The 60,948-nt window shown below is 37.7% G+C and overlaps 3 protein-coding genes across 5 annotated transcripts; 2 read left to right on the top strand and 1 right to left on the bottom strand.

Annotated features, from left to right (window-relative positions):
- Positions 1-11,022: 11,022 nt before the first annotated feature.
- On the bottom strand, positions 11,023-29,771 carry LOC126795710 (probable plastid-lipid-associated protein 4, chloroplastic). Its single transcript, XM_050522484.1, has 6 exons — positions 29,604-29,771; positions 29,405-29,524; positions 29,167-29,262; positions 27,109-27,168; positions 14,191-14,239; positions 11,023-11,380 (listed from the first exon to the last, which is right to left on the bottom strand). Exons 1-6 carry the CDS (start codon positions 29,769-29,771, stop codon positions 11,370-11,372), a joined length of 504 nt encoding a protein of 167 aa, XP_050378441.1. The 3' UTR covers positions 11,023-11,369.
- A 104-nt stretch (positions 29,772-29,875) lies between these two features.
- LOC126793523 (pentatricopeptide repeat-containing protein At5g64320, mitochondrial) lies at positions 29,876-34,128 on the top strand. Of its 3 annotated transcripts, none has more exons than XM_050520071.1 (2): positions 29,876-32,521; positions 32,852-34,128. In XM_050520071.1, exon 1 carries the CDS (start codon positions 30,104-30,106, stop codon positions 32,243-32,245), a length of 2,142 nt encoding a protein of 713 aa, XP_050376028.1. In that variant the 5' UTR covers positions 29,876-30,103; the 3' UTR covers positions 32,246-32,521; positions 32,852-34,128. The 3 variants fall into 3 exon arrangements, with proteins under 3 accessions (XP_050376028.1, XP_050376026.1, XP_050376027.1); XM_050520069.1 differs by having other exon boundaries at positions 32,725-34,128; XM_050520070.1 differs by having other exon boundaries at positions 29,876-33,049; positions 33,156-34,128.
- A 906-nt stretch (positions 34,129-35,034) lies between these two features.
- Positions 35,035-44,014, top strand: LOC126793521 (uncharacterized). Its single transcript, XM_050520066.1, has 11 exons — positions 35,035-35,329; positions 36,197-36,425; positions 36,823-36,970; positions 37,480-37,578; positions 39,198-39,355; positions 39,976-40,141; positions 40,430-40,566; positions 40,946-41,636; positions 41,795-41,907; positions 42,774-43,029; positions 43,433-44,014. Exons 1-11 carry the CDS (start codon positions 35,188-35,190, stop codon positions 43,727-43,729), a joined length of 2,436 nt encoding a protein of 811 aa, XP_050376023.1. The 5' UTR covers positions 35,035-35,187; the 3' UTR covers positions 43,730-44,014.
- The last annotated feature ends 16,934 nt before the right edge of the window (positions 44,015-60,948 follow it).

The following is a 60,948-nucleotide window of genomic DNA, read 5'->3' as shown; positions in this document are numbered from 1 at the left end:
CTCATTGAGGCAGTCACTCAGGATGTTGCAGACATGAACCTCTGTTGCATGATATCTGAGATGAACATGGTGGATTCAAACCCCAAGGAATGGTGGATGGACACTGGAGCCACCAAACATGTCTGTGCTGACAAAAAGATGTTCTCCACCTTCGAACCATCTGAGGATGGGGAGATTCTGTACATGGGGAACTCTGCAACCTCCGCCATCAAGGGGAAAGGAAAGGTGATTCTGAAGATGACCTCTGGAAAGGAGTTGACTCTGAACAATGTCCTGTATGTTCCGGAGATCCGCAAGAATCTGATTTCTGGTGCAATGTTGAACTCTCATGGGTTCCGCATAGTGATAGAATCTGATAAGCTTGTTCTATCCAAGAATGGAATGTTTGTGGGTAAGGGCTATGTATCGGGTGGGATGATCAAAATGAGTGTAATGACTTTGATCAAGAAAATGAATGAAGCTTCTACTTCCACCTACATGATTGAGTCTTCCAATTTATGGCATGGTAGACTAGGACATGTTAATTATGATACTTTGCGAAAGTTAATTAACATGGAACACTTACCAAAATTCGAAATTGATTCAAAACATAAATGTGAAACTTGTGTAGAGGCTAAACTGACTAGATCATCTTTCCAAAGTGTTGAAAGAAACAGTGAACCCCTTGATTTGATTCATACAGATGTATGTGATTTAAAATCAACGGTATCTAGAGGGAATAATAAATACTTTATTACCTTCATAGATGATAGCACGAAATATTGCTATGTGTATTTGCTAAAATGCAAAAGTGAGGCCATAGAGAAATTCATTCTCTATAAAAATGAGGTTGAGAATCAACTCAACAAGAAAATTAAGGCACTAAGAAGTGACCGAGGGGGTGAGTATGAATCGCCATTTGTTGAGATTTGTGCTCAGAATGGGATTATACATCAAAGGACTGCTCCATACTCACCACAATCCAATGGTGTAGCAGAACGCAAAAATCGTACTCTAAAGGATATGATGAATGCTATGCTACTCAGTTCTGGGATGCCACCCAACATGTGGGGAGACGCGATTCTCACGGCAAATTACCTTTTAAATAAGGTGCCCAAAAAGAAAGAAGAGAAAATTCCATATGAGTTATGGAAAGGGAGAAAACCATCCTACAAATATTTAAAAGTTTGGGGATGTTTGGCCAAAGTGGAAATTCCTAAGCCTAAAAAGGTGAAGAATGGGCCTAAAACGGTTGATTGCATCTTTATTGGTTATGCACATAACAGTTCGGCTTATCGATTCCTAGTCCACGATTCGAATATTCCTGAAATCCATAAGGATACGATAATGGAATCGAGAAATGCATCTTTCTTTGAAAATGTATTTCCACGGAAGTCTAGAGAGGAATTTAATTCTTCTAAACGGGCACGTGAAGACAACCGAGCCGAAACGGATGATGCTCAAGATCAAGAATCTGAGTTGGAGTCCGAATATGAGTCTGAGGTTGAACCTAGACGAAGTAAAAGGGCAAGGACCGCAAAGTCCTATGGACCTGACTTCCTGTCATATATGGTTGAAGGTGATCCCCGTACCTTCAAAGAGGCAGTTAGCTCTACTGATGGTTCTCTGTGGAAAGAAGCAATCAAAAGTGAGGTTGACTCCATCATGCAAAATCACACTTGGGAATTAGTGGATTTGCCACCTGGGTGTAAGCCTTTGACTTCCAAGTGGATTTTCAAAAAGAAACTAAAAGCTGATGGGTCAATAGACAAGTACAAGGCCAGACTTGTTATTAAAGGCTATAGGCAAAATGAGGGTTTGGATTATTTTGATACTTATTCTCCTGTGACGAGAATAACCTCCATACGGATGGTACTTGCAATTGCAGCGTTGCGCAAACTTGAAGTACACCAAATGGATGTAAAGACGGCTTTCCTAAATGGAGATGTAGACGAAGAAATCTACATGGAACAACCAGAAGGTTTTTCTGCTCCTTTTCAGAGTAAGAAGGTGTGCAGATTGGTTAAGTCATTATATGGCTTAAAATAAGCACCAAAACAATGGCATGAGAAATTTGATAGTGCCATGATCACCAGTGGATTTAGAATAAATGAAGGTGATAAGTGTGTATATATCAAAGACACTGAAAATGGATATATCATTTTATGTGTGTATGTGGATGATATGCTTATTGTTGGGAGCAACGATAAGATGATCAAGTCTACTAAAGACATGTTGAATTCTAAGTTTGACATGAAAGACTTGGGACTTGCTGATGTCATTTTAGGAATTAAAATTACGAGAACATCAGAAGGGCTAGTGTTGAGTCAAACACACTATGTGGACAATATTCTTGGGAAATTGGACAAGGAAGGTTCTGGAATTGTCAGAACTCCTGTAGATTTGAATCTACATTTGTCCAAGAATAAAGGTGAAAGTGTTTCTCAATTAGAGTATTCAAGAATAATTGGGAGTCTAATGTACTTAACAAGTTGTACAAGACCAGATCTAGCTTATGCGGTTCATAAGCTAAGTAGGTACACGAGTAATCCTGGAGCTATGCATTGGCAAGCGATTGGAAGAGTACTCAAATACCTAAGGTATACTCGTACCTACGGGTTGCACTACACATCATACCCAGCTGTTATAGAATGGTTCACTGATGCGAACTGGATATCTGACATGAAAGACTCAAAGTCTACTAGCGGATATGTATTTACGCTAGGAGGTGCAGCCGTGTCCTGGAAGTCCTCAAAACAAACAGTTATAACTAGATCCACAATGGAGTCTGAGTTCGTAGCACTAGACAAATGTGGGGAGGAAGCAGAATGGCTACGCCAGTTCATAGAGGACATTCCTAGATGGACAAAACCTGTGCCTGCGATTGGTATACATTGTGATAGTCAATCTGCAATTAACAGGGCACAGAGTAAGATGTATAATGGTAAGTCTAGACACATTCGTCGAAGACATAATACCATTAGACAACTACTCTCAACTGGAGTTATCTGTATAGACTATGTAAAGTCTAAGGATAATATTGTTGATCCTTTAACTAAAGGGTTAAACAGAGAGTTAGTTGAAAAATCATCGAAGGGAATGGGACTAAAGCCCATTGGAAATTAAAAATCACTACAGTGGATACCCAACCTAGCTGACTGGAGATCCCAAGATCTAGGTCCAAAAGGGAAAACCAAACTGTAGAGATTAGTTCGGATCACTGTGGGGAGTTCCCCAAGTCCATTCCTATAATAAAAACCAGTGATACCCGTGAAGGATGAGGTTAAGTTAAAACTTTTAATGATTCTTATGCGTCGAGAAATCGAGCAGAGTAATGCGGGTTACTCTTAATTAAGAGATCACCTATGCAAGAGAGACGTGGGGCCGCTTCTAGGGGAGTTAATGAGGGCATAACTCTTATCAAACTACTTGCAGAACCAGACGTGTGTTCCATGGCCAAAATGGGCACAAAAATGAGAACCGAAGTGTACCAGGGAGACTCCTGTGTAAAGTATGTTATCATTTACACAAATGACGAATAGTTCAAAGACATCGCGTCTACTATTTAGTTAGGAAAGTAAGCATACTTTTATAAGGGAAGGTTCAAAGGGTCAAACCTACCTATCCTATGCAGGTTTCAACCGTAGAAATCTATCACCAATTTCTATCGAGTCTTTGGTGGCCAATTTCATTCATGTGGGGAATTGTTGGAAAATGGTTGGAAAAACCATTTAAAACCAAATTTTAATTGATTAATTAAATTAAGTTAAACTTATAATTAATCAAAGATGAACATAGATTTGAGTTCTCCATAATGAGGGCTACAAGATCATATGTTTGTTTGTGTAATTTGGTTTGTGGGTGAATAAGAAATTGTCACTCAAAGATGGCTACTTAGAATGAGGGAATGGTATTTGTCCCACATTGGAAAAGAGAAGTGTTGAAAAGACTTTATATAGAATCCATTGTGTATGGATTGTAAAGTGTGTAAGCCCCCTTATACCCTCTCGCGCACGCGCAGGGGGGGTGCAAATCCTAGGTCGCAAGGGAAACTCGTGTATGTCCGTGCGACCTGCGGACACGAATGCAACACCGAATTGAGGGTCGGAACGCAGATTCTTTTTGCATTTCCGAAAATTCGGTTTTGACTTTTCAAATTCTCTTGACTGTTCAAATTCTTCTTTTGTAACAACTGAGTTATTGTGTGTTATGGAGAATTATAACAGAATTGAAATCAATGTTTGTAACATATGTAACTCATATATGTTATGATTTTTTGATTTCTATAACAGCCATCTTATTAATTGCTGATTGCAAATCCTCACAGTATAAATAGCCACCATCCTTTCATTGTAAAATAATCCCATTCGAAACACATTTCTCTCCCACTCTCAAAGTTCTTAGTTCTTCTCTGGTGATAGATAGGGGTACCTTTCGAGTTCGTTGAGAGTTCTAGTTAGTAGTGCAACTTTCTAGAATTGTTTAGTCGTTATATCTTGGGAGACAAGCGCCAAGCATCCTTGCACCGGTAGAGGAGGCGTAAACGTCTTAAGGACAGTGTGGTATCACACACGTCTCGATTAGTTCTTCCATCACAAATCGTTCGGTATTTTTGTTGAATTTCTTTTCGTGTTCTTCATTTCTGATTTATAATTATTTATAATTCAGCTTATTAAATTATATATGCAATATATCACTGTTTTTACAACAGAAATTTCTATTCCTCTCCTGATCGAACCCATAATCTATGAAGGTTTTAGTTCCCTTCATGACCATAGGATGTGCCAATGATCGATCTGTGAAGCTGCTTTGCCAAAAAAGAAATGATCAATGTCCTTAGTCCTTACCTTCAAATCTCAAAAACCCATCATATTTCAGTGAATAATTAGCTAGTACACATAGTAGAGGAAGAGGAAGTAGCTAGAGGATTAAAATTTAGTGATCATTGATCAAATCTATAAACGTGTACTTTTTGGAGCTAATCAGCTAAGGCAAGTTAACTCTTGTTACACAACAGGTTTCAACGTTCAGAAGTCGTACGATGCAAGTGGTGTGGGGACTGTGGCCCAGTGGATTAGCCGAACAAATTTTGATAAAATCCCTCAATTTTTTTTTTTGTATGAGCAAAGTCGTAGAGTTTTAGATTTCAACTAAAGAATCAAATGCCAGTCAGCCAGTATTATCAGCTGACTCAAAGTCCGCTACTAGTCCAGTCATACTAAACTCCAATGAGTAGGTTCCCCTTATATATGCGCTAGGTTGGAAAATTGATGATTTCTGGAATATAAGGCGTTGTTGAGAATGTGAATAACATGAGAAAATTGAGACCTTGCATATAAAATTTGTGTCAATTTCATTTATTGTCTCTTGAACTCGATCAGTTGTGCAGCTCACATTATTTATTAAAGCAGTCTTGATCTTCAAGAAGGTATCGTTCTTGCTCATGGGAAATAAAGAACGGCCGATTGAATTTATCTTCGTCTACAAAAGGTATCATTTAGTAGTTTGCAGCTCATTGTCATTTAGCTCTGATTGATTATTAGGTGTACACAATATTGAACAAGGGATGTTATTCTTATTAGACTTGGGTTCAATGTTGTCCAGTGCCGTGCAACATCTTGTCCACGTTCATTCATGAGGCATTGATCTCCAGCTCATGTTATTAGTTTACTCTTTTCACAGTTTCACTATAGTAGAGCATGCATGAAAAACCATACTGCGATGAAGAAATCAAAGGCTTTGATCATGACCCAATAGATTGTGAAACACCAACGTGGATGAAAATTATTTACTCTGTGATTATCAGAAGCAAGAATTCATCAAACCAATGTTCATCAATCGCAGTCATCACTGAAAAATAGGGTGGACCATCAAATTGGACTAATGATTTCCAATTAGCAGTTTAACGAAAGTGGAATACAATGTCAATCCTTTTCCGTACAAATATATAGATTGTTCAATGTTTTGCTGCTTATGCACATTCAACCTTGAGGACATGATGTACTACACTCAATTCATACCTGAGAGTTTTCACAGTGTCATAATTATGCTGTTAACGTGTTTCATGAGATATATATCAAGTTAAATTACCAAACAGGTGCAATTTTTACATTATATCTCCGAAAAAAAAAAAGAAGGGAAATGTCTATAGCGTGGCAGAGGTAAAACCTTCATATATGATCAGATATACAAAACCTGGCATGCTTCAGTCCCATTTCCATGAATTTGAGAGAAAAGGATGCTGGCTAGATAGTTGGACTAGGCGTAGCTACGTTGGGGCGAGAAGGGCCAATTGACCCCTCTAAATAGCGTGGCAGAGGTAAAACCTTCATATATGATCTGATATAAAAAACCTGGCATGCTTCAGTCCCATTTCCATGAATTTGAGAGAAAAGGATGCTGGCTAGATAGTTGGACTAGGCGTAGCTACGTTGGGGCGAGAAGGGCCAATTGACCCCTCTAAATTTTTTTCCTTGGTTGTGATTGGTGGGTCAAACTAGATGTAGTCTATTTTGGTGTCAAAACTGACCCCTCTACCATCAAAACATCAAGTTTCTTTTTATTAATTAAAGGATGAGACTGAACCTTGTCCATTTCGGACATGGAGCCAATGTCAGACCACTTTATACTTTCTTCCTATATTTACTATATACTCACCACGCTGAAAGTTCCTAAGAGTTTTGTTATTTTCCTAGCCAGGTGTGGCTGTTCCCATGGACCACGTCCGATAATACTTTAAAAAGAAAAACAAATGCTAGCCTCTTTGTCTCTGCTCGCTCCTCACATTTTCTTTTTCGTTCAGAACGAAATCTTCCGACAAAACTCTGTGCTCAACAAACTGTCGTCGTTTTGGTGAGTTCCCGTATTAAGAGATCAATTTCATGTGATCAGATCTCTCGTTTCATCCATCTATGGGTTTTTTGATTTTTTTCCCTTCCTAACTGCTTTGGTTATAGAGATTCCGTTGTTTGATTGGTTCCACCCATTTTTGGGCTTTTAGTTTTTCTTCTTATTTTGGGTCATACAACGGCTCATCAATTCGCCTAATATTCCAGCCGGGTTTTCTTTGCTCAATTTATCATCAAATTTTTTAGTCATTTTTCAAGTGGAAGGTGGAACCCAGTGATTTAGGATTTCTCGCATTTGAAAAGAAACAAAGATTGATTACATGGATATTTGTTGTTTGCAGATATTGATCAATTTGGTTGGTAGGTACAGAGTTCATAGTCAACCTTGGTAGCCATAACAATTAGCTTCTTCTTCATATGTCTGATTGTATGGTATCCCATTTTGCTTCTTTTTGACTTGGTTAGGTTCTTTTTATCTCAGGTTGAAGATTATGTAGTGAAAGTAAAGCTTCAGTAAGTGCTCCTTGATTCACAACCTTAAATCTTAAGTCAACAAGTAAGCTCTAAATTTTTTCATTGTCCTTATGTTTTATTAGGGGTGGGCACGGGACGGGATGGGACGGGACGGAGCTCATCCCACGTCCCGTCCCACTCTTTTGAATCCGGACGGGATCAGGACGGGACGAGGGTTTTTAAGAATGCATCCCACTCGGGATTAATCCCGGTTGGGACAGGACGGGATCGGGACGGGACGGGACAAATCCCACCTTCCTATAAAGTTAAATAAAAACCTATATTTTTACTTTTTCATTAACAAAATAACATTTAATAATGAAATTTTAACCAAAAAAATACATATTATGTTCAAAATATTATAATTTACTATTATTATTTGAATTGATATAATTTTGGAATTATTAAGAACATAAATTAGTTTCATTTTGATACAAATATATAAGAATTTTTAAGTTTTCATTAAAGGTGGGACGAGACGGGACGAAGCGGGATAGAAATTATTCGTCCCACGTCCCATCCCACTATTATGAAACGGGACGGGATCGGGACGGGACAAGCGTTTTTAGACCTTCATCCCGTCCCGTCCCGTCCCTACGAATTTCGGGACGGGATTGGGACGGGATCGGGATTTCTGTTTTTTATGCCCACCCCTATGTTTTATTGTAATTTTGTGGATTTGATGTCATCATTTTTAGAAGGATTCGCCCTCGAATCCAAGCCAAGTCCTTTGGAATTCCATGTTGATGATTACTACGTTTCCTTTTATAGATCAAAAGATGACTATGGGTAAAATATTTGTGCTTTGCCAAAATGAAGTGTTTGTCTAATGAGTTAGTTTTAGAGGATACCTATGTGTTCATAGGTTTACCGTGCACATAGTAGTTGTTCATCTTAATTGGGATTTGGGAAAACTGTGCATGTGTGTAAGCTTATCTTTGCTTTCTCTATGGTAAGCAATGTGCATCAACTGCTTCATATGTACATTAAATACTAATAACTAATATTTCTCTTATGTTCTCAAGTGGGTAGAATTCCTTGTCCTAAAATAATTAAATATATTTTTTAACTAAACTATGATTCAATGGTGTTCGTCTTTTCCACTATATATATGCTTAAATGTTTTTTTATATCTTCTCATTCTCATATTCTTCTTTATTAGCAAGTAGCAACCCCACCAACCCATCTAAACTTAGTTGAAAAATTCAATCATGGAGGCTTTATTCGAGAAATACAAAAAGAGAAAAGCAGCACAGCAATTAACACCATTTGAAACTTCTTAGATTAGAAATACATCCAATGATGAAACTTCAGAACATCCTCCCGAAGAAGTAAACTTAACAAATCAGTCAGCACCTTCTCAAGCTCCTCTGACAAGTAATGTATCCGAAGATGTTGGTACATCAAAATCAATCAATGAGCTTAACATAGATAACCTTCCTGGAGACTCAGGACTTCGAACTCCAAATTTCATATTATCATCCTGATGTTCGAGATCGCGTGCGGCGACATTATTTATTGCAAGGTCCTTGTCAATCAGAAAATTATAAGTTTCCTCAAACAAAATTTAGCGGTTCTAACCGAAAGTTTAACGCTAAATGGTTCAAGAAATATCGAAATTGGTTGTAGTATAATAAAGAAAAGGATGCTCTATATTGTTTGCATTGTTATCTTTTTAAACCAAATATTGGAGATCAAGAAGGTGGTGATGTATTTGTTGGTACGGGGTTTAAAAATTGGAAGAAAATGGACAAGCTTCAAGACCATGTGGGAGGGACTAATAGTGCTCACAACAATGCAAGAAGAATATGTCAAGTTTTATTAGATCAATGATAACATGTTGATACTATCTTGGCAAACTAGACACAACAAGATCGGATTAACTATCGCACTCGTTTGAATGCATCAATTGAATGTGATCGTTTTCTTCTACGACAAGGGTAGCCATTGATCGATTCTTTTCAAAGAACAACTTAACCATATCTAGCCTTCATGGTCAAGGTTACAATGAAGCTAGTAATATGAGAGGAGAATTTAATGGTCTAAAAGCACTTATTTTGACGGAGAACCAATCATCATTTTATGTTCATTGCTTTGCTCACCAACTGCAGCTAGCTATCGTGGTCGTTGTAAAAAATCATATCTTATATGATCTCTTCATATTTGTTGGTACTCTAGTGAATGTTGCTGGAAGCTCATGCAAACGCCGTGATTCTCTTCGAGAAAAGCAAGTGGCTAAGATTATTGAAGAACTTAATAGTAGTGTTATTTCAAATGGGAGGGGTTTGAATCAAGAAACCACCCTAAAATGACCTGGTGATACAAGATGGAGCTCTCATTATGGTACTTTGTTAAGTAATATCAACTTATTTCCATCTTTAGTTGAATTGCTTGAAGAAATAAAAGATGATGGATCGTCTAGTGATCAAAGGCAAGATGCAAGCAGGTTGTTAGACTCACTGAAATTATTTGACTTTGTATTTAGTCTAACATTTGATGAAGGTTTTGTTGGGAATTACTAGTCATTTATCACAGGCATTGCAAAAAAGAGATCAAGATATTGTGAATGCAATGAATTCAGTTAAAGTTTGCAGGGACCAATTGCAAAACATGAGAGAAAATGGATGAGATTCTCCTTTAGGTCAGGTTGTTTCATTTTGCGAAAAGTATGAGATTGATATTCCTAACATGGATGATGTTCCTACTATTCCAGGAAAATCTTGGCATAGAGCTCCAAAGGTCACTCATATGCATAGATATAAGGTTGAATTGTTCCCTGCAGTCATAGATATGCAACTTCAATAGCTGAATGATCATTTTACATAGACTACTACGGAGCTACTTCTTTGTATGTCATGTCTCAGTCCAGCTAATTCATTCTTAGCTTTCAACAAAGAAAAACTAATTCGTCTTGCTGAATTTTATCCTCAAGATGTTTCTGCAGTATCACTCTTGGCTCTTGAAAATGAATTAGTGATTTGTTTACAAAACTAAAAGGAATTAGTGAACTTGGAGAAAAGATGGTCTAGACACAAAGAGATTAGGTTTATCCTTTAGTCTACTTGCTCATAACATTGTCCTTGATTCTTCCAGTTGCAACTGCCACTATAGAAATAGCATTCTCTACTATGAAGATCATAAAAAGTGATTTGCGAAACCGAATGGGGGACTTGTTGATGAATGACAACATGATTACATATATCGAGAAAGATATATTTGATGGTGTTGATAATGAAACCATCATGAAAAGATTTAAAAACATGAGCAATCGTCGTGGACAATTATAATTATTTTAGAGAAATTTGTTATTTGTAAGTATTGTAATGATATTATTTTTAGTATTGTAACACATTATTTTTCATTTATATAATATTTAATTGTTTGTTATTTATCGTTCAAATTTTGACCCTCCTAGCTATGAATCCTAGCTACGCCACTGGTTGGACATTCAACAGTATGAATCTACACATCAGACATGAACTCGATAGGATGGATCAACCATTTTTAAGTGAACAGGTTTCCTTTATCACCTTTCGAGACACAGCCAATAGCAGGGGCTGATCAAATTAGTTGTCTGTATATTTAGATGAAACTGAAAGTCTACAAGAAAGTAGCAAACTTAACAATAATGTAGCTAATAACAGAACTCTATTACAGTGTACATCACCCTGCTTGCCTGCCACAATATCATGAGTAGTGTGTCTTTTAAAAGAAAAAGGATCTCTATCCAACCTCCAAACTTTATGAAGCTTTTCTGTAACCCTAATAAAGTTTGGAGTTGTTTTCCAATATTGCATGCATCATTCTTGTATCATTAAAGTAAAACATGCACTATTTCATTCAGGAAGGAGAGAGTAATCAACAGTGTGGCATTCTAGTCTACTCTTAATTTCCAGACTGGAATTCTCATATAGTAATCTCAATCCGTCATCAAAATGAAAATGAAATTACAATTATACTCACCGCAATTCTTCATCCAAATATGTAATTTCCAGTTGCCCACGGGCTCTCTCAGGTCTATCAGGTGCCTTAACAGGTATCTGTATATCATGGTGACATAAGTATTTTTAAGCTCAGAGAAATTTTTCTTAATAATAGAGATAACTGAATATTATATGTTTATAATAAACATATAAGGACTTGTCAGACAAGCAATCAACAAGACATTTCAGCTCTTTCTCTATTCCTCTAATGTAATCTTTTGAAAGGGCACAAGACATGCAATTTCTGTTTGCCGAACTTATCTGTGATCCTAAATTTCTTTAGGTTTTATACTAGGGAATGGTTTGTGCATATGCACAATAGCGATGATTAGCAGAACTTATGGCACCCAAATCTCTTTTCGCATCCACTAAATAAATTCTTCCTCTTCACTTCAGAAAGAATCTTAAGCCTTTAGCTTCAAAGAAACCCATATATAAACATTGGGTAGCATAGACGTCAACTTCTCATCCTTATAAACCGAGAGATATATATGTACGCGTGTGTGAAACAAACTCAATACACAGTCTCATTTTTTATTCTCCATTCTCTTGCATATTCATCTTGTACTAGTTTTGGTTGATATCTAAACAAAGGGCAGTTAATTGCTCTTGTGGGTATATGATTGAAAGAAAGATTAAATTTTTTTAGACTATAAAAAATTTAATTTTAAACCATCTTCATGCTCTCAAGTCTTTACCTCAGACATGTTCCACGCTGAGACTCTTTTCAAGACTTTATGTTTTGGTTTCTAAAATGGTGGACGGGTGGTTCTACCACTCCGGGCCCGGAGAGCAGATACGATACACCAAACCCCTTGAGAAAGGAGGAAAATTGAAATTTTAAAGGATGTTAGTCTAGTATTATTTCCACCCGTCCTCATTGAATTTTGTCATATCTAGTGCCTTTAATCTTTGCATGACTGGTTTGACACAACATATGGTATTATTGGCATCTTTAATTCTAGTGATCTATGTTTTCAATTTAAAACTTAGTAGAGACTTTGAATGAGTACATGATAGGAGCACTTTGTGCTACGTTCTTAATATGTTTTTACCTCTACTTGTACTTTGCTTAGCCCTATTGTTGCAATATCGAGTCATTGAGTCACAATAGGAGTCTTTGATGATTTTGGATGTGTCTTTGTGCTTAAACGAGTTAAAAACGAAGAATTTGTTTAGAGTCCTAGTTTGTGCTTAAACGATGATTTTGAATTCAAGCCAAAAACTGCATCCATCACCACCATAGCCGTGCCATCTTCTTGCCTCTCCATAATCAAAATAATCTTTACTTCATCCTTCAAGGTCTCTAATGTGTGATTCCTCCATGGCTCGTAATCTTTCTTTTTATTTTCTGCAAATTTTGAATTCATTGAATGAATTATTGGATATTATTTTCGGTTTCATATATGAAGAATATAATTTCAGACAAATTTGGTTTTATGTTTTGATTGTATGAACTCATGAAATATGTATGTATGCCGTGCTAAATGAATAGGGGCAGTAAGTTTTCGAATTGTTTTTAGGTTTTATTTTGATTAATTCCTTGAACTTGTACATCTAAATCAATGTTTGAGGAAGCCAAAACCATGGTTCTCCTAAGGTTGCGATTTCATTCACCAAAGTAATCTTTAATTGAATAGGGTTGTGATAGTTCTAGGAATTTGCATGCGTAATCAATATGAGTGACGCCATGCTTGCTTACATGTCTCCAATTCGACTTAATGTGCTTATGTGCTACTTTGTTGTTTAACTAGTACGCTTCGTTATGTTGAACTCTTTTTAGCATATGTTTATGATTGAATGCTTCGTTGATTCTAAATAATTAAGAAGTCTTAACGATTAGATGAACCGCTTCGGGCTCTAATTAGAATTGGAATTGCGATGGACTAAGAAAGAATCGAAATACTTACTGCCTATTATTTGGTTTATGCGTGTTTCTTGAGTAGAATTCGTGTTTTGGTTATGTGATGAGTGGTAGATCAATTGTATATAAGTAATTTAGGATTTATTTTAAGTAGTAGTTTTAGAATCCAAATCAAATCCCCTAATAACATGATAAGTTTTGAGTACCCTTTGATTCCCCGGACTGAATGATCCCTGCTTATTTTATACTAACGATGATGTTTTTCAAGGTTTATTATAGACGTTCTAATCAACGCTCTATCATTTTGGCGCCGTTGCCGGGAAATTGATTAATTCTCAATGCTTTGAAGTGTTAATTTTGTGCTTTATTGTGAATTGGTTAATTTGTTTCTGTGAACAGTAAATGTAAATAGTTATTCTGTGAACAGTAACTCGAAGACTAAAAAAAGTACAAATCGTAAATTGTAGTTGAGATAGAATTTATGTTGTTATTTGTTTCATTGTTGTAGTAGTATGCATATATGATACTTGTTACACTTAGATAATTTTTTTTAAGGAAGCTAAATGTTTATTTATGCTTAGTTTATTGTAAGTTATAAGGTGAACGGAATATGTAAAGTCCATTTTGTTAATATTAGCCTTAACCCTCCATTTGTATCTTGCAAATGTCACTTGGGGTTGAGGGCGTCTTTTATTAACACTTTGGGACCAGTCTACACACAAAGTTATTCCGAGCTGAGAAAGGGGCATGCTATTTTCATTACCCTGGTTCAAGATTTACAAAATTGGATCTCAGAGGCACACAGACTGATATACATCTCGGTGATGGAGTCGATAGGGAAAACATCATTTCGAGGATGTGGTCTCCGTGGTGTCCAAAAATGAGTCCTGCCTTGTGACTATCTCTAACTTAGAAAATAACTTTGTATAAATAGATGTATATAGTTTCAAATGAAAATGATATTCTAATTTTTAAGGTATATCGGATATAGCAAGACCCTTACCTTGGGCTGTTTCAGTCCATTGCACAGTTAGCTCATCTGCTCCACGTACCTTAAAAATTAGGATTGTGTGTGAATAAAATCAGTTAGACTTAGTGATACTTCTACATTTGTAAGTTTCGAAATTTTGAAAGAAAGAAAAGAAACGAAACAAAGAGAGTGACGTTTTTGTTAAAAGAAGAAAGAAAGAGAACGAAAATTTGTAAAAGAAGGAAAGAAAAAGTTTTAATTACTTATACTTGTATTTCATACTTTGTAAATATATTAATATATGTGTTCTTTTTAGGCTAATGAATGTCCAAGATTACTGGTTGGTCTGAAGAGATTAGTGTACGCCTGAAAAGAATTCAGCCTCCATCTCAGTTTGATAACGTTTCCATTGAATCAGATTCATTTCATGAAGAAAGAGAGTTTGGGTCCAATTCGCCATTTCCAAGTGCATCAAGTTGTAGTGGGCTCAATCCATTGTTCTTTGAGGATCCGGAGTTGGAATTGTTGACAAACCCATTTCCATTGGCCCAGTTAAATTTCGATCTACCTGATCCAGAACCTAAAGTTCAAGTTCTAGTTCAAGAAGAAGTAATGACATCGATTAGAGAACAAAATGGTCAAGTTGAAGGAGCAGTTTGTGGGACAGCGCCCTCTAACATTGCGTATCATGTCCCAGAGGAGGGCAAAACTAGTGATTTCGTTTTGAAGAGTGGATTTCTGCACCATTTGCCCAAGTTTCATGGACTTTCTGGTGAGGATCCTAATCAACATCTCACTCTGTTCCAATTCAACTGTGAGACTATGTGCCCAAGAGGAGCAGACATTCAGATTGTGAAGATGAGAGCATTTCCTTACTCATTGGAGGACTGTGCTCAAAAATGGTTGTTTGAGGTGCCAGCTGGTAGAATCACTTCTTTGACTACCATGGTGAATTAATTCTTGTCTAAGTACTTCTCATCTTCAAGAGTTACTCACATAAGGAAGCAGATCACTGGTATAAACAAGGGCCGGATGAGTCGTTTTACAACTACTATGAGAGATTCAAGTCTCTTGTAGCATCATGTCCAGCTCATGGCATTAGGGAAGGTCTATTGCTTCAATACTTTTATGAAGGCCTTCTACAAATGGAAAGAGAGTTCCTTGATTCAGCTGCTGGTGGTTCGTTTTTGGACAAGAGCAATGTAGTGGCGAAAGATCTTTTGGAGAAGAGAGCAATGAACAACCAACAATTTGGGACATATGCAAGTGCTACACGGCATGTGCATGAGACTCACAAGTTGTCCAAGATGATGAGTCATTTCATGAAGACTAGTGGAGCTCAAGTTTGTGGAATATGTACGGAGGGGCACCCTACTGATCAGTGTCCTCACGTTGCTTCAAGTGGAGGGTATGACGAAGTCAATGCCCTTGGTTATCAAGGAGGTCAGAGGTACAACCCTTTTTCAAAAACCTACAATCCTGGCCTACGTGATCATCCTAACTTTCGATGGTCCAACAATGAGAATGTACTAAGGCCACATCAGAATGCTATGCAATTTAGGCCTCATCCGGCTGGTTTATTTAGACCACAAGCTCCACTACTCAATGTCCCACCTCCAAACGTGGTTGCTGCCCCTAATTATGATGAAATGTTGAAATCTATAGCTGCTGGGTAAAGTCAGTTGAACACCGTTACTCAAACTTTGGTGGTGGGTCAACAAGCTAATAGTAAAGACATTACAGAACTGAAAACGCATATGGGCCAGGTAGTTGACTTTATGGGCCGTTTTTCTGAGCAAGGGAAGCTGCAAAGTAGTGTCATACCAAACCCAAAGAACTGAGCAAGCCCAAGCTATCATGATAATGAGTGGGCTCGAGCTTAAGGAGAGGCCAAATGTTGCAAAGAAGACCCATACAGCCCATGATGTTCTTGAGGAACAAGGAAGTGACGAAATTGCTATGAAGAAGGACTTGGAGAAAGATCCAGTTACCTCCAAGATGGAGCTTGTGCCGTCCCATGATGCACAAAAAGGTACAATTTCTAACTCAAGTGATTTAGTTAAAACTAATCATGTTTCGTGTGTACCTTTCCCTTCTAGGTTTGCAAAGAGCAAGAAGGATAAATCAGATGAGGAGGTGTTGGAAGTTTTTAGGAAGGTGGAAGTTAACCTTCCATTGTTGGAGTGCGTCAAGCAAATTCCCAAGTATGTGAAATTTCTAAAGGAGCTTTTCACTTCAAGAATGAAAACTAGGGAGGAGAAGGTAGTGAACATGAATGAGACAGTTTCAGCTGTCATCCAAAGGAAGCTACCCCCTAAGATGAAAGACCTGGGAAGTTTCTCTGTCCCATGCAAAATTGGTAATACGTTATTTGACAATGTTATGCTTGATCTAGATGCTTCAATAAATGTTATGCCTTATAATGTTTATCAATCACTAGGATTAGGACCCTTAAAGAATGATAAACGTGATTATTCAATTAGCCAATCGATATAACAAGTACAATAAGGGGTATGTTGAGGATGTCCTTGTGCATGTCAGTCACTTGATTTTTCCTGCATATTTTTATGTGCTAAACATGGAGGTATTACCCTTGGAGACAACTCCACAGCTTTTGGGGAAACCGTTCATGAGGACTGCTAGGACATGTATCAATGTTGCAAATGAGAGTTTATCAATGGAATTCGATGGAAATATTATCAGCTTCAACGTTTTTGAGGCTATGAAGTACCCAGTTTCTGACCTTAACTCGTGCTTTTCTGTTGATATTGTTAGTTCTATTGCACAGGTTATGTCAGAAACGTTGGAAGCATAGCAATTAGCTATGGAGCAAGGGGCCGGATTTGACAACCATGGGGACCGTGTCCCAAGAGAGGAGTGGGCTGATCTTGAGCCCAAGATTTTCGAAATTGTTTGTGAGCTTGAAGCTCAACCGTATAGAAGGTATCCCTATTTCTTGTCAATTCCCATTTCCACTAACAAATTGTTACCATCTGTGGTTCAGGCCCCAAAGTTAGATTTGAAGGAGCTTCCAGATCATTTGAAGTATGTGTACATTGGAGGATGGCACCAAGCCTACACGTGATGCTCAGAGGAGATTGCACCCACCAATGATGAAAATTGTAAAAGATGAGGTGATCAAGCTGCTTGATTGTGGAGTGATTTATCATATCTCGGACAGTCAGTGGATTTCGCCAGTGCAAGTTGTGCCTAAGAAGAGTGGGGTAACTGTTGTGAAAAATGAGGCGAATGAGTTAGTACCCCAGAGGTTGGTGAGCGGTCAGAGGATGTGCATTGATTATAGGAATCTGAATGCTACAACGCGCAAGGATCACATGCCTTTGCAGTTCATGGACCAGATGTTGGAGAGATTAGCTGGGCATGAGTTCTTATGTTTTCTAGATGGGTATAGTGGCTACAACCAAATATGCATTCATCCGGAAGATCAAGAGAAGACGACATTTACATGTCCATTTGGCACTTTTGCCTATCGACGCATGCCCTTTGAGTTGTGCAACGCACCAGGTACGTTTCAACGATGTATGCTCGCTATTTTCTCTAACTTTATCGAAAATATCATTGAAGTTTTTATGGATGATTTTAGTGTTTATGAAAAAGACTTTGATGCATGTTTAGAGAACTTAGAGTTAATATTGAAAAGGTGTGTAGAAACTAACCTTGTGCTTAATTGGGAAAAATGTCATTACATGGTTATTCAATGGATAGTTTTAGGACATATTGTTTTTGCTAAGGGTATTGAGGTAGACAAGGCTAAGGTTGATATTGTGCATCACATACCCTCTCCCACAACTGTGAGAGAGGTTCATTCTTTCCTTGGTCATGCAGGATTTTATAGGAGATTCATCAAGAATTTTCCATGGTGGCAAGACCTATGTGTACCCTATTGCAGAAGGAGGTGCCATTCATATGCGATGATGCATGTGAAAAAGTGTTTGTGAAATTGAAGGAATTGTTGACTAATGCACCCATCATTTGTCCTTCGGATTGGAACCTGCCCTTTGAATTGATGTGCGATGCTTCGGATTATGCAATTGGGGCAGTGTTGGACCAAAGAAGAGAAAATAAGCCCGTATTGATCTATTATGCGTCTAGGACTCTCAATGAGGCCCAGATGAATTATTCGACTACGAAAAAAGAGTTTTTAGTTGTAATCTTTGCTTTAGAAAAATTTCGATCATATCTTTTACATTCTAAAGTTGTTTTGTATTCTGACTTAAGGTATTTGATGACTAAGAAGGATACTAAGCCAAGATTGATCTGGTGGATACTGTTGATTCAAGTGTTTGACCTTGAGATTCGAGACAAGAAGGGAAGTAAGAATGTGGTGGCTGATCATTTGAGTAGGATCGTGCAAGATGAGGAAAGAGAGCCACTACGTGAGACTTTCCCAGATGAGCAACTCTTTGGGATGGAGGAAAGTGTGCCTTGGTATGCAGACATTGTCAATTATTTAGATAGTAAAGACTTTCCTAGTACACTTTCGCACGCTAAGAAGGCTAAATTGAAGAAAATGGGAAGATACTATGTGGGATGAACCGTACTTATGGAAACAATGTAGTGATCAAGTCATTAGGTGATGTGTCCCAGAGAATTAGCATAGGTCGATTCTTAACTTCTGTCATAGTGAGGCATGTAGAGGTCATTTTGGGCCTCGTAGAACAGCTTTGAAGGTATTGGAATGTGGTTTCTATTGGCCTACTATTTTCGATAGGTGTCAACAAACTGGTAATATTGGTAAGCGAGATCAAATGCCCTTATCCCCTATCATAATTGTCAAAATTTTTGATGTGTGGGGCATTGATTTTATGGGTCCATTTCCTTTATCTAGAGGTTTCTTGTATATCTTGTTGGCTGTTGATTATGCGTAAAAGTGGGTGGAAGCAAAAGCCACCTGGACTAATGATTCGAAAGTGGTTGCAGGTTTCTTGAGAACTAACATATTTTGCAGGTTTAGAGTACCAAGAGTTTTGATAAGTGATGGAGGTTCTCATTTCTGCAACCGGACAATTGAGGCATTGCTCAAGAAGTATGGAGTGACCCACAAAGTTTCGACAGCATATCATCCTCAGACAAGTGGCATGGAAAAAGTGTCAAATATAGAAATCAAAAGAATTATGGAGAAAACTGTAGGTCTAACAAGGAAGGATTGGAGTGATCGATTGGATGATGCATTATGGGCCTTCAGGACTGCGTACAAGATGCCTATTGGGATGTCACCATTCAGATTGGTGTGTGGAAAGGCATGTCACCTTCCAGTAAAGTTAGAGCACAGAGCATGGTGGGCAGTAAAGACATTGAACATAGACAAGGATGCAGCCGGTCTTCATAGGAAATTATGTGATGAGCATACCAGCATAGGCCATTTTCGCGTCCTTGATTGGGACTTTGAAAAGCACATATGGATCCATTTCTATTCCTAGCACAAACATGTAGCCAATCATTCCAAAATCAACCAGGTTATGCAATATTGTCTGTGATGAGTTTGATAGAAAACCGCGTATGTATCCTATGTTTCCAACGACTAGTCCTACCTACATTACATAAGAGATCAAAATTTAGTCACAATAGTAGGCAGTGGATAACTTCATAAAAAAACAGCATCTGAATTAACCCTTTTTCTTTATTGACAATGATTATAAAATTAACACTTTTGTGCTGCAACAATGAAAGAAGCAGGATAGCTTTGAAACTTATGTGATACAAAATGCTCAATTATTTTGATTAATTCCTTGATCTTATACATCTAAATCAATGCTTGAGGAACCCAAGGCCATGGTTCTCCTAAGGTTGCGATTTCATTCACCAAAATAATCTTTAATTGAGTAGGGTTGTGATAGTTCTAAGAATTTGCAAGATTAATCAAGATGAGTGACGCCATGCTTGCTTACATGTCTCCAATTCGACTTAATGTGTTTATGTGCTACTTTGTTGTTTAACTAATATGCTTCGTTATGTTAAACTCTTTTTAGCATATGTTTATGATTGAATGCTTCGTTGATTCTAAATAATTAAGAAGTCTTAACGATTAGATGAACCGCTTCGGGCTCTAATTAGAATTAGAATTGAAATGGACTAAAAAAGAATCGAAATATTTACTGCCTATTATTTGGTTTATGCGTGTTTCTTGAGTAGAATTCGTGTTTTAGTTATGTGATGAGTGGTAGATCAATTGTATATAAGTAATTTAGGATTTATTTTAAGTAGTAATTTTAGAATCCAAATCAAATCTCCCAATAACATGATAAGTTTTGAGTACCTTTTAATTCCCTGTACTGAACGATCCCTGCTTATTCTATACTAACGATGATATTTTTCAGGATTTATTATAGATGTTCTAACCAACGCTCTATCAGTACACAAGTCAGGGAGGCAGAATGACGTAGCCGATGCTCTCAACCGAAGGAGGTGCAAGCATTTGTTGCAGCCCTTACAATGGTACACTATGATTTTCTGGAACGAGTCAACGAGCAAGCCAAGGTTGATAAGTCCTACACCAAATTGCAGCAAGATGTGAAAGATGGTTTGGTGCGAAGGTACTGGCTTAGTGAAGATTTTCTTTATGCAAAGGGCGGCAGATTATATGTTCCGATCCGACGGGGCTTAGAATTGAGTTGATGAAAGATATTCATGATCCACTGTGGGCTGGACATCCCGGAGTAGAACGCATGCTAGCACTACTCACTATGTCATACTATTGGCCCAGGATGGATCAAGACGTGGAGTAGTACGTCAAAACTTGTGTTGTGTGTAAACAAGACAAGTCAGAGAAGAAGAAGGCTGCGAGACTACTGCAACCCCTGCCTATTCCTAAAAGACCATGGCAATACGCTTCCATGGATTTCATTAGCGGTTTGCCAAATGTGGATGGAATGTGTTCCATCATGGTCGTTGTAGACCGATTTTCCAAGTATGCTATTTTCATACCAACACCACAAGCATGCCCGGCGGACACGGCAGCGGAGCTTTTCTTTAAGCACGTGGTGAAGTATTTTGGGATACCCGAAGACATAATGAGTGCTCGCGACACTAGATTTACTGGTAGATTTTGGACTTCGTTGTTCAACATGATTGGTATTGAGTTGAAGTTCTCAACAGCCAATCATCCTCAAACGGATGGCCAAACAGAGAGGATTAATGCCTTACTTGAAGAGTATTTGCGGCATTATATGACAGCAAGTCAGCAGAATTGGCTCAGTCTCATGGACGCAGCCCAGTTCAGTTACAATCTACACATATCATCGTCAACTGGTATGAGTCTGGCAGAAATTGCATTGGAGCAGGAACCCCAACTACTCGTTGAAGTGGCTAGGTAGAAAGCAGGAGGTCAATGCCTTGCTGCATACAAGTTTGCTAGGGAAAAGCAAGAACTGATTGAGCAAGCCCGAGATAGCTTGGCAAATGCTCAAAAACGCATGAAGAAAAGTGCGGATGCAAGTAGGAAGTCACTTGAGTTCAACGTTGGTGACATGGTGTTATTGAAATTGACACCACAGATTTGGAAAAAGATAAATTCCAAGGATGTGCACCGAGGCTTAATTTCTAAATACGATGGTCCATTTGAAGTGGTGAAGCGGGTTAGAAAGGTAGCTTACCAGTTGAAGCTACCCGAATGATAAGTTCATCCTACATTCCATGTAAGTTATCTAAAGCCTTTTCACAAGGATTTAGTTGACACGGGACGTCAACAAGTGAAGAGAGCACCTCCACTTATTTGAAAGCAATTCGACAAGCAATTGGAGAAGATACTAGATCACCAAACCTTGGGGTAAAGTAAGAAGAATCGGCGGACCGACTTCTTAGTACAATGGAAAGGAAGTAGCATGTCAAATGCAACTTGGGAGAGGGATGTTACCCTATGGGAGTTTGAAAAGCAGATTCAAGACTACCTCAAGAACCCATCGACGACGAGGGTGTCGTCCAGCTCTGGTGGGGGAGATTTGTTAGCCCCTTAGTGCCGAGTATTCTTGGGCATGGCATGAGCCATGGGCCATGCCTGGGCAAGGCATACACATGTGAAGTCTAAGCACGTGCAAGATCAAGCAAGGCTAGTAAGTGGCTGGATATTAGCCTAGTTAGAACACTGGCAGGCGGAAACATTAGCCTCGCTAGCTAACAAGATTAGTAGCAGGGATATTAGCCTCGTTAGCAGACCAGTGTGGGAGTATTAGCCTCACTAGCATACGTGCAGGCAGATAAGCCTCGCTAGCAGGACCAACGCGGGGATATTAGCCTCGCTAGCACTGACAACAAAAACCAGCATTGAGAGTAGGCAATGCATGGCACAGCGCGGACAGCAGGATATCGACGCGCAGGGGGAACAATGGTAGGCAAGCATAGGCAGCAAGCAAGCAGGAATACACACGCGCTCATTGTACATGCATGTCGACGGTAGAGGCTGGGACACCTGGCATGCAGGGGCATCCATGACACATGCACGGCAGTTACCAAGCACTATCCAACTAATGGGTGGTTACTACCCACTAAGCAAGGGGGAGAGCGGTTATCAAGCATGCACGACAGTTTCCAAGCACTATCCAACTAGCGGGCAGTTACTAGCAAGTGGGGAGCGGTTACCAAGCATGACAAGACAGTTACCAAGTAGTGGAAAGTTATCTATGCCTAATGGGTGGTTACTCATGCAAGGTGGTTACCAATGCTTGAAGAGAGAACTAGGCAGATCGAGCATATTCGATTGCTAAGGCTGAAATAGGGGTGTTAATCGGTGTGAATGGTGCGGTTTATAGGTGATACCGAACACCAAACCGTTCTATTTATTCGGTTTGGTTTTTCATTTTTTTTTTCAAAAACCAATTGTGTTCGGTTTGGTTAGGTTTGGTTTTTCTCTGGTTTATATCGGTTTTTCTTTCGGTTATTTTGTAAAGAAAATCGGAGTTTCTTTCCTTGTCTATCTACTTAATTCTTAACGAAATAAAAAGAACATGCGGACAGATTTGCAAAATTCTATTTACAAGATACAGTTGCTTCACAAATGCATACAATTGCAAAAAGCCACTAAACAACTTATACCACATTAGTAGGCATGTTGTGGTTCCAATGTCTAAAATTCAAAATATTAAATTTTGACCGTCAGATGTGATCAGCATATTTAAATACGGATATGATAAAAATTCATCTAATTTTGATAAAATTTGGGTCTCGATCGATGTGGTTAACATTAACTTAATTTCATCTAATTAAGTGTGAATTCGTTCTTACCCCCTCCTTCTTGACTAGTTTTGGTGGATTCTTTCACGCACACACTCTCATATATATGTGATGTAGCAGCTCGTGTAAAATTTTCAAAAATTTTACCTTCCAAGGATAGGGCAACCCATAGGCCCATAGGGGATAATAAGCGTAAAAAGGGTTGACCGCCTCGATCGGTACACAAACGTTATCGAAAATATGTGATTTTTTTACCATAACCATATTTCACAATATGTAACGCATCATGCGGATATATTTGCAAAATTATATTTATAATATATAGTTGCTTCACAAATGCATACATTTGCAAAAAGCCACTAAACAAGTTATACCACATTAGTAGGCATGTTGTGGTTCCAATGTCTAAAATTCAAAATATTAAATTTTGACCGTCAGATGTGATCAGCATATTTAAATAAGGATATGGTAAAAAATTCATCTAATGTTGATAATATTTGGGTCTCGATCGATGTGGTCAACATTAACTTAATTTCATCTAATTAAGTGAATTTGTTCTTACCCCCTCCTTCTTGACTAGTTTTGGTGGATTTTTTCATGCACACACTCTCACATATATGTGATGTAGCAGCTCGTATAAAATTTTCAAAAATTTTACGTTCCAAGGATAAGGCTACCCAAAGGGGATAATAAGCGTAAAAAGGGTTGACCGCCTCGATCGGGACACAAACGTTATCGAAAATATGTGATTTTTTTACCATAACCATATTTCACAATACGTAACGCATCATGCGGACATATTTGCAAAATTCTATTTATAATATATAGTTGCTTCACAAATGCATACATTTGCAAAAAGCCACTAAACAAGTTATACCACATTAGTAGGCATGTTGTGGTTCCAATGTCTAAAATTCAAAATATTAAATTTTGACCGTCAGATGTGATCAGCATATTTAAATAAGGATATGGTAAAAAATTCATCTAATGTTGATAATATTTGGGTCTCGATCGATGTGGTCAACATTAACTTAATTTCATCTAATTAAGTGAATTTGTTCTTACCCCCTCCTTCTTGACTAGTTTTGGTGGATTTTTTCATGCACACACTCTCACATATATGTGATGTAGCAGCTCGTGTAAAATTTTCAAAAATTTTACGTTCCAAGGATAAGACTACCCATAGGGGATAATAAGCGTAAAAAGGGTTGACCGCCTCGATCGGGACACAAACGTTATCGAAAATATGTGATTTTTTTACCATAACCATATTTCACAATACGTAACGCATCATGCGGACATATTTGCAAAATTCTATTTATAATATATAGTTGCTTCACAAATGCATACATTTGCAAAAAGACCACTAAACAAATTATACCACATTAGTAGACATGTTGTGGTTCTAATGTCTAAAATTCAAAATATTAAAATTTTGACCGTCAGATGTGATCAGCATATTTAAATAAAGATATGGTAAAAAATTCATCTAATGTTAATAATATTTGGGTCTCGATCGATGTGGTCAACATTAACTTAATTTCATCTAATTAAGTGAATTTGTTCTTACCCCCTCCTTCTTGACTAGTTTGGTGGATTTTTTCATGCACACACTCTCACATATATGTGATGTAGCAGCTCGTGTAAAATTTTCAAAAATTTTACGTTCCAGGGATAAGGCTACCCAGAGGGGATAATAAGCGTAAAAATGGTTGACCGCCTCGATCGGGACACAAACGTTATCAAAAATATGTGATTTTTTTACCATAACCATATTTCACTATACGTAACGCATCATGCGGACAAATTTGTAAAATTATATTTATAAGATATAGTTGCTTCACAACTGCATACATTTGCAAAAAGACCACTAAACAAGTTATTTCACATTAGTAGACATGTTGTGGTTCCAATATCTAAAATTCAAATTATTAAATTTCGACCGTCGGATGTGATCAGCATATATAAATACAGATATGGTAAAAAATTCACCGAATTTTGATAAAGTTTGGGTCTCGATCGATAACATATTTAATTATGTATATTAAATATATCTAGAAATAATATAATTTCTTTATAATATATATATATATATATTTGGTTTTTCGGTTTGGTTTCGGTTTCCAAACATCCCAAACCAAAACCACACCAAATCTTTCGGTTTGGTGCGGTTTTTTTTTCGGTTTTTTTCGGTTATGGTTCGGTTTTTTTTCGGTTTTCGGTTTTCAATTAACACCCCTGGGCTGAAAGTCTCTTGTACTCTTGTATTCCTTTAATAAAGTTAAAGGTTGGGGAAGAGTCCCCGTAAACACGAGTGTCTTGTGTGACACGACCCACTCCAAATATTAACCTAATATCTAGGATAAGTCGTGCAGAGACTACTGACAAAGTGGGCCTATCCAAAAATCGGCATAGCCTCCCTTACGAGTAGCCAACCTAACCTGCAAGAAAATCTGCACTTCTAACAACATCCAATCATATCCAATTTCCATAACAAATAATTCAAACTTAGTTACACAACTTAAATCGAACCTCTTAAACATTAGAAAATCATCCAAATAAATTCAGAGTATCAGAGCAACTAAACGACATAAAGGAAATCAAATGACTTGTAGGCTAAACAGGTAACCTACAGTTTGACAGTCGGCGGAAGAGAACGCTACCTCACGATAGCTATAGGACGTCTGTAAGCCTGCGAACTGGGCATTTAAAACGAAGGGTCCAGGGGAAAGCATTTAAAATGTTATAGTGAGTGGAAAAAAATCAAGTATCAATAAATAACGATAGATTTTATACTTCCCCATTTTCCTTTTATACCAAAAAAATCCAATGCATGCACATTTTAATTAAAAAGCTTTTATAAATAGAAATATTCTCATTAAAATAGGACTAGACCTCGCTAGTCAAATAAAGGATGCTAAACAAATAAATGAATAGACTAACCCCGCTAATCAACATGAAATAAGGAATGTCATACCATATGCCCCTCATGCCAGAATATATATATATATATATATATATATATATACATTTATCAAATCTCAAATTCTCAATACCGTCATGTCATGTTCACAGAGAGGGTATTGAGTCGTCATATCAGTGCTGCTAAATAACCTCGCCTCCCCGAGCGACATCCCCTCTCAGGCCGCATCACCTCTCAGGTGGAAGAGTGAATTATTATGCTACCATAATCATCTCAAAGTATGGCCACAAAAAAATAACTAAGTGAACTAGCCCCGCTAGTCACAAGATAATAAATGAGCGAAATCACAGAAAATGGACAACATTCTTATCCGTTGATCATACCTCCTTTATAAGCTTAAAGGAGAGGATACCGGAAGAATGAAATATGATTCCGTTTATCGTGCCCCCTTTATAAAATTAAAGAAGAGGATATCGAAATAAAATAGAAAATCATTCTTATCCGTTGATCGTGCCCCCCTTAAATAATTAAAGGAGACGATGCCGGATGAAGAATAGATAGAACGAGTATAGTTTCCCACCATACATATAAATCATAAATATAATCAACAATTTCCGAGAACCCCGTTCCCGGATAAAAACCCACAACTTTCAATTAAATCAAATAAGGCGTTATATATATATATATATATATATATATATATATCTCACACTTATTTCCAAAACAACTAAAGAAAATATTATATAGATAATCAAGAAAGGCAATTAAATTCATATAACGCCAAAATCACTTAAATATAAATATTCATGCATGCATTTAATTCAAAATAAAAGTTCACTCACAGTAACCGAGCTATGCCGAGGGTCGGTCTGAAGTTTCCTCAACTCGAGTCTCTCCACCTCCTGTTGCAGAGACATAAAGAATTAATTATCGCAACCCAGTAATATTTAATAAACGAAAAACAACAACTCTCACTCGCCCAAAACAATTATCTCTTCCACTAAAAATTACTCAACTCCACTAACAAACTCCGTACACTTCCCACAATATTCTAACATCCTAATACTGCGAGTTCCCCAATTCACGGGTTAAACCACAACCTAATTTAAGATAAAATACGGACAATAGTCGCCCAAACTATCCCACAGCTCCTCCAAAAATTCTACAAAAATTCCTACAACATCCTCAACCATCACAAAGCTTAAAAATGCCATCGAAAATTCTCCGGCACGGCGGCAGCCGCCCCTGGCGCCGCCGAAAGTGGCGGCCGGCCGGCCAAAATCCGACCACCACTAATGGCTACTAAATTTCACCACCACAATCCAAATAACATTCCTAACAACTTTCTAGTTCACAACATCAACCAATTTCAACTCTAAATCGTCTAATTTCAACATTTCCTAAAATCTCCAATTCAAAACCTTAGAAATTCAATTCGTCGATTCGATCACTTACCCTTCGAATTGGTTCAATTCCTTCGGTGAGATTGAAGCATGGAACGAGGCCTTGAAAACGCACCAAGCATCCCGGCCTATGGTGGCTAGAGGAGGGAGTTCCGACAAAAAGAGGAAAGTGGCAGCCGGAGCTTCTCGGCATCGTAGCTCCCGAACGGCGGAGCTAGGGGTGGCGCAACCTACCTCGATCGATCGGCGACCCTCCAAGCTCCAAGAAGAGACCCGTGCGGCGGCCCACTTTGGTCGGACGACGGAGAACAGGCGGCGGGACAGAGGCGGGGTCGGGAGGCGCGACTGCTGCGTTTTTCCCCTTTTTTTTCCTTCTTTCCGAAAATGGCAACTTTCCCCAATTTATAAAAACCCCCCGTAAATAGTAACTTTCCGAAATAGGTCTTTCTCCGACGAAACACTTTTACGAGGATATCGGAACTCCAAAATATTAAAATCGGATTTCGGTTACGATAATACTATTTTACGAAAATAAAAGATTGGGGTCGTAACATTGTGAGTGTGTGTGTTGAATGATTAAGTGTGTATGTTGGGTGTTCCAGTGTAGCTCATAAACAATAGAATCCGCTGTGCAACTGTACACAAGTGTGAGTGAAAGAGCTGGTTAGGTAGGCGAGGCTATCTAACGTCATTATAGGGCAAAAAGTTTAATACTAGACTATAACCATGTGACAATTAGCACGTGGCGGAAGAAACCCCTAATAGGTATGATTAATAGCATGACCCTTAGGGCTGGGTTAGGAAAAGTTTTTAAGGATCATGAGTGTTCTCTGAAGGAAGGGTTTCGATATACTGAAGATGTCAAATTCAGAAAAACATGCTGAACCGATGGCGTTAATTGGAAATTTGGAATACAGTTTGCAGTCTAATGAGTCTATCATTATTATTTGGACTTGGGATTCCTCATTCAACACTTCAGAGAATTCTTATTACTTGTTCCTCTACTCATATTGTTCATGTGGGACGCACTGCCGACATGGTTCGTACACTAGCATAGGAAACCAACTATATGGGTTTAATCTGAATTCTTTTATGTAACTCCTCCAACAATTGGTGTGCTGGTACATCACAATCTAAGAGAAACTGAAGTGAATAAATATTTCTTAAAAAAAAAAAATCTAATAATGCACATAATGCACACAATCTAATGCTTCAATCCGAGATCTCTACCTTCCACATAATGCATTCTAGCCAAATGACTATGACTCTGATTCATGTCAGATGACTCACCGACCAAGAAGCAATCTTTCATAGGTTTGATTACAAATAACCGTGAATCCTCTTTAAAGAATAGGGTCATAATACAGGAAAAAAAATGGTTTACCAGGAATAGATTCAAAAGTTACAAGACATAGTTAGAGTAACACAGTGGAATTTAACACATAAAAGCTTTAAAATGAAGTTAAACATGAAATGGCGTAATGAACAGAATATTACCTGATTGAAAGTTGGCCCTGACTCCATATTTTGCGCCCTGAGCGTGTCCACGTTGATTGCTTGGTAATTTACCCTCGATCTTAAAAACTTGGGTCTCTGTCATGATAATACATCAGTGAATCCAAGTTTACAGGAGCTAATTCAAGCTGGCAACTATTGATGAGGATCAAAAAGACAATGCGACTAATATTCAATTGAGATAAGATATGAAGAAAACAAAATGAAAAGTTGAGTTTACCCCAGTTTGGAGAATCGATTTCGATTTGAAAGTAGTGTAGAGAAGCTCCCATTTTCCATCCAGTAGATCCGATTTGAGTGGTTCCTTTATCGGAGTCACTGCTTCAAGTTTGCGTGCAATCTACTTAGAAGCCAATTTCAAGAGACAATAAAACGATGCACTCAAACATGAAGAAAACTAATGACACATTAGAAACAACCTCAGAGCAGCACACACTATCACAAAGGCTAGCTTGTGGACATTGTAAACTAGAACCCACATCATCAACAGCTTGCTGGTCCTCAGGAGTAGCAGGGAGGAGTTTGGGAGTTGAGGAGGATTGAGTGGTTGTGAGGAGTGAAGGAGACCAAGAACAAGATAATGCCATAGTCGAGAGACACTGTGGTCGCTCTTGTCCAACTATATAAAGGTTTGCAAAAGGGTAAAGCTGGAAATTCGCTTTCTCTTAAACACCCCCATATGAAGAGAAATTTGGAGCGTCAAACTTCAGCAGCTTCAGCCTTGAGGATACTGCACCAAGTACCCATTACAGAAATGGGAAAGCTTTTGTTTCCTTCGATCTCACCTGCATCGAATTGGGTGCTGGAATTGCTCACTTGAATACTCCTCTCTCAGGTAACATCCAAATTTGAAAGCAACTTGAGAAACCCCCAATTCATGCTTTAGTTTCTGAGAGTTCTGCAATACCCAATTACTATAATGTTGAAAAGACCAAAACTTTGGCATCCTCTGACCAAAAAGTTGCAATCTTTGATCAACCCTCACTGTTTTGGGGTTTTCTCAGCTGGGTATGTTAAGTGTAGCAATGAGAATGATTCAGAGAATGAGTGGGAGAGGTTGCTTAAGCCATTTGACCTCAATGAGCTTAGGAAATCACTCGTGCAAATCACCCCAGTACAGCTTTGTAAGTTACTTGAACTCCCACTTGATGTGCCCACATCAATGGAGATATTCGAAACGGTGGGTGCCCAGAGAGGGTATAGCCATTCATTTGATGTGTATTTTGTGTTGATTGATAAGCTTGGCGCGGCGGGGGAGTTTAAGGTCATAGAGAGGCTGTTGATGCAGATTAAAGATGAAGGGATGGTTTTTAGGGAGTCTATTTTCATTATGATTATGAGACATTATGGCAGAGCAGGCTTGCCGGGTCAAGCAACCAGGCTGCTTCTTGATATGAGAGGGGTTTATTGTTTTGAACCTACTTTTAAGTCTTATAATGCTGTTTTGGATGTACTGGTGGCTGGGAATTGCCCCAAGGTTGCACCTAATGTGTTCTATGACATGTTGAGTAGGGGTCTCTCTCCTAATGTTTTCACATTTGCGGTGGTTCTGAAGGCGCTTTGTATGGAAAATGAGGTGGATTCTGCATGCTCGCTTCTTAGAGATATGACGAAGCATGGATGTGTGCCGAATTCTGTGGTTTACCAGACCCTTATACATGCCCTTTGCAGAAATGAGCGACTCAATGAAGCATTGAGACTTTTGGAGGAAATGTTCTTGATGGGTTGCACTCCTGATGTTCGGACTTTTAATGATATCATACATGGTCTCTGCAAGGTCAATCGGATTCAGGAAGCAGCGAAGTTGGTTGATCGGATGCTATTGCGGGGTTTTACTCCTGATGAGATCAGTTATGGAGTTCTGTTGAATGGATTATGTCGGACAGGGCAAGTTGATGAAGCAAGGGCATTGATAAACAAAGTGCCGAGCCCGAATACTGTACATTTTAATACCTTAATCAATGGTTATGTTACCAGTGGACGCTTTGATGAAGCCAAAGTGGTCTACGGTGACTTCATGCTGGCTAACGGCTGTGACCTTGATGTTTATACATTTAATATTCTGATTCGTGGACTTTGCAAGAAGGGCAGTTTGGCTTCCGCTCGTGAATTGATCAGTGAGATGGAAACTAAGGGCTGCAAGCCCAATGTGATAACTTACACGATATTGGCGGATGGATTATGCAAGGAAGGTCAACTGCAGGAAGCTGGTGATGTTTTAAAAGAGATGTCATACAAGGGATTTGGTATGAATATTGTGGGATACAATTCTCTATTATCTGCTCTCTGCAAGGAGGGGAAGGTCCATGAAGCTTTGAAGTTGTTTCGTGAAATAACAAGCAATGGATGTAAGGCAGATATATTTACTTTTAATTCTTTGATATTTGGATTGTGCAAGGTTGATAGGATGGAAGAGGCATTGAGATTGTACCGAGATATGTTACAGGAGGGTGTTATTGCTAACACTGTAACATATAACACATTAATTCATGGTTATCTCACTGGAGGTGCGATCCAAGAAGCACTGAAACTTGTGAATGAAATGGTATCTAGAAGATGCCCTCTTGACAAAATAACCTATAATGGGTTAGTAAAAGCACTCTGCAGAGCTGGGGCCATTGAAAAAGCAAGGGGATTGTTTGAAGAAATGATGAGGACAGAACTTCACCCAGATGGTATCTCATGCAATATTTTGATTAATGGCATTTGTAGAAGTGGCAAAGTACATGAAGCCCTTGATTTTCTAAGGGATATGATTCATCGTGGTTTAGTGCCCGACATAGTAACTTATAATAGCCTGATAAATGGCCTATGCAAGATAGGACACATTTGGGAAGCTTTGAATCTCTTCGACAAATTACAGGCTGAAGGTGTATGTCCTGATGCTATTACATATAACACTTTGATCAGTTGGCATTGCAAAGAAGGCAAGATTGATGATGCTTGTTTGCTTCTACATAGAGGTGTGACTAATGGATTCATACCAAATCATGTGACTTGGTATATCTTGGTCAGCAACCTGTCTAAAGAAAGAGTTTATGCGCATCAGGGATTTATTTAAATCTATCTCCAGAGTGCACTAAGGATTCTCATGGTATTTCTGAAAGCATTAATGCTGATTGTGATTAGAGGCGGAGATGAAGACCAACGTTTTGATTTGTTGTTGGTGGTACTCCTATTTTCGGCGCTTTTGAAATATTTTGAGAACTTTGCGCCTGCCAGTTTGATTTGGTGGTTGATGATTGGGGATAAATGCGGGTGGATTTCTGGAATACGCATCGAGTTTTCTTCTGGTTGAGGCAGAACAATCATATAATGCTTGGAAATACTGTTAGAGGTAAATATAATCATCCAAGTATTTCATAATGTCTAGTCATTTATAATAGCCTGATAAATGGTCTATTGCAAAATAGGACACATTTGGGAAGCTTTTAATCTATGACAAATTAAAAGCTGAAGGGGTATGTCTTGATGCTGTTGCTTAATTATAACATTTTGATCAGCATTACCAATTAATGATGCTTGTTTGCTTCAACATAGAGGTGGGACTAATGGATATATACCAAATCATGTGACTTGGTATATCTTTGTCAGCAACTGTCTAACAAAAGAGGTTACGGACATCAAGGCTATATTTAATCCTAGTTTATCTTTCCCCGGATCGCAGTAAGGATTGTCATGGTATTTCTGAAAGGTCTTATGTTGATGGTGATTGGAGGTGGAAATGAAGGCACAAGTGGTGATCTTTGTTGGTGATACTACTATTTATGGTGCTTTTGAAATATTTGAAGGAATTTGCGCCTGCAAGTTTGATTTGTTGGTTGGTGATTGGGGATGAATCTAGCCGGCTCTTTGGAACACTCAGGTGTGTAATCTTCTGGTTGAGGCAGAACAAACTACATGATCCTTGGTAATGCTTAGTATGTCCTTGATTTCTATCTTTGTCTGCCTCTGATTGTCTCTTATTCCAGTTGTGTTACTGGTGGAGCTGATTGTTTGACCTATATGCTATGTTGTGGGTTCAAGTTAAGCGCTTTGCTTAGCTAGAAGCATGCCCATCAGATAAGGTACGTGCATGTGAAGCGAACTGTTGCATATAATCCTTTAGCCTGGATCAGTTTGAGTTATATCCATGAATTATTGGACATAAATAGCTGGGTATATAGAACAGATGTATTTAACTGTGTGCTCTCCATTTTGTGGAGGTACATATAGCATATCAGTTCAAAAGTGTATTGAAGTTTGACACTTGCAAGTGAAATGGTGAATGAAATATATGAACATCAATTTTTACTATTACTCTGAGTAGCAGGCTGTTCCAGGTTGTTTAATCTGGCAATTTGATAAGAAGGGACTCTACTACTATGAGTGCGTATAAGGTTGCTTTTGTTAATCTTCATTTTCAACTTAGTTCTGCTATTAGCATTTGACCTCACGTTTGGGCTGCTAAAATACTGGAAAGGTAAAACTTCATGTTTGAGAGATGTGGTCTTTTTTCCGCCTTACTGCTACTCAACTTCGTAGTGGTCTGAGTACCAATTTCGGTTGGCTGTCTTTTCTGCAATTCTGAGGTAGACACTACTCCTATGCGTACCAATCATGATTGCTACTTCATATGTGATGTTAGTAGATTAGCTCTGGCCTGTGTTAAATTCTATTTGCCCCTCAATTCTCTCTGTTGGAGTGGTTATCTATTGGTTAGTCATCTCTATCTTCTTTCGATTTTGCTCTTTTGTTGATGTTGACGAGCTTTGTCATTGCTGCACTCCTTTACTTCTGTTCAGTATACAAAGCCATCAAAGCAGCGCGGGTATCAGGGGGTTCGGACTCCTGCTGCTCGGACAATCAAATAGTCAATGCAGCTTTGATCCGAATCACTCACATTATGACGTCTTTGGTTGCTGAGGCCTTGGGTGTGCACACTGGCTTGTACTATCATTGAGGACCATGGCCGTGCACCGGTGCTAATTGAATGGAGAGTGCCTTTAATTGGTTCAAGCAATCCAAGCAGAGGGTGAAGACGCTTCAACTCTGGGGCGTATTACGGATTTCGTCTCTAGATTCTCAATGACTTCCATTGTTCATATTTGTAGGGAGGCTAATGGATTAGCTCAGAAGCTAGCTAAGCATGCTTTGCCTTTAGATTTTCATGTTTCTTGGAGCGGGCAGATCCCTGTAGAAGTGTAGTGCTTCAAGGCTTCTTCTGTATTGTCTAATTTGATTTTACGTCATTTTCTTTAAATTTCTAATAGGAAAATAAATTAGTAGAATACATTTGCACGGACCATTTCTTGGGCTCAAACAAACATATTGGGAAAAATGAGATTGAGCATGTAGGTTCAAGTTATGAGCGAGTCAAAGAATAAGATCAACACGGTATTCTAAAAGGCGTCGAGGGGTGATCTTAAAGCACTTTGCTTGGTTACAAAAATAAAATCCGGAGTTAAACTAATGTTGCCGGAACTTAAAATCGGATATTTTGAATTCATTCAAGTTCTTACCAACTCGATCACATGATGTGATGATTAAGCTCTATGACTGAATGGTTGCTCTTATAACTATGCACTTCGTTACCGTAATAATGCTCCACATGAGTTACTTGCGGTGATTTTAAAATGCCGCACAATGAACAATTTCTAACTGGTTATTGCGTTATTACTTTACTTCAAAACAAATACTTACAAGTCGTGAGTTCGGCTCACAAAAGTCGAGTTACATAAGATTAGGTAGTTATCGAGAACGAAACGCAAAATGGGCAAACAAGTGCCTAACAAAATGGACAAACTCTATTGGAATTACATGCCACCTCCTCAGTGCAACAACATTTAGCCACACAAAATGTGATGCACATGCCTTGAACTACAGATTAAGCTTCTCCCTCTGTCCCACTCGTCGAAACAAAGTCGGCCAACCCAAACAAAGTTGTCAAGCAACCTTTTTGAACTTGAAAGCTCAAAGCTTTACATCCTCAGCAACGAGTTCCAAGAACCCAGTTCAGAGAAAATGCTCTCCAAGTTCTGTGCATCACCCAGTTATGGATTTTGTGGGCGTCGTTTTGGGTATCCGTCGAAGTATGATAAACCTCGGCTCAGGATTGTGGGGCAGTCTTTGGGGGATAGGTGGAAGCTCAATGACATTGATCCCAGTCAGTTTTCCTTCCTTTTCTTTTTAACTACTAAAGCTGCAGTCTTTGTTTATGTATTTGTTTTTGTATTTTAATAATTTGTATTCCAGATTGTGGACTTGTTAAGTTTCTTGATGGTATGGTAGTGTTTATTGTTTTGAACAAAAAGTTGGAATGAAAGACAGAGAAAGTGGAAAAATTTCATGGACCAATGTCTTGGATTGTCATCGAGTCTTAGTGACTACTGTCTTTACAAATTGCTTTCAGCTGTTTTGCATCCATTCAATTGCCAAAATCATAATAACATAACTGCTAGTTTGTACATAGGATTTTCATCTTCAGACAGCAGATTGTGCAACCAGTTATCCTCAAATTTTTGGTGGACGTTTCATTTTCATGCATTAGAAGAAAATTTGATGCATTCTTAGTTCGTTTAATGATATAATTTAGTGGTTCTCCTTTTGTTTTCAGTATCATATTGAGCATGTCTCTTAGGGGACATGATTTCAGGGTAATTTGATTAGTAATTCCACGGCCAGTATTGTCTACTTATCTATTAGGCATAGGCTCCAGGAGCTTTTGGGTGCATATAGTATATTTCTCGACTGTAATCTTTTGTTCATTGTTGTTTTATTTTGGAAATCATATACATAAATCTGGGTTGCTATTTAAATAAATCAAGAAATGTAACAGTAAATAATACAAACCAGAAAAAACATGTATCAGGAATTCAGGATTGAGGACGATGTAAGTTTGAGGAACAGGATGCGCATTGCTTCTGTTTCTTGTTCTAATTGAGAATGCACTACTGATTTTTTAATAAGTGCTAAACTATAATGAAACAAATGCCAAACACTTTCACTTACAGTTATACTTGTTCCTTGATAGATGCGGTGCAAGAAAAGTTGAGTTCATGGCTACTGAAGACCCAGAGCTTTTTAAATGAAGTTACTTCTCCACTAGTAAGATCTAGCCAGACAGGAAAACCTGTCACCAAAGATGCTTTAGAGACACAAGATATGGATGACATATTTATGGCTGAACAAACTATTAATAGCAGAACACCTAATGGAACTCTCTCGTTGGCTGCTATTGTATCTGTAGAGCAGTTTAGCAGGTGAGAATATTTGTCAGTCACTTACTTCGACTCGAAAATTTTGAATCTGTTTCTCCAGTGTGACTTCTTGAACTGCAGTATGAATTTCATTCTGTTGATTGGAATGTTTTAAAATTTTAATTAGGAACCTACGGATATCTGTTTCTGTTTTGGTTAGAAAAAACTGTGTTTATTGCAACATTGGAACAAAATCAGATAGACTCCTACTCAAAATGTAATGACAATCCAACCAACTGGAATTTACAGGGCCATAAATGATGATAATCAAGGATGGATAAAGTTGCTTTCTTTAGAGCATTTATTATTTGCAAGAAAAACGATGGATGTTGCTTCCTTTAGAGCTTCAACTGTTTTGTATGCATATAGATTTTATAAGCATTATTATGGCTTTATGCAGGATGAATGGATTGACAGGGCAGAAAATGCAGAAAATATTCAAAGCACTTGTTGCTGAATCTACATATAATGATGCTCGTAATTTGGTTGAATATTGCTGTTTTAGGTTCTTGTCAAGGGATGCTTCTGATATTCATCCTTCCCTGAAGGTTAGTAAAACTTAGTCCAAGTTCACTAAATATGAACTGATTTAGTCATGTGCCTTGTTGAACATTTGATATAATGTGTGGATTTCTCTATGATACATTTTTCACCATCTTTTTTTGATTTGTTCTGTTTTATAGTGAAGTAAATGATTGGTGTTGTGACTGTTTTCTAAAGTGCTAATGTTGGGGTTTTATAATCTTTGTAAATATTACTTGCTTTCTTTTGCTTGATGTTTTCAGTGAATTCTCTGATATCTTTCTTCCTTGAGTCCTGTATTTTTGTCTTTGACCAGCTGATGTTTTCCTTGGTGTTTCTTGAAATTTTCAGCGACCTGATGTTGTAGTTGAACATCATTGATTATTATTATTATTATCATTATTATTATTATTATTATTGTTATTATTATTATTATTATTATTATTATTATTATTCTCCTTTACTTATATCTTTTTCAGGAACTTGATACAACTTGAACTTTGCTGTTTTTTTGGGCAATGTGGGCCATTAACAGGAACCTGCATTCCAACGATTGATATTCATAACAATGCTTGCATGGGAGAATCCTTATGAAGAACCTCTAGCCAGTGGTTCCAAGAAAGCTTCTTTTCAGGTTCATTTCATCAAATACTTCAACTATTCTTGTCAACCTTAAAACAATAGCAAATCTTCTTTTGTCTCCTAGCAGTTGTCTTATAATGTGTTATATTTTACCTTTTTTTTTGTAACTGTGTGGTATGAACATAGAGACCTGGGGGCCTTGGGCCTTTAGTGCTGATAGTTTGCATGTATTGCTTAGCGTTATTTAGAATACAGATAATGTGAATGAGATTTTAGGATAAATCACCACTTTACATGCATCAATGGAAAATTATCATCATATTTGATAAGTTATTTGGAACTTTCGCATTTACATGAGGTGGTCCATCAATTTTGCCTATTTGGGTAGATCCAAAGGTTCTTGACAGAGGTTTACATTATTGTCCTCTCTATTTCTCTCTCTGATTTGGGTTTCCTGAACAAGAAGTCCACAAAACTTGAAATACTAGGCTCACTGAATCTATAAGTTTTCCTATCACAAGAACGACATGAAAATTGCCATGGCTCATGCTGCATAGAAACTAAGTATAGTACTGACTCTGTCCTAAATATCGGATATATCGGCGACATATCGGTGATATTTAGAAAACGATATGCCATATCGGTTGAATATATAGGTCAACGATCAAATATCGGTCAAACTCCGATATATTGGTCAAATTCCGATATATCGGTCAAATATTTGTCAAACTCGGATTTTTTTAATTTTTTAATATTTATTTACTCTCTTTAAAAAAAAAACTTGTAGTTTTTTCATTTTTTCATATATATTTCTAATTTTTATATCTTATGTATTTTTTTAAATATATATAATGAATTTCGAGCCTAAACAATCCTTCTTAAACACCTATTTTTATTATTAGGTGTCGTTCGTGTGCTTTAATTGTAAAAAAATTAAATATTTATTTTCTTTAGTTTACTTAGTACTGTTTCTTTAGTTTATTTGGTACATTCTGAAGTATAATTTTATAAATTTTATTGAAAATAAACAAATCCGATAAAACCGATATATATCGATATATCCTCGATATATCCCCGATATATCGTTTTACCCCTTGACCGATACGATACTGACAAAAAGTTCTTGATTTTGTATTAATCTAAAACATAATTTTCATTATCATTAATAATCTATTCTTAAGTCGTCATCATCTGGAACACTATTGGCAGTTTTTTTTAACTCAACCAGTTTTTCAGTTAGGAATCAACTAGTCAGGTAAAAATCTTGATGATAGGAGCCAGATTTGGGTTTCTAGAGTTAATAGGGTTAGTTTCATTTGGTTAGTCATAAGCGGCAGAGCTTATTCATCTCTTATCCTATATAAATAGAGCCTTGCCATGTTAGTAGGCTGCATCGGCATGGTTTTTGTACAGTAATGCTCATCGGAAAAAAGAAGAAGGTGAAACTATAGGGGCTAGCTACTTTGAAAAGCAAATATTACTGTGTCCAGAAAAATAATTGAAACTTCCACCATGTGATGGTATGGCACCCATTTATCTGTGTTGCATCTTGGATCTGTACATACTGACTGCTGAACGTCTGCTTGTAGGACATTTTTTTTTTCTCTACACATTATATTTGTAATTTTATAAAGTGGTCTGGTAAATATCTATTCATTGATGGCATTGCAGAGAAAACTTGTCAGAGAAGAATCTTTTATACGATTGGCTCCTGCTGTTTCTGGTGTGGCTGATAGGTCCACAGTGCATAATCTGTTTAAGGCTCTCGCATGTGATGAACAAGGCATCTCTTTGAGCGTATGGTTGACTTATGTGGATGAACTTCTCAAGTGAGTTGATTGTTTGCTATTTTAAGGAACCTTGCTTTTTATGCTGTTTGAGTACTTGAAGTAACTATGTGCTAATCATTGAATATGTTTTGGGTGGGGGCTGAGCTGCAACTTTTACTGCAACAACATTTCACAGATTGTGGGAGTGGTGTGAGTTTATGTTTCTTTTCTTTATGTCTGTAATCATGGCACTTCATGAGGTCTTATCTCCTTTTTCCCCCAATACCAGTGGATGTACAAGTCAGTGTTATTATCAACTTTCATAGGGTATGATAAATGCGATCATTTAGTTGTGAAGTAGTTCATGTCTTGAATGAAATTACCACCAAGAGCTAAAGGATGTTTGGTGTCGAATTACATTTGCTTGCCTGTCTAAGATTGAAACAGAATGCGATGATAGTTTATTGATACTATTAAAGAATATCTGCATGCTTCAATAAATATATATTTTTTAGAGTATTTTGCAATTTGCATGCTGAATTGAGAAAGTTGCTTCTGTAGAAAATTAAATTGTAGGGAAAGCAATCATTATAACAGGTTCAATTGTGTTTCTAAGGTCTTCTAATATTTAGTTGTAATTATACATTCTTGGAATCTCATGTCGTACTGTTGTCATGTAGGGTTCATGAAGGAAGGAAATCATACCAGATACGAGAATCCCCTAACCTTTCTGAGGAGAGAATATTATGTATTGGTTCCAGCAGGAAAAGACCTGTCCTAAAATGGGAAAACAATTTGGCATGGCCTGGAAAAGTTACTCTAACAGATAAAGCTATCTATTTTGAGGTAGTTAAGTTTATCTATTCAGCCAAAAGAAAAAGGTTTATCCAAGCAAGTCGAGTCATCAATTTTTATCTCTGTAAAGTAATTTTATAAAAATTATCAGGGACTTTTTTGGTTAGGAATAGACATTTAGGTGACTTGATGGAATCAAATTCCTGATTAATTTGTTAGCTTGTCTTGATTGGTGATTGTCTACCTTTGAACTTTTTTAACGTTTGTTTCCTTATTTTGTTGTATGTACGACTGGGGTATTTCTCATCTAAAATTATTTAATATGTTTCTCTACTGCAGGCAGCTGGTTTATTTGGGCAAAATGATTCTATGAAGTTGGATCTGACTAGACATGGATTGCAAGTCGAAAAAGCAAAAGTTGGACCTTTTGGTTCTGTTCTCTTTGATTCTGCAGTCTCTATATCATATGGTCCAGAGTGCGTAAGCTTCTTCCGATTCGTATAACTCTAAAATTATCTTATTCATTTCTGTTCAGATTATTCTATGGTGTGGATTGTTAGGATGAGATGACTAGCTAATTATTAAGTTGCAAAATAAATTGAAAGCATATTACTCGGTCCCCTCAAACCCCCGGGGAAAAAAAAGCATCAACAACAAAACGAGAAAAATATGGATCTGAAATTAATTACTATTTTCGTCAAACTGTGAGATCTCCTAATTATTTTTCCCCGATGTTGGACACCTTCAGGATACAAGTAATTATGTATGCAGTAAAAGGCATGTCTCTGTAATTGCGAAACTGATTCCTTTTTCCTCACACTAAATATGCATGAAGGGCTGTTTTCTATTATACAGGTCAAAAGACACATGGGTCCTCGAATTTGTTGACTTGGGTGGAGAGATGAGGCGAGATGTCTGGCACGCTTTTATTAGTGAAATTATTGCGTTACACAAGTTTATCGGTGAGTATGGTCCAAGGGAAGTTGATGAATCAATATTTCATGTTTATGGTGCTCACAAAGGAAAGGAAAGAGCTATCACGGGTGCCATTAATAGTATAGCTAGACTACAGGCTCTTCAATTTATGAAGAAGTTGCTAGATGATCCAACAAAACTAGTTCAGTTTACATATATGCAATATGCACCATATGGTGATATTGTTTCTCAGGCTCTAGCACTAAACTATTGGGGTGGACCACTGATATCTAAGTTCTTAGAGGACCACAACCCACCAGCTCAAAAAGCAAGGCCTTCTAGTGAAATGATTGAAAGCAGTAATCATGTGTTCGACATTGATGGTAGTGTCTACTTACACAAGTGGAAGACCTCTCCATCTTGGGCTTCAAGTGCTGCTGTGAGCTTTTGGAAGAATGCATCAATAAGGCAGGGGGTGGTATTAAGTAAAAATCTTGTTGTTGCTGATTCAGCTCTAGTGGAAAGGGCTACAGCAACATGCAGACAAAAGTCGCAAGCAGCAGAAAAAACTCAAGCCACAATTGATGCTGCGATGCTTCAAGGGATACCCAATAACATTGATCTATTCAAGGTTGGTTCTGAAGTTCTTTCATGTGGAAAAAAGCATGATTTGTCCAAAGTTCTTGATCTTCACATATTCTTTTATGTTTACATTTTCATTTTCTGTGAAATGTTTGCCTTCAACAATTACTGAGAATAAATCTAACGATGTGTCTTTTTTTTTGGCAGGAACTTCTTTTTCCTTTGACCATAACTGCCACAAAATTTGAAAAACTTCGGCGCTGGGAGGAGCCACACTTGACTGTTTCTTTTCTTGCAATTTCCTATACAATCATTTTCAGGTAGGTCTATTGTTTTGGAATAGCTTTTGTTTGCAAAACCCCTAAACCCTCTATGGATCACTTATTTCCTCGTGTCAACCAAAAATTACTTTCTTTTTGCGCACAGTTTTTATTTTTTGATTCTTTGATTCTGAGTTTGTGTCCAAGGCTGAGCCAGTAACCCAACTGCTATTCAGAGGTGACCAAACATTGATACTGACATCTCGTAACTGATCCATTCCCAAATTCCAAGTATATTTAAGAAATCGATGTATTTCTAGATACAACCCACTATCATATTCGTGTAATCCTTCTTATACAAAACTTAAACACAAAGGGCTGGTGCTTTATCATCTTTTTGTAATGGCTGCTATATCTTATTAAAAATGTTTTTGTAATGTCAATAATAACTTAAAAGTTCTTTTGACATGTTTGCATGGTTCTTAAAGTTGTCATCGGAACTCATACAGTGGCTGTTGAATATTTTTCTGTAGGATTTATGTCTCAGAGCTTTCTTGTGAACTATTTAGGGTCCTGAAAGAAGTGAGAATAGAGAGAGAACACCAAATATATGTTTCTTGTAGACTGGTTAGGGTAGTTTCCAAAATGCATCCATCAGCGGTCCAGCCAACATGTGGAGCCTATCCTGTATAACCAATGGCATGTGAGTTGGATGCTAAGATACAGTATCGTATAGTAGCTGTCATTTGAATTCCAGATGAAGGAAATATTCTCCATATATTTCCAAAATGGATATAGTTAAATCTCTTTCATATATTTCTTCTTTCACCTTAATCTATTATTAGAGTACTTTGTTCTGTTTTCTTATGAAATCTTATTCTTGAATCTTGAGTGAGTTGAGCTAATTCTTTGAGATACTATGGCAGGAATTTGCTGTCATTTATATTCCCAACAGCATTGATAATATTGGCAACTGGTATGCTAACATTGAAGAGTTTAAAGGAGCAAGGCCGTCTTGGGAGAACATTTGGAATGATTACACTCCGTGACCAGCCTCCTTCGAATACTATCGAAAAAATTATAGCTGTAAAAGATGGCATACGTGATGTGGAAAATTACTTGCAGAATCTGAACGTGACACTTCTGAAGATACATACAATTATGCTTTCCGGTCAGCCACAGGTATGACTTAATCATTTTATTTGGTAACTGCTAAATAGTTTTTGGCCACATAAACTCTCTACTGCATGCTTGCTGTTTTCTTGCCAAATTTATTCTCTATTATCATCTTTCTAGAAGTATGATATATATTATTCATAGAAAAATGTAGTGTGTGCACGCGGGGTAAAGAGTGAAGTATGCTTGAGTGAGCAAATGCCAATTTGATGAAAATTTGCTTGATAGTCCATTCGTAATATGTCAATTCATACATTTACTTCAGTTAATATATGATTCCTATTTCCTAATTATGTAAAGTTGTCCTGTGAAATTGGTTTGCTTTAATTTGAAAGAGTGAATGTTGGTTTCATTTTGATTTTAAGTTTGATTGCCAGTAACGTATCATATTGATTTGAACTTGTATCAGATTACGACTGAGGTTGCACTAGTGCTGTTATCTTCTGCAATAGTTCTCCTCACGGTGCCATTCAAATATGTTCTCTCCTTTCTCATCTTCGATCTCTTCACGCGGGAGCTTGAATTCAGGAGAGAGATGGTTAAAAGATTCATAGCCTTCGTAAAGGCACGTTGGGACACCGTGCCTGCTGCTCCTGTAGTTGTATTACCATATGGAAGTAATGAGTCTGTACCAGAACCTGAGAGAAAGGGAAACAAGGACGTAGAAAAGGCCGAAAGAAGTGATAGAAGCAGTAATTCTGTATAGATTCATATGTATAGCTATGTATCTCATATTTGATCTCAAGAATAACCGTTACGTGTACAGAAAATGAAGCACATTTAACCTCAATCTAATGCTCATATGCTTCACTACAACTAGTTTAAGGTTCTTAATGAATAGCTCTGATTTTATTAATACTAAAACCGCTATTCCAGGAACTGGAAGAAGACGCGGAATCATTTGCTACTTAAGCTGTCATCACTTGCTAATTGCTATACATGCACTTAAATGGATATAAATTTCTTTGCTCCTGTAAACACAGCAATATTGAAATTATTAATTTCTTTTAATTGCCCTTTTGAATTGAAATTTTGGTTAATCTTTTCATTTATACTAGTTTGGTACTTTTTTCTGATCTGGTCATTTTCAAAAGTCGAGGATCATAATTTTTGCAGCACCTATGAAGCAAAATGCAAGGGATTATGTTATGCTTTTATGTTTAGGTTTCTTATAAAAAAGTCTATTTTGACACATGAAATGAGAAAATAGTCACCTAAGTTTTGAAAATTAGAAAAAAGTCATGTTCTTAAAACTCTTAAAGCATTGCCCCCACAAGTCGCAATAATTACACGAGTGCCACTGGTCCTTAAAAACCAGATTTGTGTTGCGGAGTTAGGTCTCTTCTTCTCCGTCACCACCGAAGCCTTTCAATCTCTTCGTCGTCACACCATTGCAGTTCCTTTTCAGAGAGACAGAGAGTCCCCTGTCGTCAGTGGGAGACCTGCTTACTAGGTCTTATTATTCAATTTCTTATAGTCATGATCGATTATGCCGCAACCTAGTAACTACACAACTTGATTGATTTGAATTATATATATAGCTCGAGGATTTGATGGTGGTAGTTTGGGCCTTTGGGGAATAAGAAGTTTCGGGAGAGAAAGATATGAAGAAGAAGAAGAAAGAGTAGATGAGTACGTGTAAGGGAGAGAGTCATGGATTTGATATGAAAGAACTATACTACTGCGGGTGTTGGATCATAACTCTCATATACTCTAATGCCCTAAAACATGGAATTTACTTATTCTATGTGCTTATTAATTTAATTTAGACTAATTCATTTACATGTTTTGTAGAATATCTTGACAAGAAGAGAAAAATGTGAAATTCCGGCTAATTTTATGGAGGAGCAACACATTGTTCTATCACAACTAGATCCCATCTTTTTAGTTGAGATTTAACTACACTACTTTTCTCTATTTCTCATAAAATCGTAGCTTCACATTCTCCAAAAATCAACACTTATATTATGCAAAAATTTGATTTGATTTTGGGAGTAATCATCACCTCGAGGTCCATCATTAACTAGTCATCCACTAACTTCCTCCTTTATCACCAACTTCTTCCATAACCACCTACTTCCTCATTTATCACCCACTTCTTCCATAACCAACCACCCAACTCACTACACCATTATCTCTCACTTTTCTCTACTTTTTCCAGCATCATTCTCCTCTACATAAACCTCAATTACCACCACCACTAAAGGTACCAAGAGAAATAGAAGAAGAGAACATTTTCATCTACCAATCTCATTCTAAAAACACCTAGTTTCATCACCTCATCATCCACTGTTTTTCATACACAATCATCAAGCAAGGAGGAAGAAGAAGAGTCTAGCATCATTTGAGGATCTCTATCACCACCACCTTCATCACCACCATGTCAAGACCTCCATGAGTTCATCCACATCATCCTCAGCTTGAGATACTAGTTACCTCTCTACTCTCTCTCTTTACTATGATGTTCATAAACATGTTGAAGCTTGTGTATTTGGTTATGAGTGAGTAGTTAGTTTGTTGGGGCTAGGGTGAAAGCCCTAGCCAATCTTGTGTGACATTGATATAAATATTTTGTTTAATGCACTTTCATTAGCATTCTAATATGCTAGTTCAAAAGTTTAAGATTCATGCTTAAACTTAATCAATTTGGAAATGATTGTTTACCATGACATGATGAATGATTAAGGCTTGATTAACCTTAGTTGTTTGAAGCATGATAGTATATCATATGTGCATGTTAGAGTTGTGAACTACAATTACTTAGAGAAAACATGGTTGGTTTGCATATTTTTTCATCTCCAAACTTTATGCACTTAGGGTAATGCATTTGATACTTAACCGGATTCATATACATGACTTGAGTAGTTAACTACTACACCCGAGAGGGGTTACTTGATACCAACAAATGAGATTGTCCCTTGTCATACCCGAGAGAGATACAAGGAGAGAAATTGGCTAGTTAGAGTGACATCATTCAATTTAGTAGCATCATTATTCACAAGAAAAGCTAGAGGTGGAAAACTTAAGTCCTAACTCCCATCTATTTCATCACATTTAGTTAGCATAACCTAATTTATATTTTAAGTGGTCATTTAGTTTTTAGAAGTAACTCCACATCCGAAACAAATTAAAATCACCACACCATTTTGCATATATCCCCTATGAATTTAGGTTCACTTATGAGCCTTGATTTGTGACTTGTACATTTGCATATTCTTCTAGCATCCCTTAGATTCTCCTACCTAGAGAGGGTTTTTCCAATCCCTTAGGTACAACATCCCCTACTCACAATCCCACTACACTATAACTTGACCCTTATACTTGAGAGTGACCTTTGAGTCGACAGTGGGTTTGATAATTAAGGCTTAATTAGCTAGTTCTATGTTTATTTGTATAACTATCTTCTTTCTATTGGAAGCTTCTAATTTCCCCCATATGCAAATTTTTTGCCTGTCACACTAGCTATCACACTACCAATCACACTAACTTTATGTTGTGACAGGTAGTGTGACAAGCCTGATAGCAAGTGTGACAGGTCGTGTGATAGGTAGTGTGGCTGGGGTGTGACATCACATTAATGTCAATATTTGGATCGTATCAGTTGATTTGAGAAGTTCAAGATCACATAACAGTATACAAAAGTTTGTTACTTCTAGTCATTCTTCTTCTTCTTCTTATTCTTCTTCTCAAAACAATCATATATAAAATAATGTGACAGAGGGTGTGACAGCGAGTGTGAAAATTAGTGTGATAGGTACTGTGACAGCAAGTGTGACAGCGGGTGTGACATGTAGTGTGACAGGAGGTGTGACAACTAGTGTGACATCGGGTGTGACAGGTTGTAATATCCCGATTTTTTGGGTTTGATTTGTATAAATTATTGCAGATTATTAAACTTGGAATTTGATTAAAAATCACATTTTTCATTTTCTCGTCGATGTAAAATGAAACGAAACCGATATCGGAAATTTAAATTGAAAAACATTACGTTTTATGTGACTTGAGAGTTAATTTTTATTTCGTCGCTCGTCTCTAAAAACTTTCTTCACATAAGTTGTAGAGCTTGTCGATACGAGTTCATGGACATGCAGCGCACCTTAATCGGACATCGTATCTGAAAGTTATTATCGACGGAAGTTGGTTTTAAAATGCTATAAAAGGACTTTTTTTGGAAACTTTCCAAAATAATCAGTTTTTCTCCCCGGTTTCTCTCTCCTCTCCTCCGACTCTCTCTCCCGTCGCCGCACCCTCCACCGACGATCTCCCTCCTCCGGCCACCGTGCACGACACATCCGGTGTCGTTGGGACCACACGGCCGAGCCACGTCGATCTGTGGCACTGGCGACCCATCACGCGCTGTGACGTGTCGCCGCCGAGGTAACACAGCAGCAGCTCCGACGAAATCAATGTCGCCGGTGACGCTGTAGCTTAAGGCCACGATGACGAGCCTTCCTCCTTCCTCCTAGGCATGATTCCACCGGCGATGAGGCTCGAATCGAGCCGCTTCAGCTCCGATCACCTCTCCCCAATCTGAGACCTTGCGGTGGCGATCCCGGCGGTTTCTAGCCGTCTCGGGATGAACTAAAGGTATGGTTGTGTCTCTCTACTTGTGATCTATGTTTTTCATGTTGCAAGTTTGTTGATTTGAGGTGTTTTTGTCGGAGGTGGTGGTGGAGCGCGTGGGAGTATTAAAGGGTGGCAGAGACCGGTTAACGACCATGGATGGTGTAGGAAGTGAAAATGTTGGAGTTTTGAGGGCTGCGTGTGAGGTCACGTGCGCCGGTTTGGGCGGCACATGAGCTCCACGCGATGGCGCGTGAACAATAATTTCGTGAACATTGTTTCATGAACAGTAAAATATGAACAGTGTTTTAACGGTAATAAGTCGACATCAGTGAATTTTACGTATCATTTTTTTAAGCAGTTTATCATGCTATTAGGTGACCAACGAAACGAGTGAGGGAATGACTTCAGTGTCCTGGAAGTTGCACGCAAGAAACAAGGTGAGTAAATCTCACTATAACGAGTCTACCCTTGATGGTGACTCATAATGACATCTTCTTAAAAAGAATGAACTATGACATGTATATAATATAATGGGTTGTGTATGTGTATAAATGGTAAATACGATACATATATAAATGCTATATTATATACTGTTATGTTTTTATTTCCAAATGAGTTGTACTGTGGCATCTATATTTATATTATTGAGCAAGAGTCGCTTGGTTGTAGTACAATAAACATGTGTTGATTGTTATATGGTACGCGGTTTTAACATTGAATGTTGTTAAAACATTTTCTGATATTCGGACGTTGTTGGTAGTAATCGGATCCGAGCCTTGGCCGAGTGTCGTTTACGATTCAGTTAGAGCTCTAGTATGTTTGTCGGTGTACTGCATGAGGGGTAACAGATGGGTTGTCTGGGTCTCATGAGTACCCACATTTTTGTGTGATATTGGGTAACAGATGGGTTGCCCAGTATCTGTCGGCATACTGCATGAGAGGTAACAGATGAGTACATGGGTCTTATGAGTACCTGTTTTTTTTTTAAATGTAAATTGTGTAAACAGATGATTTGCCCAATGTCTCATGAGTACACATATTTTCAGTTATTATTGGACGACCAGATGGGTCGTCCAGTGTCTTATGAGTACATTTATCTTTAAAGGTCATTAATATTTTCTTTGTATACGATGTGTGTTATATTGTTGGTTTACTCATATGAGCTGCAAAGCTTACCGGGTTTGTGTTTACAATCCTGATACACCTATTCGATGGTGCAGGGGATAGTTCTGCAGATGTAGATTAGTATAATTGGAGGGCTTACTCTGAAGATTGTCGAAGTTTATTTCTTCTATTTGTGGTGAGGATTGAGAGAATTTTACATTTCCATTTGTTATAATAAGCTGGTTATGTATTAATCAAATCGACTGAGTTGTACTATGAACTCAGTTTTGATACACTGTTACTCTAAGATAATTTCAATATATTTGAAATTGTTTTAGAGTTTTCGTGGCTCCGATTTCGAGTTTTATAATTCGAAATTTCGGGATTGTGACACAGGTAGTGTGACATGGGGGTGTGATAGTTAGTGTGACCAATAGTGTGATAGTGATAGGAGCAATTTGTGCGACGTTCTTAACATATTTTTACCTCTATTTGTACTTTGTTTAGCCCTTATTTTTATACTATTGAGTCATTGAGTCGTAGTAAGAGTTTTGGACGGTTGTGCTTCCATGGGTTAAAAACGCAGAATTGGTCTAGAGTCCTAGTTTGAGTAGGAATCATTGTAGAACTAGGAAACCTAGTTGGATTATGACTCTTCATCTTTCTACGTTTGGTCGCATTGGCGATATTTTGAGAGTCCTTCTTGCTTTAGGAATCATTTTTAGAGTAGAAAACGTATCATTTGGAAAAATCTTACTTAAACTTAAACTTTTATTCCGTAACTTTCCTAATCTTACTCTCATATCTAGTAACTTACTTAATCTTTTTATATGAATTATCTTGTCTTTTATTATTTTCAGATTGTACAATGAAGGAAAATAATAGAGAAAAAATCAAGCAAAGGAGGAAAATAAAGAAAGAATGAGACAACCAAAAAAAGGAGAAAAAGAAGGAATTTATCAAATGAGATTGCACCCACCAATGACAAAAATAAGTGAAAGAAAAAGAGAGAGAAAAAAGGAAGAGAATAAAAAGAGATAATACAAAAAAGAAAGAATGAGACACCTAAAAAGGAGAAAAAAAAAGGAATTTATCAAATGAGATTGCACCCACCAATGAAAAAAATAAGTGAAAGAAATTGAGGAGAAAAAGTTCAAGCTATAATATTCAAGGAGCCAAAACTCTTCTATAAATAACACATCATTCACAAAGAAAAATCATCACTTCTCATTAGCATTCAAGAGCCAAAACTCTACCAAAACACTACCATAAACTTCCCTCACAAATTAGCCAAGCCGTCCACCCCAAAACCATCATTATCTCCACTGAGTTTCACTTATTGCAGTCGTACCTCTAAAGTTCATACAACGTGTGATTCTCGCAACTCATCTTCATGATTTCGTCTATTTGTGTTAATCTACAATTCTTTGTCTATGAAGATTGTAAGTTGTTGTTTATGTGAAAATATTGATTTTGTATTTGTTTTAGAATTTTCAGATTGTATTTGATATGTTTTTGAGACTATGCCGAATCTATGTTCTTATAATTATTGAAGTTTGTATTTCTATTGTTGTGTTTTAATCATCTTTCTCATACTTTTAGATAATTTTTAGATATGTGCATATGAATTTAGTGCTTGGATGCAGTCCCTAAGATTGTGTTAGAGTGCTAGATTCATCAACCATATTGACATAAATCGAATCATGCCCTAAGTAGGTTCGGTTTGTGTTGATTAAAAGTGGTAAAAATTCTGAAAATTTGCATGTGAAACCATGATAGGTGACGCCACACATGAAACATGTCTCCAACAAAGATTTGGTGCTTAAATGTAATCTTGTTTGATTTCTACTCTAAGTGTTATTGAATTCGATTGCATGCAAATTTAGATTAGCCCCTAAGTCAATCAAAATTTCAAATGAAATCTTGCATGATTAGATGATCCTCTAAGGCTCTAATTGTATTAGTGTCTAAACAAATATGTAATTGGTCGAATTAGAATGCATGATAAGTTCGAACTTGTAATTATGTGGTGTAATGTTAAATTTGGTTTAAGTTTGTTAAAGAGAAGTCGATCATGTAAATAGTAATTTAGGTTTTATTTTAGTAGTTAATAATCAATCTCAAACCCCACATTATTTGTTAACACTAAAAGTTTAGAGTTCCCTTCAATTCCCCGGAAAGAAAGATCCCTGCTTATTCTATACTAACGATGATGTTTTACAGGGTTTATTATAGACGTTTTAATTAACGCAATATCAGATAGTGTGACATGGAGTGTGACAGTGGGTGTGACAGGTAATGTGACAGATAGTGTGATAGCGGGTGTGACATGTCGAGAGCGAATTTCTAAATATGTGAAATGATGTTAAAATTCAAAAAGTATTGATATGAGTATGCTCAGAACGAATAAAATAACTAGAATTAGAGAACCTTGAACTTCGGTTTCGCCAGAATTACTTGGAGCACCGCCATCGACGACCGTAGCCCTTTTGCAGGGGTTGTTGTGCCTTATACAGTGATCGGTTCAAAGTGGGTATGGTATCAAATGAAAGAGGAGAAATAGATCTTTCCAATGGTACCAACTACTTTCAAATCTATCGACGGACAACAAAGTAAGAAATGGCAAAACAATCAAGAAAATATTAAAAAGTGCCTTTTTTCTAATTTTGCTCTAAGATTGTTGACTATTTTCTAATTTTCATTGACCTTTTTATAATTAAAAATAAGTGATGACTTTTTTCTAATTAACAATGGGAGATAGAACCTTTTTCTAATTTTCCCTTTAATTTTTGTAAGTAAATGATTTAAATTATTACATCTCAGGCATAATCTTTCTCTCAGATGGTAAATCCATTTTTCTTTCCAAAACCTTTACTCAAATAGTTGACATTTCTATTACATGTTTTAGGGCATATCATATAACTGAGAAAAGTTGATGTGTGATAATACAGGATAATATTACTAGTAGCTGTTATTGGACAAGGGTAAGTTTAATTATTTCAACTACAGAACCTTACATCTTTTGATCGATTGGGACTACCATAGCACGTGATCCCCCCAAATTGAGGACCCTCGATCTTCCCTGGTCAGTTTGTCATGATAAGTGTCACACAGGTACAGTCGATACCAAAACTTTTTCCTTATGTGATGGCGCTAAGTAGCCTACACTACCTAACCAGCCTACCCACTTCTCTCACTCAATTGTCTATTGTACAGCGGAAACTATCTAATAAGCGAAAATGAGCATACAAGCAACACGCACACACACAACACAAGTGTTTACGGAAGTCCGCTCCCAACCTTTAACTCATTAAAGGATCAAGAAGATTACAACGAGTACAAAGAGTGCTTTCAACCTTAGTCTACCCAAACCCAATCTGCCTAGCCACTCACTTAGTGCGCATACACTAATCACTCAACCTAAGGGTACAATGAGGATACAATGAGGCTTACAGCCTTCGCAATTCCGACATGCCCTAATGGCCTAGCTCTCTATTGTGTTTCCCTCACCCTTATAATTGTTCTCTCCTTGCTTGTGTTCTCACAGTCTCTCGATTGTGATTACGTCCCTCTACATTCCCTCGTTACCAATGACAACCTCATTGGCCTAGGTTATGTTGCACTACAATTGTGCATGGCGGTTGACACCCCAACCGCCCTAGGGTGATGTGGCAGCCTGCATGCTTGCCAAGCAAGCCTTGTAACTGCCATGACACAACCCACTGACTTCCTTACCTTGCATGAGTAACTGCTGGTCCTATCTTCAAGCTTGAGTCACCACCTTGCATGAGTAATCACCCACTGACTTGGATAACTGCCCACTGCTTTGGTAACTGCCTTGGATAACTGCCCACTACTTGGTAACCTCCTTGGCTGCTTGATAACCGCCCACTACATGCTTGGTAACTGCCCACTGCATGTGAACTACTCAGTAACTGCCGTGTATGAGTCATGCATGCCCTTGCACGCCAAGTGTTGCAGCCTCTGCCGTCGACTTGCATGCACGCTGCGCGCACGCATGCTTGCTTGCTTGCCTACCTGTGCTTCCTGCCACCGTACCATTCCATGCATACTGCTGTCTTGTATCCATGCATATGATCAGTGCTAGCGAGGCTAATCTCTAGCCTATAGGTCTGCCTGCTCCATGCTAGCGAGGCTAACATCCAGCCAACTGCATGCCCAGTGCTTGTCGAGGTCTGCTGGCGAGGCTAATCTCCCTGCCGTGTCAGATCTGCCCACTTCCTTGCTGGTGAGGCTAATATCTAGCCTACAGGTTATTGGAAAATGGTTAGAAAAACCATTTAAAACCAAATTTCAATTGATTAATTTAATTAAGTTAAACTTATAATTAATCAAAGATGAACATGGATTTGAGTTCTTCATAATGAGGGCTACAAAATCATATGTTTGTTTGTGTAATTTGGTTTGTGGGTGAATAAGAAATTGTCACTCAAAGATGGCTACTTAGAATGAGGGGAAGGTGTTTGTCCCACATTGGAAAAGAGAAGTGTTGGAAAGACTTTATATAGAATCCATTGTGTATGGATTGTAAAGTGTGTAAGTCCCCTTATCCCCTCTCGCGCACGCGCAGGGGGGGTGCAAATTCCAGGTCACAAGGGAAACTCGTGTATGCCCGTGCGACCTGAGGGTGGGAACGCAAATTTCTTTTGCATTTCCGAAAATTCGGTTTTGACTTTTCAAAATCTCTTGATTGTTCAAATTCTTCTTTTGTAACAACTATGTTATTGTGTGTTATTGAGAGTTATAACAGAATTGAAATCAATGTTTGTAACATATGTAACTCATATATGTTATGATCTTTTGATTTCTATAACAGCCATCTTATTAATTGCTGATTGCAAATCCTCGCAGTATAAATAGCCACCATCCTTTTATTGTAAAAACATCCCATTCGAAACACAATCCTCTCCCACTCTCAAAGTTTTTAGTTTTTCTCTGGTGATAGATAGAGGTACCTTTTGAGTTCGTTGCGGGTTCTAGTTAGTAGTGCAACTTTCTAGAACTGTTTAGTCGTTGTATCCTAGGAGACAAGCGCCAATCATGCTTGCACTGGTAGAGGAAGCGTAAACGTCTTAAGGATAGTGTGGTATCACACACGTCTCGACTAGTTCTTCCTTCACCAATCGTTCGGTATTTTGGTTGATTTTATTTCCGTGTTCTTTGTTATTAAAATTACATGATTTGGTTTCTACTTTATAATTATTTATAATTCAGTTTATTAAATTATATATGCAATATATCACTGCTTTCTCCAACAATATTAAGACGTTTAATTTGATATTGCTTATATAATTTGTATTCGATATTTTTCTACAAATTTTTCAAGAAAACTTACACCTTGTGTGTGTGTGTGTTTCAGTTTCTGAAAATGACTAACGGAGAAAATTCTGGAAATGGCAAGGGACCTTTGGTGCCAACTGTGCCTACTGCCCCCGTTGTACCTGTCTCAGTATCCCATGTGGAAAAACCTGAGAAGTTCAACGGTTTGCATTTCAAGAGGTGGCATCAAAAGATGATGTTTTATCTGACCACTCTGAATCTGGCAAGATTTCTGACGGAGAATGCTCCTGAGTTCAAGGAAGATGACAAAGGCGATCAAGCAAAGATTACTGCTGTGAATGCATGGAATAATTTTGCCTACTTATGTAGGAATTATATCATGAATGGTCTAGCCGACTCATTGTACAATGTGTACATTAGCATGTGAATGGCAATGGAGCTATGGGAATCCTTGGAGAAAAAATATAAGACCGAGGATGCCAGCGCCAAGAAGTTTATCGTGTGCCGCTTCCTTGATTATAAAATGGTGGATTCAAAGACCGTGATGAGTCAATTCTCTGAGATTCAGCTAATCCTGCATGAGATTCACGCTGAAGGAATGCAGCTAGGTGAAAGTTTTCAAGTGGCATGTGCTATTGAAAAGTTACCACCTGTTTGGAAGGACTTCAAGAATTATTTGAAGCACAAGCGAAAGGAAATGACCATGGAGGATCTAGAGGTTAGGCTTCGCATTGAGGAAGACAACCGAGGATCCAAAAAGAAAACATGGATCAATGATGTCTCTGCCAAGGCAAACATGATGGAACATGGTCAAGGTTCTAAAAACAAGAAAGGCAAGTATCAAGGGTCCAAGCTGGGGCCGAAAGGAGGCATCTCCAAGAAGCCAGGGTTTGAAGGCAAGTGCTACAACTGTGACAAGACTGGTGACAAATCTGTCGACTGCAACAAACCAAAGAGGAACAAAAAGAGGGAGGCAAACCTGATTGAAGCCGTCAGTCAGGAGGTTGCTGACATGAACCTCTGTTGTATGATATCGGAGGATAGCATGGAAAAAGTCATTGATTATGATTGGGGACTAAATGAATTAGAGCTTTGGTATGACCAAGCTAAGTTTTTGGATTGATCTGTAGAACATAACTGAAATTATCGAATAAATTGATGTATGTTCTTAAAGTTTTTTTATGAGTATAAAACTCAGTGTTAACAAATATGTTTTGTCTGAAATTGATATATAGCCATGAGTGGTGGATTGTTTAAAATGACAATTGTCAGCCATGGGTGTTTTTTCACCTATGTGGATGATTCTTCCTAATTTATGGTAGCGAAGACTATAATATATGTCAATTAACATGCACAAATGTGAACTTGTGTAGAGACAAAACTGACTAGATCATCTTCCAAAGTGTTGAAAGAAACAATGAACCCCTTGATCTGATTCATACAGATGTGAGTGATTTAAAATCAACGATATCTAGAGGGAATAATAATTATTTTATTACCTTCATAGATGATAGCACGAAATATTGCTATGTGTATTTGCTAAAATGCAAAAGTGAGGCTATAGAGAAGTTCATTCTCTATAAAAATGAGGTTGAGAACTAACTCAACAAGAAAATTAAGGCACTAAGAAGTGACCGAGGGGGTGAGTATGAATCGCCATTTGCTGTGATTTGTGCTCAGAATGGGATTATACATCAAATGACTGCTCCATACTCACCACAATCTAATGGTGTAGCAGAACGCAAAAATCGTACTCTAAAGGATATGATGAATGCTATGCTACTTAGTTCTGGGATGCCACCCAACATGTGGGGAGACGCGATTCTCACGGCAAATTACCTTTTAAATAAGATATCCAAAATGAAAGAAGAGAAAACTCCATATGAGTTATGGAAAGTGAGAAAACCATCCTACAAATACTTAAAAGTATGGGGATGTTTGGCAAAAGTAAAAATTTCTAAACCTAAAAAGGTGAAGAATTGGCCTAAAACAGTTGATTGCATCTTTATTAGATATGCACATAACAGTTCGGCTTATCGATTCCTAGTCCACGATTCGAATATTCCTGAAATCCATAAGGATACGATAATGGAATCGAGGAAATGTATTTCCACGGAAGTCTAGAGAGGAATTTAATTCTTCCAAACGGGCACGTGAAGACAACCGAGCCGAAACTGATGATGCTCAAGATCAAGAATCTCAGTCGGAGTCCGAATCTGAGTCTGAGGCTGAGGTTGAACCTAGACGAAGAAAAGGGCAAGGACCGCAAAATCCTATGGACCTGACTTCCTGTCATATATGGTTGAAGGTGATCCCCGTACCTACAAAGAGGCAGTAAGGTCTAGTGATAGTCCTCTGTGGAAAGAAGCAATCAAAAGTGAGGTTGACTCTATCATGCAAAATCACACTTGGGAATTAGTGGATTTGCCACTTGGGTGTAAGCCTTTGACTTCCAAATGGATTTTCAAAAATAAATTAAAAGATGATGGGTTAATAGACAAATACAAGGCTAGACTTGTTATTAAAGGCTATAGTCAAAAAGAGGGTTTGGATTATTTTGACACTTATTCTCTTGTGACGAGAATAACATCCATACGGATGGTACTTTCAAGTGCAGCGTTGCGCAAACTTGAAGTACACCAAATGGATGTAAAGACGGCTTTCCTAAATGGAGATGTAGAAGAAGAAATCTACATGGAACAGCCAGAAGGTTTTTCTACTCCTTTTCAGAGTAAGAAGGTGTGCAGATTGGTTAAGTCATTATATGTCTTAAAACAAGCACCAAAACAATGGCATGAGAAATTTGATAATGCCATGATCACCAGTGGATTTAGAATAAATGAAGGTGATAAGTGTGTATATGTCAAAGACACTGAAAATGGATATATCATACTGTCTGTATGTGGATGATATGCTTATAGTTGGGAGCAACGATAAGATGATCAAATCCACTAAAGACATGTTAAATTCTAGGTTTGACATGAAAGACTTGGGACTTGCTGATGTCATTTTAGAAATTAAAATTACGAGAACATCAGAAGGGCTTGTGTTGAATCAAACACACTATGTGGACAATATTCTTGGGAAATTTGACAAGGAAGGTTCTGAAATTGTCAGAACTCCTGTAGATTTGAATCTACATTTGTCCAGGAATAAAGGTGAAAGTGTTTCTCAATTAGAGTATTCAACAATAATTGGTAGTCTAATGTACTTAACAAGTTGTACAAGACCAGATTGGAAGAGTACATAAGCTAAGTAGGTACACGAGTAATCTTGGAGCTATGCATTGGCAAGCGATTGGAAGAGTACTCAAATACCTAAGGTATACTCGTACCTATGGGTTGCACTACACATCATACCCACCTGTTATAGAAGGGTTCAGTGATGCGAACTGGATATCTGACATGAAATACTCAAAGTCTACTAGCGGATATTTATTTACGCTAGGGGGTGCAGCCGTGTCCTGGAGGTCCTCAAAACAAACAGTTATAACTAGATCCACAATGGAGTCTGAGTTTGTAGCACTAGACAAATGTGGGGAGGAAGCAGAATGGTTACGCCAGTTCATAGAGGACATTCCTGGATGGACAAAACATGTGCCCGCGATTGGTATACATTGTGATAGTCAATTTGCAATTATCAGGGCACAGAGCAAGATGTATAATGGTAAGTCTAGACACATTCGTCGAAGATATAATATCATTAGACAACTACTCTCAACTGGAGTTATCTCTATAGACTATGTAAAGTCTAAGGATAATATTGTTGATCCCTTAACCAAATGGTTAAACAGAGAGTTAGTTGAAAAATCTTCGAAGGGAATGTGACTAAAACTCATTGGAAATTAAAAATAACTACAGTGGATACCCAACCTAGCTGACTGGAGATCCCAAGATCTAGGTTCAAAAGGGAAAACCAAATTGTGGAGATTAGTTCGGATCAGTGTGGGGAGTTCCCCAAATCCATTCCTATGATAAAAAACACGGATACCCGTAAGGATGAGGTTAAGCTAAAACTTTTAATGATTCTTATGTGTCGAGAAATCGAGCAGAGTAATGCGGGTTACTCTTAATTAAGAGATCACATATACAAGAGAGAAGTATGGCCGCTTCTAGGAGAATTAATGAGGGCATAACTCTTATCAAACTACTTGCAGAACCAGGCGTGTGTTCCATGGCCAAAATGGGCACAAAAATGAGAACCGAAGTGTACCGGGAGACTCATGTGTGAAGTATGTCATCATTTACACAAATGACGAATAGTTCAAAGACATCGCGTCTACTATTTAGTTAGTAAAGTAAACATACTTTTATAAGGGAAGGTTCAAAGGGTCAAACCTAGCTATCCTATATAGGTTTCAACCGTAGAAATCTATCACCAAATTCTATTGAGTCGTTGGTGGCCAATTTCATTCATGTGGGGAATTGTTGGAAAAATGGTTAATAAGCCATTTAAAACCAAATTTTAATTGATTAATTAAATTAAGTTAAACTTATAATTAATCAAAGATGAACATAGATTTGAGTTCTCCATAATGAGGGCTACAAGATCATATGTTTGTTTGTGTAATTTGGTTTGTGGGTGAATAAGAAATTGTTACTCAAAGATGGCTACTTAGAATGAGGGAAATGTGTTTGTCCCACATTGGAAAAGAGAAGTGTTGAAAATACTTTATATAGAATCTATTGTGTATGGATTGTAAACTGTGTAAGCCCCTTTATACCCTCTTGCGCACGCGCAGGGGGGGTGCAAATTCCAGGTCACAAGGAAAACTCGTGTATGCCCGTGCGACCTGCGGACACGAATGCAACACCGAATTGAGGGTCGGAACGCAAATTCTTTTTGCATTTCCGAAAATTCGTTTTGGACATTTCAAATTCTATTGACTGTTTAAATTCTTCTTTTGTAACAACTGTGTTATTGTGTGTTATGGAGAATTATAACATATTGAAATAAGTGCTTGTAACATATGTAACTCATAAATGTTATGATCTTTTGATTTCTATAACAGCCATCTTATTCATTGTTGATTGCAAATCCTCACTGTATAAATAGTCATCATCCTTTCATTGTAAAATCATCAATTCGAAACACAATCTGCTCTCTCACTCTCAAAGTTCTTAGTTGTTCTCTGGTGATAGAAAAAAGTACCTTTCGAGTTTGTTGAGGGTTCTAGTTAGTAGTGCAACTTTCTAGAACTGTTTAGTCGTTGTATCCTAGGAGACAAGCGACAAGCATCCTTGCACCGGTAGAGGAGGCGTAAACGTCTTAAGGACATTGTGGTATCACACACATCTCGACTAGTTCTTCCATCACTGTTTCTCTAACAGTTATTTCTCTCTCTACTAGCTCTATGCATTGCATCTTCTTTCTGCGATTTGGAGTCTGCTTGTTTCTGTTCGTAGGGTCATAGATTCATATGAATAACAATGAAAGAAAAGTCTAAATTTAGGTGCTTGGAGCGTAATCAAAGTGTAGAACATCAAGATAATAGCTCCGGATACTTCCCTAGCTAGGGCCGGGACACAATCTAACAAACAAGTAATATTGCCTATTGCCGACCAGGCAACCATACTAGGTTTTCCGCAACAAAACATCCTCACCTGCTCGAGAGGTAGGATCGCTTTGTGGGGGGGGGGGGGCACGACTGATGTTCATAATATATAAGGCTAACTTGATAAGGACCAAAAATGGAAGGATAAATAGAGATGTGGAGTTTTGAACCATATAACCTATTTAAAGACAACTGAAGGAGGTATATACAGCATTGACCATAATTCACGAAACAGAATACATTTTAGATTTTAACCCAGAAAATTAATTTTTCCTCACCAGAAACCACCAGCAACATTAATATATTCAACACAGATACATTGCATATGCAACTAACTACCTATTGACAGTGAATACGCATTCATCTTTCTCATTTTTTTTATCATAGACATAGCTAGATCGTATTTATCTTCCTTACCCAACTGAGTGTATGTCGCAAGTACGTACCATGCATCCCATCATTTAATTTGATCAATGTTATTAGGTCAGTGAAATTCAATGAATAGAAATAAAGAGATGGTCGGAGTTTGATGGTGGTAGCTAGATAAGCTACAGGCAAGTGTGTCAGTAGTAGTATTATTGAGTAACAAGTCTCTTCCGAACCACATCGAACCAGAGAAAAGAAACATGCAGTTAATACAGTTAATGTAGACAACTCGATCGTAAATGTACTTATTTCTATGTTAAAACCATTCTTCAAAATGTCAAATTCTTTGGTGGGTTTTAATAACATGCAGTTAATATACGACAATTCCCTACGTAGTTACTTTGGGTTCAGAAGAGGTTCTGGATTTGTCAATTGTCATATAATCCATAGTTCGTGGATATACATAGTTTGAAACCTGGGCTCATTGTTTAACGCTGCTCATTGATTATATAAGGCTGGCTGAAGGTGGTGCCACGATACTGACGATATTACTTATTGGCAGCGAAATGGAACCAAATTAAGAGGTTGCGACCTTGGTGGAGCCGGAGGACTGGAGGAGCTGCTACCTCAATAATAGTAACATGCATGCAAAACCAAATGAGCATTAGAAGGAGGAAATGCGCTCATTTGTACAGATCGAGGATAATTGTTGCATGTTAATCAAATTGAACACATTATATCAAGGGACCTCTAGACCTTCGCTATATATAGTTTCCTCTATATGTAACAGAAATCAAACAACTTAATTGCACTAAGATGGAGTTTGACATGGATACAAGAAATGGGGATCACTACTGAAGAACACGTATTTAATGTCTTGCTGGAACAAAGAATGATCTTTTTTCAACAGCTAGCTCTTCACTTCATAATTGTTTTTCAAGTCTTACTAAGAAATGTTGTAGATTTCTTGGCCGGTTTCATATTCACCTATAATGTTTCAGTACTTGCCTCTCACGCCAGACGCAAATGAGGTA

Source organism: Argentina anserina, chromosome 5, assembly GCF_933775445.1.
Source record: "Argentina anserina chromosome 5, drPotAnse1.1, whole genome shotgun sequence".
Taxonomy (NCBI): Eukaryota; Viridiplantae; Streptophyta; class Magnoliopsida; order Rosales; family Rosaceae; genus Argentina; species Argentina anserina.
The sequence above is the reverse complement of the archived record's forward strand: the minus strand, read 5'-3'. Positions and strand labels throughout refer to the sequence as shown.

Coding starts and splice junctions, on each gene's coding strand:
- LOC126793523 (XM_050520071.1), top strand. CDS start 30,104: ATGTTGAAAAGACCAAAACTTTGGCATCCTCTGACCAAAAAGTTGCAA.
- LOC126793521 (XM_050520066.1), top strand. CDS start 35,188: ATGCTCTCCAAGTTCTGTGCATCACCCAGTTATGGATTTTGTGGGCGT. Junction 36,971..37,479: donor ATATTCATCCTTCCCTGAAG/GTTAGTAAAACT, acceptor GGCCATTAACAG/GAACCTGCATTCCAACGATT. Junction 43,030..43,432: donor TGCTTTCCGGTCAGCCACAG/GTATGACTTAAT, acceptor AACTTGTATCAG/ATTACGACTGAGGTTGCACT.
- LOC126795710 (XM_050522484.1), bottom strand. CDS start 29,771: ATGGCATTATCTTGTTCTTGGTCTCCTTCACTCCTCACAACCACTCAA. Junction 27,169..29,166: donor CAGGGCCAACTTTCAATCAG/GTAATATTCTGT, acceptor TCTCTGCAACAG/GAGGTGGAGAGACTCGAGTT. Junction 14,240..27,108: donor CTCGGCATAGCTCGGTTACT/GTGAGTGAACTT, acceptor CTAATTTTTAAG/GTACGTGGAGCAGATGAGCT.